General features: G+C 40.3%; 3 protein-coding genes across 11 annotated transcripts; all 3 read left to right on the top strand.

Annotated features, from left to right (window-relative positions):
• Nucleotides 1-2,806: 2,806 nt before the first annotated feature.
• kmt5b (lysine methyltransferase 5B) lies at nucleotides 2,807-12,350 on the top strand. 7 transcript variants are annotated; one of them, XM_044030448.1, is made up of 10 exons: nucleotides 2,818-2,998; nucleotides 5,240-5,497; nucleotides 5,584-5,731; nucleotides 5,877-6,042; nucleotides 6,134-6,243; nucleotides 6,420-6,586; nucleotides 6,692-6,711; nucleotides 6,819-6,955; nucleotides 7,253-7,452; nucleotides 8,228-12,350. In XM_044030448.1, the coding sequence occupies exons 2-10, from the start codon at nucleotides 5,329-5,331 to the stop codon at nucleotides 9,694-9,696; spliced, it is 2,586 nt and encodes an 861-aa protein (XP_043886383.1). In that variant the 5' UTR covers nucleotides 2,818-2,998; nucleotides 5,240-5,328; the 3' UTR covers nucleotides 9,697-12,350. The 7 variants fall into 7 exon arrangements, with proteins under 7 accessions (XP_043886389.1, XP_043886383.1, XP_043886387.1 ...); XM_044030449.1 differs by lacking the exon at nucleotides 2,818-2,998 and adding an exon at nucleotides 3,014-3,169; XM_044030451.1 differs by lacking the exon at nucleotides 2,818-2,998 and adding an exon at nucleotides 3,282-3,300.
• Nucleotides 12,351-13,360: 1,010 nt separating this feature from the next.
• ccnb2 (cyclin B2) lies at nucleotides 13,361-16,950 on the top strand. Of its 2 annotated transcripts, none has more exons than XM_044029541.1 (8): nucleotides 13,361-13,520; nucleotides 13,633-13,746; nucleotides 14,319-14,573; nucleotides 14,651-14,809; nucleotides 14,882-15,118; nucleotides 15,899-16,039; nucleotides 16,125-16,235; nucleotides 16,308-16,950. In XM_044029541.1, the coding sequence occupies exons 1-8, from the start codon at nucleotides 13,494-13,496 to the stop codon at nucleotides 16,416-16,418; spliced, it is 1,155 nt and encodes a 384-aa protein (XP_043885476.1). In that variant the 5' UTR covers nucleotides 13,361-13,493; the 3' UTR covers nucleotides 16,419-16,950. The 2 variants fall into 2 exon arrangements, with proteins under 2 accessions (XP_043885476.1, XP_043885475.1); XM_044029540.1 differs by having other exon boundaries at nucleotides 13,630-13,746.
• A 1,854-nt stretch (nucleotides 16,951-18,804) lies between these two features.
• On the top strand, nucleotides 18,805-38,918 carry LOC122772793 (CD82 antigen-like). Of its 2 annotated transcripts, none has more exons than XM_044031078.1 (9): nucleotides 18,805-18,897; nucleotides 27,043-27,115; nucleotides 27,777-27,849; nucleotides 32,689-32,810; nucleotides 33,947-34,021; nucleotides 35,774-35,872; nucleotides 36,877-37,050; nucleotides 37,141-37,224; nucleotides 37,797-38,918. In XM_044031078.1, the coding sequence occupies exons 2-9, from the start codon at nucleotides 27,053-27,055 to the stop codon at nucleotides 37,872-37,874; spliced, it is 768 nt and encodes a 255-aa protein (XP_043887013.1). In that variant the 5' UTR covers nucleotides 18,805-18,897; nucleotides 27,043-27,052; the 3' UTR covers nucleotides 37,875-38,918. The 2 variants fall into 2 exon arrangements, with proteins under 2 accessions (XP_043887013.1, XP_043887014.1); XM_044031079.1 differs by lacking the exon at nucleotides 18,805-18,897 and adding an exon at nucleotides 18,916-19,010.
• Nucleotides 38,919-58,233: the final 19,315 nt, after the last annotated feature.

Below are 58,233 nucleotides of genomic sequence, written 5' to 3'. Positions count from 1 at the left end.
AACTAATCAATGCTCTGTTTTTGCACTGTTTACTTATGTTTGTTGTTATTTCCACTGTCTCTGTTGTAAATGTAAAGCTTTAGGCTGTAATTGCACTTTATGTATATCTACTGTCCTGTTCCTACTGTTTTTGTTGTTTGAATGTAGCACAGATGGATCCTGATGAAACCTTGTTTTATTTCACAGTGTATATATGGTTTGAATGACAATAAAACCCACTTGACTTGACTCATTCTCCTCAACCTCCTTTGACACCATCAATCACATCATTCTCCCCTCCTGCCTACAAGTCTCCCTCAACACTGGTACTGTCCTCCACTAAAGGTCATATCTCTCATACAACAACTGCACCTCCTCTTCAGCTTCGCTGTCACAGGGCTTCCCCCAGGGTTTGGTCTTTGGTCCTCTTCTGGTCATGTATCAAATGCTGTTATGGCCTTTGTTTCTCCTGCTATGCCAACAACCTGTCCACTGATTCCATCACCACCATAACCTACTCCACCCTAACCAAGTGCATTACAGAAATTAAATTATTAATGCTCAGTGTTCAATTCCAATACGATGCAGAGCAGATTCACTTTCATACGTGACTTTTAATGTCTTGCATCTGACTTTCATGTAAATGATATGGCTTTACTCACTCATGTTGCATGGCAATGCATTATCAGGTCTAGTTTGCAGGTTGGCCTTCAGAACTTTGGATATTTTGGTTCACCAGTGACTGCAGATTGGTTGGCTGCATGTCCATGATGCAAATCTGTCTCACTACATACCCAAATATGCTCTATTGGATTTGAGTATGATTAGAGTCCATTTGAGTCCAGTAAACCCTTTGACATGTTCAAGAAACCAGTTGGAGACAGTTTGAACTTTGTGACATCACGCATTATCATGCTAGAATCAGAGGTTGAGTACATAATGTGGTCATAAAGAGATGGACATGGTCAGCAACAACACACAGGTAGGCTTTGGTGTTTAAACAAAGTTCAGCTGGTAGTTCATGTTGTTTACATCAAATTCTGACACTACCATCCAACAACTAAAAAACGGCAATGCACGACAGACACTATAGTGTGGTAATGTGAATGTTGTCTTCTACTGCCCACTTAGTAATGTGTGAATACAATTAGGTTATAATGTTTGAAAAAAAGGTAATTCACCTATCTTTCTGGAACAGTATGTCTTGCATCTGACTGTATGTACTGTGATGGAACCTGGTATTAATACCAGCTGGGGGTCTATTAGGAATGCCTTTGTTGATATCACATCAAGGTCATTGGACACAGGAAGAAAAAAACAACAAAGAAGGAATAACACCAGGTACCTGGCAGAAAACAAAGAGACACCACCTGGAAAATATGACGTCTTGGATTTCTGTGTTGAGGCCATGAAAAACGAGATATGAGTCACTCCATCCTGGTAATGTGAACATCAGTGGCGTGCCCTACTGGCTGCCATTTATTTGTAGCATCTAAAGTAAAAGCTTTTACTGCTCTGAGTTTGTGAGGTTAATATAATTATATTTGTGGATAATTAGAAATCAGTATCACCCAAATAAAAACTATAATTCTTTTGGTCCACCTTTAAATTTATTAAGCTATTTATCACCAACAAAGCAATACCTTGGTTTTGATTTAATGGAAGCACAGGACAGTTTTTATCTATAATGATAGGAACAAAAACCTACAACTGCTGTTTATTTGTACATATAAACTTTTTACTTTATTCTTTTTTGAGTGTGTGGCCTGGACAGAGATCCGGGTCGGGGGAGCATTGTTTGTCCTGGACACAAGCAAGGGGGGCTTCAAGGAAAAAAGGTTGGGAACCACTACTCTAAGGGATGGCACATAATAGGTCTATTTCACTTCTGTGAGCGCGACAGTGATTGGACAAATGTGGCAAAAAAGTCACTTCCAGGGAAGCCCAGCTTCTCCCGAAGGTGTGGGCAGGCGCGACATGAGGCTTCTGCATAATGATTGGTGAAAGTGTCTGAAAGGTGCCGCCAGTTCTTGATTGACAACGTTGCAGAAACATACACAACAGTGGAGCGCTTTCTGCCTCAGTCCTGCGTGGATTTTGCGAGGGACCCCTGTAGACAAATAACTGGTCGCTGTGTGTTATTTGCTCGGCGATATAGACCATTTTCATTGTTAGAGAAACACTGTAAATAAAAACACAATTATAGCATTTCAGTTTTACATAATTATTGTGTTTCCATGTTCTAGCTGTTAATTTTCAGCATGTACCTACCTGGGCCTGAAATTAGCTCCCCCTTTTTCAAAGGTGTGTGAGAATGTGGAAAATTATATACTAGTGGTGTCTGTCCCACTGGTGCTCAGTAGGTGTCCTTTTAATTTTTGCCCCTTCCCTTCCAAATGTATGTGCAGGCCACTGGTGAACATATTCTTCTGCTGACTCCTCAGGAATGAATAAACTGTAAAGAAGGTTACAATATTTTATTTTATCATTTTAAAAGGGGGGTTCTGATAGAGCAGTAAATACAACTCCTAATCATTTTCGTTCTCAGCTGATAATATGGCAGCATGTTTTGTCCTGACCACTAATTAGTAAATAAAATGCTACAATGTTTCGAAAAACATGTTCACTTGTTTATGCAGCACTACTTTTGTGTACATCCGACAATTACTGCCTCAAAGTAAGACTTTGCTTTCCGAAACGTGTTTCAATATCAGCTGTTAAAAAGTAGTCTTTAATGTCCACCGGACCATTTCCAGGCTGTTTCATGGAGTGGTGTCTCACATTTTCGGCCACACGGGTGAGAACGGCTGCGTATTTGATGGGTCTATTTTCTTCGGGATGGCTGTGCTACGCCTTTCTCCCTCTCTCCCCTGTGCATGGCCGCCATCTTGAATTTTAATGTTAATTTCTTTTTAAAAAATGTGTTTCCTGTGATATTTTCGTTTGGGCTGTCGTGCCAGATTGGGATTAGTTTGACGGGGTGGCGTTTCGTTTCATCGCTGTAATACAGAGTCACCCTGTGAGTACCGTGTGTTTGTTGTGTTTCTGTTGTCGACTCGGGACATTTAACGCCTCCAACGCGTGAAAATGCTCTGGGCACAGTGCTGTTAAACTGCCATCTATCACGATCAATAACATCACCCATACCGAGCCGACGACCACTTGCCTGCACTGGTAGCTACAATAAAAGGTATACACAGCGTCACGGTTATCCAAATTAACTTTTAATGGTTGCAGGCGAGATATTTAGCCTGCTAAGCTAACTAATGACTTCCACATCAAACAACCCGAGCTAACGCGGTTAGCTGTGGTGCTCTGCAAGTAGGTAGCTTATGGTGTGCTAGCATTACACTTCCAGCGAACTATCGACAACTGTCACAGATTATTTGAGCGACGTAATCAGAGTTATGTCGTCATTTGAAGAAAATACTAACATTAAGTATTAACCGGTCAGTGTGGTGTTTAACTGACTGTGCTAGCCGACCGTGAAGCTAATGTAGCAACCTGCTGAAGTTAAGTTCGATGCTAGCCAGCACAAGCGGAGGAGCGCGTTCATTTGCGATAATTCGCCGAAGGTTTGTCCTCTTGAAATCACGAGACATTTTAACAAGGACTGGTTAACGTGCTGTTATTTCTTGTTGACTGTTTGTACTTGGATTTAAAAATAATGGAGTCGCTTGAGATGTGTGATTGTATTGTGGTAAATCGCCAAATACCGCAGTCATCTTCATTTTTATGGTGTATTTCTGTATTTGACGCGTACATTTGGGTTATATCAGTTGTCAGCAGCCGCCATACATTGACGGCATATTGCTGGAGTGTACTGCAAGCTAATAACCACATATCCCTGCTACTGCCTTTGGTTGCTAACTCCATGCTAACGCAGCGAATGGGTGGAGAGACGGCAGTTGTTAGCAAACAATGCGCTCTGTATTGACAACTCGGTACAATCTCGGCCTCATCAGTTGGTGTGGCCTTCTGAGTTTCCACTGCCTTTCCTGATCCGTGTGGCGTGCTATGTCTCTACCGAGGCTAACGTTAGCTTCCGAGCTAAGATGATAAAGAGTTTATGCATAGATGGTCAATAAAACAATGCCTCTCACAACGCATTTTCGCTATGGAAATCAGATGTGTAACCGGTTTTATCAACGGTGCAGAGAATCTTTGCTGTTGGTGCTGTAGAACGCGAGCGTGATGTGACACGTTCGTGTGATTATTTTGGTCCATAAATTAGCACGATGACACTTTTACGTTTTGGATGAGACGTTGCTGTTGCACTTGACTGTAAGCCGGTTCAGTTTTAGGGGTTACCACTTAGCGGCGCTGCAGTATCAGAATTATTTTCTCAGGGATGCCTGTCTCCATGGCTGTGTTTACAACACTGTTCCATCTCGATTATGCTGTTCATGTTTGACTGGTTACCCCTCTTGATGGCAGAATATTATACGGACGATAGCTGTTATTTACCGGCACCATGTTGACACATTTTCCACAGTGTCTGGCAGAGTTTAATGTGATATAACTTGGTGATGTGTAGATTGGGAAGTGTTCACTTAAGTTTACTTTCACCTCGGAGCTCCAAAATAGTCAAAACTACTTCTAAAACAAAATAATCAGACTCTATGATATACTGAATCTCTGACCATATCTTAGTAACTGTAGCCAGAGTTCCAATTTAGTATAGATGGATAGAAAGACATAAGTAGATTGTTAGATATCTATACTCATGGTGTAATGTGTGTTCTCAGGACAATGAATTAATGGTGCTCCTTTTTAGCTCTGGACAATGTCTAGGGAATTGGGTCAGGTGGGAGATTTTAAGGGTCAGTTGCATTCACAATGGCATGAGAATTGCCAGAGTGTCCAGGTGAGGTGAAGCTATAGGAGGCAGAACACTAGTTATTTTTGCTTGCTGTGCATTATCCAGAGCTTTTCTGGACTCACTCTGACATCATCTGGAAATTTGACCAGGGAGGTGGAAGGAGAGTTCTAGAGGGTCATTTTGCAGACCTTTGCAGCCTCACATGCATCCCCTGCGCATATTTATAGGAACATGTTCGAACTTCAGTGCAAGTCTGTAATGAACTTCAGACAGAGAAAGTTAATTTCTTGTACTAAGTTTCCCCCTCTGGTCTGTGCTTGGTCATATTTATCTCCCCATTTAGACCAGTTTTGATTAGTATTTATAAAGCTTGTATCGCATAATAAGTTTATTATTTATGCATCAAGTAAAGTTAGCTGTTTTTTGCTGTACCTCCAGATTTCAAACTTGAGGCCACAGTCTTCCCCACCCAAGAGTTCTTCCTCAACTCATAGACTAAATGCAACTGAACCAGGGGGCTTGTTGGCATGAAGTGGCTGGGCGAATCCAAGAACATGGTATTAAATGGCAGACGACACAGAAACAAGGTGACCCGCGAGCAACCAGTGAGCCAGAGCCAGACCCGCTCCCAGCATTCACAACGAATGTCCTTGCGTCAAAATAAAGCACACCCCAGAAATCGAAGATGTAGCCACAGTGAGTTTAAAGGGTGTCTTGTTAATTGTCTTGATAAATTCACAAGTTTCATTCTTTAAACTTGTCCCTGTGTTTTTTATTTACAGGGTTTAATGCAACTAATCTAGAGGGAGAAAGGCGCTACGTGCCCTCATCAGGAATGACTGCCAAGGAGTTGTGTGAGAATGATGATCTGACAACAAGCCTCATCCTGGATCCTTACCTGGGCTTTCAGACACATAAAATGAACACCAGGTCAGCAAATTCATCATAGTGAAATTGATGGTGGTGCAGACCATTCAGTCCTGTCAAATAATTTTCACAGATGTGCTCAGATGTTTGTTTCTTGAGTTACGTTGCATTATATTTCTGGTTTACTGTTTTTGTAACATGACTGCAGATTTCGACCAGTGAAGGGGCGACAAGAGGAGCTGAAAGAAATCATTGAAAGCTTCAAGAAACATGACAACTTGGAAAAAGCTTTCAGAGCTTTGACAACAGGAGACTGGTCCCGGAATCTTTTTCTCCATAAGACAAAAGCCCAAGAAAAGCTCTTCAAGCAACATGTAAAAAAACAACAAACACATCAGCATTATTTTTTTTGTTGGCACCACATGTAACCAAGCAACCAGATAACAAATGTCATGCTTTCCACAGGTGTTTGTATATCTGCGAATGTTTGCCACCGACAGCGGCTTTGAGATTCTTCCCTGCAATCGCTATTCATCTGAGCAAAATGGAGCTAAAATTGTGGCAACAAAGGAATGGTGAGGCACTGCTGTGATCACAGATATTTATACCTGTTGCTGATTGTAGTCTATAACGTGATTATTCATCATTGTTAATTATCTCTTCTAATGAATCGGGGAGTACAGATACATTTTTTAGAGGTAAACAGTGAAAGTCAGGTTACTGATGTTTTTCTGTAATTATTGTTTTACAGGAAAAGAAATGATAAGATTGAGTACCTTGTGGGCTGCATTGCTGAGTTGTCGGAGATTGAGGAGAAACTGCTACTCCGACATGGCGAGAATGACTTCAGTGTCATGTATTCAACCCGGAAGAACTGTGCACAGCTCTGGTTGGGCCCAGCTGCCTTCATCAATCATGGTATTGGTCAATGAAATATTCAGTGATTTGCTGTTTTTGATACATTCTGTGACACTGGAATTGGCAAGATTGTGTAACTAATCTTTCTCCTCTCTTTGTTTTTAGATTGTCGTCCAAATTGTAAGGTAAGTTCCTTTTTTTATAAAGACCTCTGAAGGAAACAAAAAAATGATCAAATCAGTTGTGTCTGATGTGAAAAAACATTAACCATCAAGTGTTTGTTTTGTTTTAGTTTGTATCGACAGGGCGCGACACCGCCTGTGTGAAGGTGTTGAGGGACATTGAACCCGGAGAGGAAATCTCATGTTACTATGGAGATGGTTTTTTTGGGGAAAACAATGAGTTTTGTGAATGCTACACATGTGAACGGTAAATGCCACTTTAATGAGATGATCACTGTCATTCGCTTGTCATTGGATTTAACATAGTAAATTAGAAAACATTTTTTCATCTGACTAAAAAAATAAAACATTTGAGAATTGAGAAAACATTTTTAAATTTACTGCAAAGGAGTAAGGGGTAACTTTTGTGATTAACACATTTTAGTCCACTTTTCAGTGATTTAAGACTTGAATGTTAAAATGAGTAAGGATTTCTCCTGTCATTAATTTCTCTACCAATTATTATTGTTAGTTAAAAACGTTTTTTTTGTTTGTCACTGAGCAGAAGGGGAACTGGTGCTTTCAAATCCAAAGCTGGATTGCCGGTGGAAGTGCCAGTGATCAACAGCAAGTATGGGCTGCGGGAAACAGACAAGCGTCTGAACAGACTGAAGAAGCTCGGGGAAGGAAACAGAAGCTCAGACAGTCACTCTGTAGGCTCACACACTGACGTAGACTCTCAGGAAATGCCAAAAACGCATCAATGTAAGAGTCCGTTAAAACTGCCTTATGATTTCAATGTGCTTTCATGCAATGTCAAAAACATTTATTTTATACACCTGCCCTGTATACATATGGCTAGGTTTCATTTCATTTCTGCCAATAAATGCTCTTAGACACTGGATCTTTTTAGATAAATAATCCGCATGTGTAATTAAAACACCAGAACACTAAAGTAAGTTTACTAAGTTTATCATGTGCATGTCTGATTTATTGTTTAATGTGCCACAGCTAATAATGACGATAATTGCATGCATTTTAATACTGTTGTTGAAATATTGTTCAATTTATGCCAACTGAAAAACAAGTGACAAGTAACAGCTTTTTCCTTAAAATATATGCTTTACCCCACACGTACAGCTTTCTCCAACAAGAGGCAAATGTTTGTGTTACTTTGGACTCTGACATGGGAAGTGAGCAGTTTACACAGAGTTTACACACAGAAAAGCAACTGTTTTTATGTCAAGGCACACAGAAGTTGTTAAATATTTTGTGACTTTTGGTGTTTGAAATCCTTCGTTCAGATTTACCTCAGCGACACAATTTTACCAAATGAGGCAGCAGAAGTCCAGCATTTCCTGTGTCCCTTTTCCTGTGACTTTGGTGTGGCAGAGTTGGTGGTAAAACCTTCTTCTAAAACATGTCCACTTTTTCTTGGTTAAATATCTCCACAGATGTATATGAGGGCTGTTTGGTTTGTTGCCAGTTTCTGACACAGTTCAAAGTGCGTAATATTGATTTGTTATATTTTTCTTTCCAGCTGCCAGAAAAAGAACATCATCATCATCATCATCTGGCCTAAAGTACAAAAACAGGACTCAAACAAGACAGACTTTGTCCAGAGCCCTTACTACCTCATGTTCAAAACAAGGTCGTGTAAACAACAGGGTACCAAAGAGACTAAAATCCCAACCCAAGCCGTCACTCAGTAAAGTCCAGTTGCGATGTCGCAGGAGGGCTGTAGAGCCCAAGGTGTGGGTCAAAGGAGAAACTTGCCAGCTGGGTCTCAGGGACTCAAAGGTGTCACTGTGTAAAGGTGTCACTGTCAAAAAGGAGAAGGGTGGACAGGAGGTGGTGCAGCAGATGCCCAGCCAGCGGGGCTGCCTCACCCGTCATGCTGCCAAGGAAAACGGAAATCTACCAGCTGTTCAAAGCAGTGAGGGTAGCCAGTGTTCAACATACAGAACTCGCAGGACCACAAGGACCCTCACAAAAGCCCAAGAAATGGCAGCTGGTGTTAAGCTAGAGCCCAGCGCTATGGATGGCTTGAGTCCTGTCCCTGGTGGAGTGGTCATTAAAACAGAGCCTGCTGACATGGAGGAGTATCTTCACCATGGAGTGGGACTGGAGCAGCCGGTGTTGGACTCTGGCTGTGACAGGAGAGGCTCCTGCACCAGGCGGAAACGGCCGACACGGCTCAGGACCGAGCAGGCAATTAAATGCGAGAAATCTTATGGCGAGCCGTTCATACCTGTGGCTGCCGGCCACGCCACTAATTACTCAGACTGTGGGAACATGCTTTTGAGCTTTGCAGAACGACATAGAGACTATAACAGGGTTGCCAATGGCAGCAAGTCCCTCCGCAGGGACAAGGGTAAGAGTAGCTGTCGGTCACAAGAAAAAGGGAAGAAGAAACGCCAGATCACAAGGTATGATGCGCAGCTGATCCTGGAGAACAACACAGGCATCCCCAAGCTCACGCTACGCCGGCGGAGGGACAGCAGCAGCAGTAAGACCAACGATCCCATTGTCTCATCCAACCACTCTGCCTCTACGGTCAACCCCGCAACTTCCAGCAAAATTAGCATCAAGTTCAGCAAGGACCATGATAAGGACAAAGGCAGCTCATACATAGCCAAGCTGAACAATGGCTTTGCTCCTGTTCACAGTAACTCTACCAAACTGAAGATCCAGCTGAAGAGAGACGATGATGCTCGTCGAATATCCCACAGCAGGGCAGAGCAGATGTCCTATAACAGGGACATGGCTCAGAGCATGGAGGCCAGGAATGGTGGACATCGGACCCAAAAGGTCTTAGCAGACCCTTCATCCGACGAGGATGACGAGGAAGAGGAGGATGACGATGATTACTTTGACAATGAGTTTGAAGACGATTTCATTCCACTCCCTCCTGCAAAGCGGCTCCGACTCATCGTGGGCAAAGACTCGATAGACATTGATATCTCCTCCAGGAGGAGAGAAGATCAGTCTCTGAGGCTCAATGCATAAGCTGTGGAGCAGGTGGCTTCACCTCTCCCTGTAAATAAAGACAAAATGCTGATCAACTGTTGTGTTGATGTAAAAGAAGTACAGTAATTTAAAAACAAGAGAATTGCTGAAAAATCAAGAATCTGAATTTCTGGCTCTGTTAACCTAAAACAAAATCTCTGTTCTCCACTTCAGATGTCTTCATTATGTGTCATTTTAGTTCTTAGCTTGACAAATTACTTTGAGTAAGCAAAGTACTTCTCACTATGCTAAAAGTAAAATCCACCAAATTCCCATTTTTTTCCGTCTTTGGTTCGAAGTGAACAATGAGAATTTGTTTTAAGGTCAACTTTTCGTTTAAGTGAATGCACTTGTTTTCATAATGGACATGGATCATGTAGAAAGTGTACAGTACGGTGACTATCCCCTCTGTCTCATAGGCAGGTTTTTATTGAAGTTTTTATTTTTGTCTCTGTGATTTTTCGTATCAAACCGTGCAGAACACACACACACACACACACACACTGTCATTGATCTATCTGGAGGCATTAATAGGTCAGTTCATTTGGAGTCCAGGTGCCCTGTTCCCATTATCCCCCACATTAGTAATCATTCACTGTATTAGTTGAATTAATTAATTTAATGTGCACATAGAAAGCCTTGTAAAAACAGAATCTATTAAGTTTTATATTGTGGACCAGCATTATGTTTATGTTCCAGGTCACTGGCAAAACTCACATTAAAGAGGGAAATAATCCAGATGTAAATAGTTTACCTACATAATTCAAATAAACAAAGCACACAAGGTTTTCTAATCAATTATGATCAGATATGGACCGTATACAGACCTTAGTTTTGTTTTTTGGGGGGTATAATGGTAACTTGGCACATAATCCACATCCTACATGCTTTTTCAAATCTCAAAAATAATTTACAGAAAGACTGGACAATGTCCCTCATGTCAACTCAAGTTCCAAGATCAGTGGTTTCAGCTTTTCAGTTGAAATAAAAATGTGTCAAAAGTCTTTGTTTTCAGCTTCAAATGTGAATAAGATTTGTTTATCACTATATATTGATCCTTAGGCTGCACGTTTCTACAATTGTTTTTTTTTTATCATTTTATTTCTTGCAATTGAGATCACTTTTTTCCTCCAGTTAATGCATCATAGTAGACATTGTTTTCTTCCAATTTGGAATGTTCTCTTTTCTGTTAAGAGACACTTCACTCAGTCATTAACCATTAAATAACAAGATTAAAATGTTCCATTTAGAACTGACAAATTTCTGTGACACGTGAAAATTACAGGCCAGTTATTACATGAGTAGACGGCCGTATCAACGCCACACACCTGCAGCTGCTGTGACCTCCCTCTCTCTTTCACACACAGACTAGTGCGTAGATTTATACTTTAGTTGTGCGAGAGTTTGTCACCATTGCCATAGTTGCTCTGATGCAAATTAGATTAAACTAACATTAATAGGCAGGTCTTCCTCACTGAGACTGTGGTTCAGTTTGGTCACTGTAAGACCTGCAGAGTGCATGCATGTTTTTTTACGTTTACAACTGATCACAGTTATGAACATCCCAACCATTTACAAATATGTTAATCTTTTTATTTAACGCTAACAATAATTTAATAGCTTCTGTCTCACTTATCCACGCTCTTACTTGCTCTGTGCTATTTTCTGCTGCTCTTCATCACATAGGGTAATGCTGCATTGTTAATGGTTTCGCTTATTTAGATGCTTTTGATTTCTCGAGATGCAGCGGAATTGTCATTTCCAGTTTAGATCGCATATAAGTTTTATTTTTTAAATTGTGCAGTCCTAATTGATCAGTAATTATTATAAAATAATTGCTAGTCGCAGCCATGGTTATTTCAGGGCTGGAACTAGTGTTTTTTTTGTAAATTGTCTCTAGGTTAGCATTATGATTTATTTTCTCTTTGGTGCTACTTTTTATTTCTGTGTAACTGTGTTGGTAGATGATGGTGGCAGCATTAACCTTGACAGGTCAGTTCACGTCACTAACACTTTTACCTGTAGCCTGTTTCAGTTGTGAACTTTTTTGTTACAAACATTAGGTGCCTTAACAAAGAGCATTTGACACATTTAGACCAAATTTGTGAATTAGTCAATGAGTGAAAATGCAAAGCCATCTGCCCCTGAAACACTGACACAGTTAAACACTTATAAACTGTCAGTCCTTCTGTATATTATTTAATGTTGTGTGGATATGGATGAACTGCCCAACACATCAAGGGATCAACAGATTGAGTGTTAACCCAGGTTTCTTGTGTTAATATGTACTGTTCATATCACCAGCTAATCACCGTCTGACCCTGGCTCAGTGTGCCCCCTCCCCTTGTCGGACGTCTCCATCCTACACTGTTACTGTTCCAGGTGTAACGTCTGTGTGCTCTTTGTCCAATAGACGCTGTCCAGATTAATAATTTGATTCAAAAAAGAAAAAAAAGAAAAGGCAAAACAAATGTGAATAGATTGCGGACATTTTAGCGTCTTGCGTGGGTAGTGGGAAACATGTAAAAAGAATTAAAGTGGGTGGTGCATATATTGTCCAATATGTAAATCATGTGAACACATCTTGTACTTATTTAACAATTTTGAATACTTGAAAACTATATAAAGTTTCTTTGTGACTCTTTGTTTCCTGAGCCTGTTTCATAGATTGGTTCTTGTAAATATCTAAAGAACAAGCTGTGTTTAAAATTCATCATCTATTCCAACACTGATTCTATCTGAAGTTGCAACAATTGCCTGGTCTGTCTGTTCTGTTGCAACACATCTAGCTGCTAGTCGAGAGCTCAGCTCCGTGCTGGTACTGGCACCTTTCATTTCTCAGCAGTTGGTGCTGCTGTGGGATTGTCAGGAGGAGACCTTCCTCCTGTAGGTCTGATCCTTGATCCTTTTGAGCTGCAATTTTTTTTGTGTTTTTTGTTTGGAGAAGCCAATGGCACCACTTGGCACTGGGGATTACCATTTTGGCCATAACTGAGAAGCCCACTGTGCCCAAAACACAACATTAAAATGAGGATCACAAGATTATGTATAAATCAAATGTATTTCCCCAGAAATACTCATAGTCACTTAATGAAGTGCATCAGGAGTGGCACCTGGTGTTATTATGCTACTGTAGCCCAGCTGCCCAGAGGTCTCCAACTAGTGGCCCATGGGTCTTGTTATTGTAATATGATGGGAGTATAGTGATACAATTATAAACTCGCATTGCCCATGTCGGCAAAAGTCACTCTTTCCCAAATTTGTTGACGTTTTCTTTCACTTGACCGCCCCCTACTGACCAGACTAGCACATTTAAAGTTATTTTAATTTCTCCTTCTTTGCCATTCTGATGCTGTTTTAATTTCAGTTGCTTGTCTTAACCATGTATACATGACTGAATGCACTGAGCTGTTGCCATGTGGATTTCTGGTTAAATATTTCTGTTAACGAGAAGTGGAACTTGTACCTAATGGAACTTGTAATTAATTGACCGATGAGTTTATTTTCAAAGAAATGGTATAAATCCACAGCTCAATCTGCAATACCTCAAGAGACCACTAGTGGCGTTCATTTAAAAACAATGTAGTTGTGATGTAAAGTGTTGAGCCAATCAGGGACGTCTTACTATAAGCTACGTCCAATCGGATCAGACGGAGCACTATTTGAAAGCTGCTCGTCACTCTCGAGTTTACCTGCTCCAGTCGGTGTGCATATTGAACGTAAGGGGTAACTGTGGCGGTTGATGCTGTAAATTATTCACCGTACACCAGTTTTCAGTTATCGTCCTACCGTTAAACATGGCGTCCGTAGAAGTCCGCGCTGGGGTGAGTACACTTTGTGAAGCGACTGCTGTTCGTCTTTTCGCCTTCTGTTTTAGTAACCGTCGCCTGTTGGGTGTTTTAATGAAACCGTTTGTAATGGCCGTCTTTGCAGCAGCTGTCAGCGGCAGAGAATCCGGTGAAGATGCGAAAGCTCGCAGTGGTCGGTCCGAGGAGGAGACCTGCTCTCGGGGAGATCACCAACTGTCCCGGAGCTGCGGTAAACACTAAGGTATCTAGACCCGACGAAGACACGGTTTGCTTTAACAGCGGCCTCCACGCCAGCAGGACAGTTAGCACAACAAGCTAGTGTTTCAGATGCTAGCTACCGTTAAACCTACACTTTATGTATGAATTCATATGTACGTTTGAAAAGAACAAACAAATATCAACATTTTAGAAGTGTTCGTTCAGGTTCCATTTGCGCAGTGCAGAGTTTAAATTGGTTAATTAAACACCAATCTGCCTCTTAGTATTACGTACACCTTTCTCTTCTAGTAGCGAAACTTGTCATGTATTTTATTTAAAGGATCATTCTTAAAATCTAGAGTGTTTGAAAATCTAATTAGATAAACTTCAGACCAGCATGTCCTCTACAATGCCAGTACAAAATCAGCTTCCTCTCCCTTGTGTCGCTCTGGATATTCTAGCAGCATCTTTACAATTTCTAAATTCCTTGTGATTTAGATAACTGTTAATTGGCACTCGGCCAGGTGTAGTAAAGTGGGTGTTGTATGTGTTTTGACTTAACATAACTTGAACTGCTTGATTTGCTGCACAACTAACATGTGATTGTTTCGTCAGAGGGTAGGAGCATCCAAAACGTCATGTGCCCAAAAAGCCAAGCCCGTCGCAGCCCAGGTCCTAGTACCCGTAGATCCTGTCCCTTCAGTTCCAGAACAGCCCGCCGACGTGTCCATGATGGAGGAGGAGCAACTTTGCCAGGCTTTCTCGGAAGCACTCCTCACTGTAGAGGATGTGGATGAGCAGGATGCAGACCAGCCACAGCTCTGCTCAGAATATGTCAAAGACATCTATAGCTACCTGCACATGCTTGAGGTGATTTCAACTACCACTCAGTCTAGTTTGCTGCTTTAATCTGGTATTCCTCATTAAAATGTGCTTCATCTCCACAGGTGCAGCAAGCTGTACATGCCAACTACATGAAAGGTTATGAGATCACAGAACGCATGCGAGCCCTTCTGATTGACTGGCTGGTTCAGGTTCACTCCAGGTTCCAGCTGTTGCAAGAGACTCTATACCTCACAGTTGCTGTTCTGGATCGTTATCTGCAGGTAAAGAACTTCTCTGATTCTTCCTCCCCTGTTTTTGTGAGCAGACTTTTTTAAACCTCTTCTCTGCTGCAGGTCCAGCCCGTGTCTCGCAGAAAGCTGCAACTCGTTGGTGTCACCGCCATGCTGCTGGCCTGTAAATACGAAGAGATGTATGCCCCTGAGGTCGGAGACTTTGCCTACATTACAGACAATGCTTTTACCAAGTCTCAGATTCTGGAAATGGAGCAGCTCATTCTGAGAGGCCTCAAATTTCAGCTGGGACGTCCTCTACCCCTGCATTTCCTCCGACGAGCTTCGAAAGTGGCGAATGTGAGTTTGGCTCGTGAAATTATGAGAATTGTGTAAAGTCACTCATTTCCAGACAGAATTTAAAGTTATTTGGGAACAACCTCTTTCAATGAAATTAAACAAATGTTTAGTCCTTAACTATGCCGGCTGTTTAAAGTAGGGCTGCAGTTTAATGTGTTGATTCAACATGGGACCTTGTCATTTCTTTTATGCTCACTGCAAGCTTGCATGAGGTAGTTTGCCACAAGTAAACTATGAGAAGAAGCTTAAACTAAAAGTCATGACAGTAAGCCTTTTATGTTGGCACACAAACATTTTTGGTGGCTATAAATGAGATTGGTAGCACTGCAAATTCAGTGTGAAGCTTTGTCTGCAAGTAAATGCTGGTCAAAAGCCAGGTTAATGTGTTACTCTTAGGTTTTCCACCTCCCTTAGCCCTGTGCTCCTGGACTATAGTCTTTGAGCTGAAAGAATAAAAACATGTTTCCTTCTCCACATAGGTAACTTGCCAGATAATGGAATATTTTTCTAACATTAAATCTATCAGTACAATGATCAGACCTCTTTGCTGGCAGCTCTCTGCCATGTACATCATTTTCTACTGACATCTGAAAAGAAGGCAGCGCTGGTATAATCAATTGTTTTGACTGGTCGGAGTTGTCCTACTGTGCCACAGAGTGGGAGTAAAGTATTGTTTTGCTGGCTCTGTCTTGCACTTGCCAGCATGACCAACAGAGGTTTGTTGCATGAATGGGGTGAAGTCTGCCATCTAATTGCCTTGTTTTTAAATTCCTGTTCCAGTCTGATGTAGAGAGGCACACTCTGGCCAAGTATCTGATGGAGCTGACCCTCCTTGATTACAACATGGTTCATTATCGCCCGTCTGAGATAGCTGCTGCATCGTTGTGTCTCGCTCAGCAGCTGCTGGATAAGCTACCATGGGTAGGTCAGCGTCCACTGCATTCAAAGCTTCTGAAGCTTCCCTTTTACTCTGGAGACTAACGGTTCAACATTGCTATTTTCTAAGTCTCCTGCACAGCAACACTACTCCACATATGACACCACTCACCTCAAGCCCATCATGCAGCACATTGCCAAGAATGTAGTCGCTGTGAATGACGGGACAACAAAGTTCCAGGTGTGTTGGGTGCTCAAGAATGATTTGTGTAAAGCACATGATCATGTTTAACATTATGCTGTCTTTGTGCAGGCTGTGAGAAACAAGTACTCTAGCAGCAAGCTGATGAAGATCAGCCTCATTCCTCAGCTACGGTCATCCATCATCAAGAACTTTGCAGCTCCTTTGCTCACCAATCCCTGAGGAGAAATTTGGACTTTGTCAATTGACTTTTATTTGCACTTTATTTCATCTTAATCACAATGTTGATTTTTAATAAAATGTTTTTAATTTTTCATTTATCCTTTTTGCGGTTTGTTCGGAAGTGGAACAGAACTCCAGTTCTCTTCTCCCATGACACTTGAGTGCGTAGTGAAAGGATTAGTTGCTTTCAGCCGATACAACTTCAGGCTAGTAATGGTACCAAATGATCAGCTGTTCACCTTTTTTGGTATGTAGAGGTGTTGTATCCTGATGCCATTTCTGGGGATTTGTTTATTGTCCCCCCCACCACTCTGGTACTGACTTAAATAGTGTGGTCTGAGCTTCATAAGATTCCAGAACTGTTTTTCTGGCAGTATTTTTGTAATTGTCAACCCAAAGAGTGTAACTCTGGGCTGTTTTTTTTCACTGAGCAAATAATGGATTGATCTGTCCTGTTTGCCAGGAAATGTCTCAAATCTGTGCAATTTATTTTAAAAGAAAATAAAGAACTCCGTTGGAGGGTAATATAAAACTGGGTGTTTTTCCTGAATAACTTAAATAATATTTCAGGATTTGGTCGTGAATCTGAACAAGGTCGAAGTGTAGTTGAAGTATTTACACAGGTTATCACTTGTAGTTGTGCTTGTTTACTTGATGGAAGAATTACTTCAGTTTCAGCATTAACACTCCACAAAAGAGAATAGAATATACTTAATCCCTTGCGGGTAATTCTTTCGTCATAGCGCTCCAGTGTACAAAGGTAACGAATGTTGTCGCAGCAGTTTTTTTTAAATCTGTTGCAGTGCAAGAAAAACACTTCAGGCCACTGTCGTGATCCAAACAGAAGAAATCCAAGGTCGGCAGCTTACTCTCTATCGGCATCACTCCATTTGACCAGACCGTTGCATCATCACGTTCAGACGCGCAGCTCCATGTAGAGATGACATGTCTGGTTCACCGTGTTCATGACACCAGAGGTCGTACAATAAAACACTTCGCTGTAGGCGGAGTGTGTGTGTGTGAAGGAGCATTGTTCTCAAGACGGCCCTGACCTCACCGTCATCGTCACCCCATCTGAGGCTAATGACACCTTACAAAATGTCATCACTATATTAACACTTAACTGTACAGATTAGAAAATGTGATTATTTAGCAGTTTTAATGTTATTTACAAAGTGAACAAGAACTATTTTTAGTGTGGATGGTTTGCAATTTGTTTTTGAGTGTAATCTACATTGTGATTTATCAGTATACAGTAAATGATTGAACTGTAGTCACAGTGGCAGATTACACAGATTAACTAAATAAATGTTAATGTCAGCTTGTGAGCAGGAGTTTATATTGCTTTACTACCTAAAACACTTTAGGTCTTTAATTGAACAAGAAACAGCTAAAAGTAGTTTGAATACAAGTGTAATCAGCAGATCCTAACTGATTTGAGAGAGAGATCAGAGGTGAGCCTTTATTGTCTCCAGACACACCAACACATAGGCATGCATACAGACTCCCAAATACACATCATATACAATACTCCATAAAAATATTCAACTTAAGCACAGTCCACAAATCTGCATCACTTAGTCACAAGTCACAGAAAGCGTTCATCTCATATTGCACACTGCCTCATTGTATTTGGCCGAGATGGGTTTGTCATAGGGCAAAATATAACCGTGGCACAAGACCAATGACAAATGGAAGAAACTTAATGGTCCATAGTGGACAACATGTACCAGTAAGTAGTAATGAATACATTTAGAGTTAAAACAGAACAAAGCAGGATTATTATTAGTGGAAATGCTAATATTAAATCATAGTTAAAGTTTTTTTGAATTATGGTTGTATGAGGTACTGACACTAAGTCAGTGCTGACAACACTGTATGTACCCTCATGGTGCCACCAGGGACAGGAACCTCACTGAGAACTTGGCTCCTAGTGGGGATACAAGGGGGAAAACTGATCACCTAATTAAATACATGCCAACTGAAGTCCAAAAATACTTCTGGAGTATGTTTGCTTTCAACATTTCAAACACCAAAGTCATAAAAAAAATGTAAACCAATTTTTTTTGCAGCACTTCAAAGTAAAAGATTCTCTGTTGATATGGACTGATATCTAGTTTACAATATAAAGGGTTTTATGATGCAAAATTAATATAATACAAAAAAAAACAACGGAAATAAGTCATAACTTGATGTTATTAACTGGACTTCTGCTTTCTTTCTTTCTTTTCAATCAATCATCTCTGTGGGTATTTAAGGGTTAAAATGAGGCAGAAGACTCTTTAATTCTCATATCTGCCACATGGAGGAGGATGATCCTCTCTCTCTCTCTCTCTCTCTCTCTCTCTCTCTCTCTCTCTCTCAGCGCACCTCACCTCTCTCTCTCGCTCTCTCACTCGCTGTCTCTCTCACTCAGGAGCCGCAGCTGTTGCCTGCCACACTCGCTTTCCTCCGCACTTCAGCGCGAAAAAAAACCCACGTAAGTAAAACGCAACAATTGTGAGACGGAACAGGAGGCGCGCGCGGCTGCAGGGTGATCGCGTGCATATCGATTATCAGTTGACTGTTCGGTTTGTTGGAAGGTGTTTTTTGGTGAGTTTGAGGACGTTGCTGCTGATGTGGCGCCGTGTGTGTGTGTCTTTTTGCTTAAATGTATTGTCACGCGCACTTTTCCCTCTTTAAAGTTTGTCAGAACTTTCCCCCTCACATGGTTTCACTGAAACTCGGTTGCTCTGTTAAATTAGCAGTTTTCTGACAGGAGTGCAAACAGAAACTGCAGCTCAGGAGGAGAAGAGAAAGAGTGAAGGAGTGAGCTCTGGTATCAGTGAATTCACTCACTCTCCTCCATTTTAACCATTTTATGGTTTTTCCAGCCAGCGCTTTTTTTCGTCTTGTTTTAAAGCAGCAGTGTGGTCTTCGGTGTCTGCTGCTGATTCTATCAGACTGAATCAAACGTATCTCATTTGTGCTTTTATGTATTTGTAAGTTGGAAATATACGGTGTTTCTTAAAGCTGAAATGGACCCATTTTGTCATAAACTTGTGACTTTGTTAAATTTATGGAACTTTTTCTTCCACTTGTGAAGAAAGGACGAACATTTGGCCTTACATGATGAGAATAAGTTTGGCTGGATATGTCTTAATGACTCACTTTCTCCCCCTCCATTTCTGTATTTGGTCTTTGGCTTTTTATTTCAAGCTTTAATCTGATATTTTAAACTTTTTATCTTATCAGTTGACATGAATATTTTATTGTCAAGGCCAACTTTCCTTTTGTGTGTGTTGTTGTTGTTGTTGTTTTGTTTTACTGGTGGAAATTGGCATCCCTGTAAACATTTGTCCTTTCAGTGTTATCCTCTTGATCACAGTAAAATGGCAACTGCATTTACAGCAAGCATTATCTGTTTTGGTTTTCACACTGCAACACAACATCTGCTCTGTGAAACAGTACCTGTGTTCTTAGCAGCATCCTGTTACTGCTGTGTCTTTACATCAGTGATCAAACAGGAACTGCTAAGGAAATCAAAGTTGTCAGTTGTCTTTTTGAGCAAAAAACAGACAAAGATGAGTGGAAAGTATGAAAATAATGCTCCATTCACACTAATGCAGATATTTTGCAAAGCAAACTTTTGGGCATCTCATGTTGTCCACACGTAAACAATGTTTTAAAGTTTAGTGCAGATTGTATCTGCACTAAACTTAGTAGACTATATCTACTTCTGTTCTACTTACAGTAACAACAATGGTGGTGGTGGGCCAGTGTATTTCTGTATGATTGGAATGACCTAAGCTTGAAGCTAATTCGAGCTGCACCACATTTCCGGCACTCGCATGAGTCCACATTTCCAGATATTAATAAAACCACAGCATTAGGGATTCCAAAAGTCCACCGGAAAACAATAGTTTTAGATCAGGCCTGATACCAGTAGATGGTGGGACAATTTCTGTCTATCACCTCCTAGTGGCCAGGCATGCTGGTATGAGCAATTATGTTGCTATTTTGTTCGATATCACAAACTTGAGTATCTACCGATACCGATATTAGTCAGTCAGTTTAGACCATTTATGAACTATGAAGCTGTTAACAACACATTTCAAAGACATAATTCTCCAACTATGTTACAAATATTGATATAGGATTTTTTTTATCTGTCTGATATCTGATCCAGTGAGTTTGACCAGTATACGACTGATCTGACCCATTTAATAACTTATGTTGACAAACAGGTCACTTGTTGCCAGTCTTAAAGAGTCATAGTCATTTAATAGTCATAAATGTTATTTACAGAGTAACTGTAAGCTTTATCATGGACACTTGTGTAAAGCATAAACCTGGGGAACATCTCATATACATAAAATGACACACTTATGAGTCATTTTCTGAATTTGTTAATGCTGTTTTCTATTTTAAATATATTTACATGTGCAGTTTAAGGCTCCCCCAGCCTCTGTACATGTTAATGAGGAACAGTCTGTGTTACAGATGGAGATGTGGGTCAGAGTGTGTGTGTGTGTGTGTGCGCACGTGGTCACATCGACACACAGTAGATATTTCAGTGTTCTCCCCCTCGCAGTTCCTCCCTCTCTATGTGAGGCAGTGAGTTGTTTGTCTCCAGTTTGACCTCAATTACTTTTCCATACTCTGGAAGTGAAACGTGTTTTATCTCCTCCTGTCGCAGACCGTGAGCGACGCTGTCGCCGCCACGAGCCTCGTACCAGTTTGTCCACATTCTAAGTGCCTTTGCTGTCAGTACCATGTAGAACAACAGTCGGTGTGTTACTAGAGACTCACCCACCACGTTGATGCATGCGTCCATAACCTGTTCACCCTGTTGAGTGGAATTGCCCTACAGGTAATTGTGGGTTTAATACGTTTTGAGCTGCTCACATTTCTCCCTGCTCTGGAGAACTCCCAGATGTTTCCTCTCAGAGTAAAAGCATTTCACAGGGGAAGACAAAGCTAAGTTAAGTTTAGAACTTTGGTGTAATGAGACTGTAACAGTCTGAGAGAAACATGGTAAAAGATAGTACATCGCCTACTTGTAACCTCCTATATTCTGAATAAGATGAACCATCAGACCTCGCCTCTATGCAACAAGTGTCTTGGGGAGGCTTTGGGGCACAAAAACTGGGAGGCATTTTCAGGGTTAGGGTTAAGAAGGGCTATCAAAGTAGATAAATCTTCCCCAATTCAAACTATGTGAAAAATGATTACTGTTAGCCAGTAAATGTATTTTGATAAACTGGGTTAAAGATAAACCACTGATTGCCACATTGTGGTACAGGGAGATATTTAGGGCCCTGCCCCATGCAAGACATAGCGCTGTTATTAAGGCCAATGAGAGGGTTCTTAAGTGTGGTCTCCCATACTTGACTATTTGCCTCAGGAACAAATAGTCAGTCAGTGCCACACTCAACCAGAGTGAACCCATGGACTCTTGTGTCAATTGTATGTGGCCATATTTGTCGATGATGTGGATGGAACCTCTCTGTGTAATATCAGATTAAATTGTGAGGGCAATGGATGGATTATTTCATTTGTTTATTTGTATTATACATTACATTTTTTCTAGGTGAAAATTGATAAAAAATTAGTTTGAAACACGCCGTGGAAGCTGCCTCTCTGGAGCTGTGGAAAATGTATTGAAGTTACAGAGTTGCCATTACAATAACTTTTAACACAATTCTGTGTTAAATAGTCGATTGACCAATCACTGTATCTCAATAAACAATGGCCAATATTGAAAATGATCAATAGCTGCAGGATTAACTAAAACTCAATCGTCTGAAGCCAGTGACCCATAGGCTGTATATAAAAATGTATTTGCTCTGGTTGCAAAACAAACAGCCTCAGGATTCACAGTGCTAACCACTGTTTGACACCATTTCTCCACACATGTCACCTGTAACCAGGCACCTGTTGGATGATGCCAGTTGTCAATCACACTAGTGTCACTAGTGTCACTATTCTATTCTAAATGGGAACATGATTATATGCTGACCTGAAACTAGCAATTAACGCCACGATCTCCTCTGGAATTTTTTTACTGATGTTATAAATCATGTGAGGAAAAAGGTAAATTTTCCCATAGACTTCCATTCTAATGGGATTCTTTTTGTAATTGCAGTCACACCCCGGTCACTTAATGTTATGTCCTTTTTCCTAGGCTTCGCTTTTCAGACTAGAAGATTACATTCATTTTACATACAGTCTATGGGTTTGATTCAGTGTCACAAGAAATACAAACGGAGAGTTGTTTTATTGCTCCATGTTATGGTAATGAATGTGTGTAAACAAGTAGAGCTGGAAAGATGAGCTGAAATGGTTCAGTGGAAAGACTCCCAGCTCCAGGACCCGTTGGTTCTCATAGCTGCGCACCAGCCTTTAGGATGCACCTGTGTTTGTAGAAGTTACACTTCTGGTTTCAGTTGCAGAATATTGGACCTGATCAGTATATCATCAGTATCTAGACTTACATTTTAGCTGATCAATCATCATCAGTTTTGTAATTGATAATAACTGATTGTGTATGTCTCTAAAATACAAAATTTCTTATTAATTGATCATCATCTTCAGTTTGAGCTGTGATGATTGTAAATAATAAGTTTCACTGTTTGCTGATAAACTAGCGAGTGATCAGTCTATCAGTATGGCTTACCATTTAGCTTCATACACACATATAATGAAATAGTCGGTAGTTGCAGCTTTTATTTGATTGGTTCATATCTTGTGTGTTTTGCGTGACTTTGACGTTGAAACACTGGTCGGTTCTCGTGTACAAGCTCGAGTCTATTTCTCCGGCTGGTGTGTAACAATCTAACGAAGGTGTGTCAGGTAAAGGTGTGTCAAGTGACTCGGATAGACGGGTCCCACGGTGGAGAAAATGCCGCTTTTCAAACCCCCATCGGCGTTTGTATTGTGCAGAGGAAAAGTGTATCAAGTTTCGTCTTTTGTTGCTGCAGACAAAATGTGTGTGAAAGCTGCTCGGAGTATCAGGGGCAGTTGGTGGAGGGAGTCTGTGTGTGTGTGTGTGTGTGCATGCGTTTGTGTATTCTCACAGATAAGTTAACTGAATATTGATTAAATGATTGCAAGTCTATGCATTGACTTTACCTCGAGTCAACTTGATCTACTATTGATAAGCTAAAATTGCAGCAGATAAATGAAAGCAAATGTATCTGACCTATCATTTTAAGATCTTAAGATGTAGTTTGGCTGACTTCTAGGTTAGCATCACGTCAAATGTGATGGCACTGTTGCTTTTCAGCAACACTTGGTGGTGGTGGTGGTGGTTTAGTGTCTCTGCCAGTGTGGTTCTTTTTTTAAAGACTGATCATAATCGTCAACAGCTTTAGACGGGATCACTTGCAAAGTAGTTGATAGTTGAGTTCCATTTATGGGTTCTCGAAATGCTCAAATTTGCAAATTGCATCTCTCTTCAAATTTTCAAATTAAAACAGAGACATGTAGACATGCAGAGGTGTGGTTCACTCACTTGATTTACATTATGCTGAAAGGTTACTATGATCAGTAATACTGAGAAACTTTGAGTAATTTCCACAATAAAACCTCATAAATGTGGTAATATATTGTATTAAGGTATATCAGCTAAATCTTCAACACAACATAGTGTATTATTCAGTCCTTTTAGTGCTACTTTAACAGTGTTTCTTTCTATGGAATTAACAAATGGCATGAGGACATTAACCCTCTTATGCCCATTATGATAATCAGGCCACATGGATTTATTTGGATTTTATGGCTGTAGAATTGTCAAAAATATTCAATAAGTGAGTGCTTTTGCTTTAATTTTTGATATCTGGCAGTTATTCAACTGACGCACTGGTGAATGAATGTCTGTGAATGCGCGGTCATTCCGTGGAATCTCCGAGGGCTACCATAAAGTATATGGGCGCCCACAGCTCTATTTCACTGCTTTCTGGTATCCATCCAGCCATCTTCTACCACTTTATCCTCCGCGTGAGGGTCGCACGGGGTGCTGTGCCAATCTCCGTTTGACAATATGGGGCAAAAGGCATAGTTTTAGAATTTTCTAGATATCACAAATGGTGTAGGAGTTACGGCAATGAGAAGTACGTGTGCCAAATCCTGTCGGCGGCGACAAATGAACAAATGGCATTCCATGAATGATACAATTAAAATACTACAATTGAAAATTTGGAAGAAAACTACTACGTTTTGTCCTCTGTTCAGATGTTCCACGTGATGTCATTTCTAGTTGAACATGTGACGTGTTGAATGTTTTTCAGACGGGGGGTTAGAGAACTGAGTAAAAACCTGGTGACGCGACTTAGTCACTAAAGCGATACTGACGTGGTGTTTTGCTGTTATACGACGCTCCCTGGCAAAGTAGATTTGGCAGTTTCTGTGATGTTTGTGAATAAGCAGCGTTTCAGTTGAAGCCACTGCTGTGTGTGAGTGTGGATTTAAGTGCTGTGTAAAATCTAGTGTGGTTTATTGCACTCATTACAATCAGAAGTGTTTGTGCAGTGAGTCTGGATGAGCCACAAACTCTTCTCTGCTGCTGCTGCAGTGAAGAAGAGGAGCTCAGTGTCTCGGTGCAGAGAGCCTTTGTGAAATCTGTGTGTGTGACGAGTGTGTGAGGCCACAACACGTCTACACACCAGTCAATGGTGACCTCTTTGTCCTGCTGTATCAGGGTCTTGTTCCGTTGAAGCGGGTCACAGTCCACAGATGACCCAGTTTCTATCTTGAGAGAGGTTCAGACCGGGCCTGAACAATGAATCGTAATGTTATCAACAGTTATGTTATCGCAGTACGGCCTACTGCATTACACAAGGCAAATTATTTCTTATTTCTTAAATGTGTGGTAAATGACCCTTTTAGGTTAAATATTGTCCTGACCTATACACATCATATTCTACAGACTGAAGAAAACATATTTTCAATCTCTGTCCAAAATAATCACAGTTCAATATTCAGCTCTAGTTCAGACGGGACAGAGTGGACCCGCAGACGTCCTGCTCCTGTCCCGAGTGAGACACTTTAGCAGCACAATGGGACGTCAAGTGTCTCTGCTCGCTGCTTACACAATGAGAATAATCAACATGCTTATGTTGTCTTTGTGACCTCACAGAGTAGCGCTGATATTTTTAAGGAGCCTCCAATGCACCATATATACACAACACTGGTGAGATCATCACTGGCAGACAAATTGTCAGTGATAAGAACCAATGAGTAAGAGATAGAGAAGTGTTCTGTGTCTTTTACAAATATCTCCCCAGCTCAGTGGTCTCAAAGTTGTGGCCTGGGGGCCACATGTGGCCCTCCAATTAATTTCATGTGGCCCTCCAAACAATATCAGGTTGTAATGAGTCATTTCTGTATGTTTTTTTTTAAATTAATAGATTAAATTTGCATCATAAATGTTTTTTTTTTTTATTGTGAATATTGTTGCATATTAAAACAAGCACTTTTATTTTGAAATGATCCAATCCAACTTTATTTGTTAAGCACTTCAAAACAAACACAGTGGACCAAAGTGCTGTACACAGGTCATTTGAGTTTGAGACCCCTGCTCTAGCTGGTTCTCCACACTATAACTCAACCTTGCAGCTTTCAAAACAAAAGCCTTGGCTTCTTGTTTGTCCACACTTACATACAACCCTGCAATTTCCATATCAACATGTGTTTTTAAAACTAAAACACATGGCTTTGGGGGGGGGGCATCAGAGACCGACCTGCTCTCTGTCAAGGCCTTTCGAGGTGGAAAGTGACATTTTGCCCAAAATGGCATTATCCTCTAAAGTGGCACAGGCAATGTCGTAACAGTAACCCATTTACAGTAATGACGATATGCCATGCCCACGCTTAAGAGCCGGGAGGAAGTATTGAGCCCAGCTGCCATGTTTCACCCAGATTCTCATAGATTTATTGGACAGTTGCGGGCCGTCACGGTATGAAGGTGAGGTGTAGCTGCAGGGAGGTGAAGAAGACATGGAAAACAAATAGACAGAGATATACTGCATTCAGGTTGGCTTGGATTTTCTATTAATATGAACTAGCACAGTAAAAAGGCCATGCAAGGTCATGAAAAGGTGCATTTCTGTCAACAAATTATGTTTACATTCTAAAATGATAATCCAGAATGAGGCTGGTCTTAGAATCTGTAAAAAGGTAAGCTGTTTAACTTATTCTCTACATCACTTCCTGTGATTGTGAGGAGTAAAGTGGATACATTTGTTGGAGGTGTTGACATAAATGAGGAGGAATATGTCATGTGCCAAAATATGATTGGGTCCACAACACAAGAAAATTCTACAGGTGCGCCGTGTACATCTCTTTGTAAAGAGTTTTTTTCCATAATTGATTCCCTGTGAGGATGTTGGGGTTGTACATCTCGGGAGCAGGTTACAGAGGGTGGGGGAGTTGGCCCCTCCCCCAGTGACTGAACTGGTTTTGTGGGTGTAATCCGGCAGATTTGAGTCCGGCTCTTGATCACAATCATCCTGAACAGCTTAGCAGCACAAGTCTGTGATTCTTGTAGCATCTGTCGCCACTTGCTGACATTACAGCAGATCTGTGTTGGCGCGGTGTTTGTGTCACAGTAACTGTCACTCACTGTCTCATTTCATGTTCACAGATAAGGCACAATGGGGAAAGGCTGCATTAAGGCGACCAAGTACTTCCTGTTCCTCTTCAACCTCATCTTCTTCGTAAGTATTTTGCTTTGATGTTGTGTAATTTAAAGGATGAATTCTCCTTTTTGTCTCTATATTTATTGTGCGTCCTGGCAACATTCAGTAGTAGTAGTAGTAGTAGTAGTAATAATATTTATCGAGCACCTTTTTAAAAACACATTTACAGGCATTGCCAATGTAAATTATAAGCGACAACATAGAATAATCACGTTTCAACATTTAAAAGTAATTAAACACAGTTGGACATAAATCCCACTTGTATCACCACAGTTAATATTAACAAGTGAATTTATATGTATAATATGTAATATTAGAAGTGTGATTATGTTGAGCAGGTTGGTGGTCAGAATTTATCCTGTGAAATAAAAAAAATAAAGCAGCTTGAACATAAGAAGTGAATTAATTTGAGGCTCTTCTGTCCAGTGTTCAGTTTGACATTAGCTGTCATAGACTTAATTAAAATACAGATGAAGGTTTGTTTTTTTGCCCCTTTTTAAAAATAGCATTCAGTTTCTCATCTTTGTTTATTCTAAGCAAATAAAAAACTAAGCAAATAAAAGCCCTTCTTCAGATGCTCCTCACCTCCTGTAATGGATTCGTTATTTTTCACATTTTGTTCATATCTTGTTGATCCCAAAATGTTTAACATGTCAATCATTTCTGTTTCTGTGCTCAGCTGTTTGGAGCTGTTATCATGGGCTTTGGACTTTGGCTGCTCCTGGACAATCAAAGCTTCATCGTTGTGCTCAGTAAGTTCTTCTATCATCATCACCATCCTAAATCAGGTTACATTTCAGTGCACACACTCGGTATTTTATTATTTTCGGTTTTCATCCAACTTAAGTCAAACTATGGTTCTAGCTTGATGATGCCATTTCATTTGGAACATTGCCCTTGTCCTAATAGAGAAGTACTTGTGGGCAATCAGTTTATTGAATGTAGAGTGTCCACCTTAGGAGTGGCAATCCCAGGTTACCTCATGATACAACGATTCTATGATAATATATTGCAAGACAATCACATAGCGATACATCATGATAACTGTCTAACTGAAGAAAACAAAACATCTGTGAAAAGTTAAGTGAGGACAAAGTGCATAAAGTCTATGTATTGAGCGTGGATGGGGAATCTCTTAACGTAGCTTTCTCCACCAATATCCCACTGTAAAGGACAACGATATATCATCCATCCCAGTCAGCCTCCGTTGCACAGATCTTAGGCGTTTTCTGCCTATTACATCACAGAGCTTCAGCTGGCGGCTAGTTGTTAGCATGTTGAGTGCCATTCCTTGTCTTTCTAACGCCCATCAACTTCAAAATATTTAATTCTTTGAGCTGACAGCATAAATTTGGTCTCCTCCGTAAGTCCATAAATGCACTGATCTGGATTTTGCCATTTTTCTTTTACTGTTCTCGGCTTTGAGAAGTTCAATTTAGCACAGTTTCACTTAGACTGAAATGTGTGCACATATTTAAAAAGTCCATTCATAGTTTGACTGCCTCGATAACTCGATTCAATAAATCTGCTAACCAGAAGGTTGGTGGTTCGATCCATGGCTCTCATTCTGTGTTGTTTTTTTTTTTCCCATTGGAACTTTTACATGAATCCACTTGTAGATCTGATGTAGGTCAAAACAAATGGAGCAAGAGTTTAACTGGCAGAAAAACAGGCCAAGGCCTCCGGGCTATTTATGTGTGTGTGTGTGTGTGTGTGTGTGAGTGAGCTGTAAGCTTTCATGAACTGAAACAACAGCACAAAAACGACCAGTGCATTGTTTCCTGTGTGAAACTCAGCCACTCATTTTCTTCTCATTGTGACTTGTAGGATTTTCAGCCTCTTCCTCAGATCTCTGTAGCTTCTGAGTTATTTTCAGATCCTGGATTGTTTTTTTAAAGTTCTGTTTCGTATCATGGTCTGTTTTTAAAAAAGAAAACCCTGGACTCTCGAGTTCCACTTTCCTGACCGACAGAACATCTGCGTCCACAGTGAGCAGTGTTTTCAGCCTCACATGTCAACGTTGCTACTACTACTACTGCTGCTGCTGCTGCCTTCAGTTAATGTCGTTCTCAGAGCATAGTTTGACCTCGGGTTTGACCTCACACAACCAAGGTAACACCTCTAACATGCCACCTGGCTGGAAACAACGTGGTTCATCATAGACGTGTACAGTAGACGGCACATAAATCAGGCAATATGTCAGAAAACTTGTAAAAGTCAAGATGGTGGATAGATGGTGTGTGTGTGTGTGTGTGTGTGTGTGTGTGTGTGTGTGTGTGTGTGTGTGTGTGTGTGTGTGTGTGTGTGTGTGTGTGTGTGTGTGTGTGTGTGTGTGTGTGTGTGTGTGTGTGTGTGTGTGTGTGTGTGTGTGTGTGTGTGTGTGTGTGTGTGTGTGTGTGTGTGTGTGTGTGTGTGTGTGTGTTTTTGTGTGTGTGTGTGTGTGTGTGTGTGTGTGTGTGTGTGTGTGTGTGTGTGTGTGTGTGTGTGTGTGTGTGTGTGTGTGTGTGTGTGTGTGTGTGTGTGTGTGTGTGTGTGTGTGTGTGTGTGTGTGTGTGTGTGTGTGTGTGTGTGTGTGTGTGTGTGTGTGTGTGTGTGTGTGTGGACGGACACAAGTTGTCTGACATATTGCCTGATTTATGTGCTGTTTGCTTTATATGTCTATGGGATGAACCGCCAGGGGGCATGTCAGTTGCGTGGCGCCTGGAGCTCCATTGTCATGTTTTCACTCCAGATTCATGTTTATTGTGTTTACTTTTTTATTTGGTTCCCATTTGCTGCCACTTAGAGCACATCTACATGTACAATACTATACAGTATATGGCTAAAGAAATAAGGTAGAAAATCCTCCATAATCTCATGTCTCTCACGTCCCATTGTAGTTGTCTTGTGTCTTTTGTTGTCTTGTCTCGGTCTTCTTTCGAGGTCATCTCATGGGTCTTTATGGTCATCTCATGTCTCTTTGTGGTCTTCCTGTGCCTCTGTGGTCGTCCCATTGTAGTTGCCTTGTGTCCCTTTGTGGTTGCCTTGTCGCTATGTCTTTTTTGAAGTCATCTCGTCTTGTTATGGTCATCTTGTGTCTCTTTGTGGTCTTCCTGTGTATCTGTGGTTTTCTCTTTGTGTGTGCACTCTAGATCCATGTTTTTTCACTAGATCCATGTTGTCACTTCCCCTCCATGTTTACACACTAGACAAGTGAAAAATCAGTGGCTGTGTCCTACGGCAACCGAGCTACTCCTCTTGCAATATTGAAACAAGGATGTATTTTTAAATATTTGAAAACAGTCTGAATTAGAAACAGTGTATCAGAACGACAAAGGAGCGAGCGAGATAGAGAGAGAGACTGTACTGTGTGTGTATGAGCAGCAAGTGTCACTGAGGACATTTGTCCATCATCCGCTGCAGGTGTCCTCCCCTCAGACACTGGCCTCTTTCTTCTCTGTCCGTCCAACATCAGCATGCATCACATCAGCCCAGTACGCTCACTGCCTTACTCACCACACACACACACACACACACAGCTCTGTGTGCTGGGGGACCGCAAACATGAGTCCATGATGTGATGATGCAGGCAAGACGCAGCAGCAGCAGCAGCAGCAGCAGCGGCAGAGTGTCAAAGCTTTTCGTGACACTTTATCTTTGTGTCTGCACATAAATGAGATGTTCATGCTCAGTGGGACGTTTGATTCCTGCAGCCTGTGGTCTGTTATGTGCTCACGGATGATCCCAGTGGCTCTGACGCTGAATCCATTAGCTGCCTGGCACAGCCTGTGAGGGATGAAATCAGCCTGTTGCTGCTGTGACTTGATGAATGATGAGCTGAGTCACAGTCAGAGCCAAAACAAGACAAAGGTGCGACGGCATCGGTTCGTTTTTCATGACTCCTCTGTCTCTTGTCATCAGTCTGTAACTGTAAAAAACAACAACACAGCACAGTAACCTTAAATTATTATTTAAGTTTTATCGGGACAGAAAACAATAGACAATGAAGCAGAACCCCATATTATGTCCAACCATTTACACCTGGTGTTAATTTGCGATCTGTTTATATAAATTAAGGATTTCAAGTGTGGGCAACGTCTTTTTTTGTGGTCATCTAGTGCTTATTTTGGTCGTCCTGTGTCTCTTTATAGTCATAGTCTTGTTTGACACTCTTATTTGTCTTTTGTCTTTGTGAATGTCTTGTGTTTTCAGGGTCTTCTGGTCTCTCTTTATGGCTATCTCATATCTCTTTGGGGTTGTCTTGTCTCTGTCTTTTTCACAGTAATCTCATCTTTCTGTGTCTGTGGTTTTCTCTATGTGGTTGTCTCATGTCTCATTGTAGTTGTCTTGTGTCTCTTTGAGGTTTTCTTGTGTCTATGTATTTTTCAAGGTCATCTAATATCTCTTTATGGTCATCTTCTGTCTCTTTGTGGTCTTCCTGTGTCTCTGTGGTTGTCTTTTCTCTATGTCTTTTTCGAGGTCGCCTCATGTCTCTTTGTGGTCTTCCTGTGTCTTTGTAATTTTCTCTTTGTGGTGGTCTTGTGTCTCATTGTAGTCGTCCCGTGTCTCTTTTGTGGTTTTCTTGTGTCTCTGTGGTCATCTTGTGTCTCTCTTTTGTTGTCCTGTGTCTCAAGAAACACTGTTCCCGAGCTTCATGTATTGTCTCTGTAACATGAAGCTGCTCTCACACATTTGCTTTACTTGTCCTGCACACGTGGACATGTGTCACACACACACCTCCCCCTCCCTAGCCTAATTTTCCATCATAAACTAGCCTCTTTTCTCTTTGTCTGGCTTTGGAGCTGTGCGCCCCCCCTCACTGTTACCCCGAGGTATCCCAGGGTTCCTCGAGGCCACAAAGACTCTGCAGGAGACGGCGCACCGTCCCGTCCTGGAGCTCGTTTACAAACCTGATCTGACTCTTAAGTGCTCCTCATGTCCATCTTTGCTTGAGGCATGACATTTTGATCCAGATGCCGGAGAGAACAAAAGAAGAGCCCAAGTCTTGGATCCTTTAACTGCACTTGTGAAGGCTGAGGGATTCATTTTCCTTTCATTTAAAGCTGCTGACAGTGAAATACTAAACTTAAAATCTAGGTTCATTTCTGACGGCTCACTGACCTGGATCTCTCAGTCTCTCTGGGCTTTGGCAGATATATTGATCCAGATTAATGTATCTTTACACACCTACTTCTCAGGATTGTGATGACTGTGATGAATGTACTTGTGTATTTCTGTCTGAAGGAAAAAGTTTGTTTTAGACTTTTTCTATTATTGCCACATGTTGTATATTATGATCACAGTGCTGCATAAAACTGCACTGAAATTACATGTCATTTGGCCCAAGTTTGTTGTGTTTAATTTTGACTTGTCGAGAGGATTACATACAGTTTTCTCTCTGTGGTGACAAAACTTAAATGATGATGATGATGTCACATGTTCAGGGAGATTATGCTGTGTTTTTATATTTGCGATGCGATGATGTTTTTGGCTTTGTCTTATGTTTATATGCTGTGACCCAGATATGGTTTTATATATACATACACATATGTATGTGTATATATAGTTTTCCTCTCAGCCTGCAGCGTCTCATCAGTGCTCCTTCTCTCCAGATAACTCCACGCCTGTCAAAGTGGCCTGCTACATCCTGATTGGAGTCGGAGCCTTCTCGATGCTCATGGGCTTCCTCGGCTGCTTGGGTGCTATTTACGAGGTCCGCTGCCTGCTCGGCCTGGTGAGTGACAATAACTCTGTTTGTAGGTGTGGATACAACATGACTAAGGATCATAGACAAGAGGCTAAAGGATAAAATAATATATATATATCTATATCTATAGATATAGATATATATAGATATAGATATATATACATAGATATAGAACCCCCCGCGACCCTGTGGTTGAGGATAAAGCGGTAGATGATGATGATGATGATGATGATGAGATATAGATATAGATACATAAACTCAAAATCTGAGTTCATTTCTGACGGCTCACTGACCTGGATCTCTCAGTCTCTTTATGTGAAACATGGAGTGATTTAGACCAGGGGTGTCAAACTCATTTTAAAGTTCAGGGGCCACAATAGAGCACAATTTGATCTCAAGTGGGTCGGACCAGTCAAATAGTAGCCTAATAACCTATTAACAACAAACACTCCAAATGTTTCCCTTTGTTTTACATCAAATTAAGTATCTCTGTACAAGGGAGAAAAATATGTGCAATTTGGACAATATTATGCCTAAGTGAACCATTTACAAAGGCACAAAACATTTAGCCACAGGTATTTGGAACTGAAAATATAATATTTCACAAATCCAACCCACTGGTTCTGGCCCGCGGGCCATACGTTTGATACCCCTGATTTAAACTAATGAACGAGTAAAGGGTGGCGGGCACACACACACAGAGGCACACATACAGAACAGTTGAAAACAGATGAGAACAAATCTACCTCTGGAAACATGAGCTGCAACTTTAAAGGTTTCACCAAAATAAATCCTGGTTTATTCCACACAGGTGTTTTTGCTCATACACTCAGTTTAAACCATGACGGGATGATTTCTTGCTTTCTTTTCCTGTTCACCCATCTCTCTGCACTAAACTCGATCAGACTGTGCGTCTTCATTTATCTGTGACGGGAGTGATTGACTGACACATGATTAGGTCGCTCAAAACCACCTTTAGTTCACTTACTAAAATGATAGTTCAGGTTTTTTTTTTTATTAGAGTGAGGTTGTATAAGGTACTGAAAAGTGTTAAACAAAGATCTGAAACATGACAATGAGCCAAGGGGGAGGGGCATAACTGTAATTATGTAAACAAGATGTTGGCATGCAAATTACCCTTTTTTTTTCCTCCTCTTCCTCAGTACTTCACCTGCCTCCTCCTCATCCTCCTCGCTCAGATTGCCGCCGGCGCCCTCATCTACTTCCAGAAGGAGGTGGTAAGTGACGTCACTTCCTCTTCAGTTCCTCATCAGCAGCAGGCGTTCTCAGGTGATGTTCAGCACCTGGAATGTGGAGGTTTTTGCAGCACAGCTGTTCCAACGGTACAACCTGTGATACTGTTTGGTCCACGTTCTTGCCTGTGATGTGTCTCAACCGGCCATCGGTCTGTCACAGGACTCTGTGCTGAAACATGAAAACACACGCTCCGGCTCTGAACAGAAACCTGATTCTGTTCCGTGAGGTTTTCACAGCAGCAGCTTGACACCGAGTGTGGTGGACACATGGTCCTTGTAAAATCTGCAAACCGACTCTCTATCACACCGGTGTAACTTCGCCCCCTGGTGTTCAGCTGCAGTCTGGTGGTTTTTTTGTAGAGTCCTGATGCAGATACATAGTGTTAGTCGTATTGGTATTGTAAATTAGTTGTAATTTTTGAATATATATTTAATTGCCATTATTTTGACAGGAATTGCGACTATGATTTGCATCACTATTCTCATTTATCATGCAGATCTGTGAGAATAAAAGATGTTCTCTTCAGTCTATAGAATAAGATGTGTCTTTAACAGATGTTGCGCCTTGAAAATTGCAGGAGGCCATATTACGATTTTGATAAAATTTCGATTCATCGTTCAGCCCAATTGTAAATGAAAATGTTCAAACTGAGTTCAAATGTTGTCACAGGAAGGCTATAAAAAGAAAGGAGTGGTTTTTCGCTCTGCATTTGCATGAACATTTCTTGGTAAGATTCACAGTCGCTGCATTCACTGCTGCCAAACAGCCTTTCAGAGAAACACCCCACTACTCCTCCTCCTCTGGCTCTGGAAAATAAAATGAAAAATCCAGGTTGGGGAGCTGCATTCACCGAGACCTCAAGTGTCTCAACGTTCAGGTTTCTAAAGCTTAAGGACATAGTTCAGGTCAAGCGTGTTTGCATGAGGTCACCACTCGCTGTCAAGCACCACATTTATAGAAAGAAATGTGTGTTTTTTAGCAAGCAGGGACACAGGAGCTCACCATCTACTGCTTCTTAGTGTGATAAGTTTGTGTCGCCAAGTTAAACCTGGACAAAGGAGTTTTACTCGGAGGTTACAAGAATCAAGAACTCCTTTGTGGTGTGATATAAAATCGCTGATGTTCTCTATGGGTTGTGGGTGAATAGTTTAGGATATTGTAGACTTCCGCAGGCCTAGATGAGTCTTTTTGTTAGTAAACTAATTGACCCATTTGTTATTGCTATTGAATTTACAACCAACAATGATTCTATTGCTACAAATGAAATGAAACCCTCGACATCAGTGATTTATTTAATATAATACAATGTCTCTTTTTAGAAATACCCAAAGCATCTGGTCTTGTTTGGGTGGAGGAGGGTCTCGTGTACACACATGTAGCTGAGCGCAGACGCAAAGTGGCTGAACACGCAGTTTGGTTAAGTTCACAGTCAGAACATGAGGAAATTTTCAGGGAAAAAACTAAGACGATATTGATGAATAAGACTCAGTGACTGTGTTGTGTCTCCAATGATTTGGATCAAAGTTCTGTGATGCCACATTTACGGCTGCTGGATCCTTCAGCTTGTACCTACTGACACGCCAGTGATGTAATTACACAGGAATTTTTTTGTGAAAACACAGCCGTGAATCATCCTGCACATGTTTGTGTTTCAGAAACATCTTCAGTTCTGCTTGGAGCTGATAAAAAGCTAATTTAATTTATCCCATTTCTTCAATCTTTTTTCCTTCCAGTTAAATGTGGAGATGTCCAAAATTGTCTCAAAGGTGCTAGACAATTACCCCGGCAACAATTCCACCACGGAGCAAGCCTGGGACTTCATCCAGAAGAATGTGAGTCAGAGTCGCTGATCACGGAGCACATTCATGCTCTTTACTTTTGTGCTTTATGTCTATAATGAGGTGTGGAAACTCATTCCACTGACTCACGTGACCTTTAAAGTTAAACTGTAGATTGAAACAAATGAAGGTCTCTTTCATTCATCCTTTTGTTATTTTTTATTCACTCTCTGACTTTAATTTACTGTTTCAAATTGTTGGTTCTGTGATGAAGATCATCAACTTCAATCCAATGTGTCAACATTTCAACATTGAAAGCTGTGGGTGCATAATAGGGAGAAAAGAAAAACAGTCACTTTCATTCAACACAAATTATTCTGTAGCAATTTTCTAATTTAATAAATTAAGAAACAATTCCAAAAATGACATTAAAGGTATATATATTATAAAGTGGTTGGTAGGGTTTATTTCAACCATATCTTCAGTTCCCGAGCATTTCTTTCCCACTAGCCCCACCTCATCTGCCCCAAAGAGACCAAATATACTCTTGTTATCATTTTAACCCTTTAACACCTAAGCTTTTTGGCTTATTTTAACCAAGAAAGGGCCAGATAATGTCCTGTGAGTAACTGCTTTTACCCATTTTTCCAGAATAACTTTCAATATGTGGTAGTTATTTACAATTAATAATAATAAAATTTGAATTTAAAGTAAAAGTTTTATTTAGAAAAAAAAAAACCACTCTAGTAAAACATATGTAGGACGATATTAGTTTGTTTTGTCTCGATGTCCAAAAACAGGCCAAAAAATGGAAACTATGTACAGGCGTTTTTCCAACTCGCTCCTTTCCATACTCTACTGCCTCACATGTAATTGAGCTCATTGTGTGAGGTTGAAGATCGATGGCTTTTAAAACTAACACAGTAACAGTGAAACATAACATCAACCAAGTCTGGATTTCTGCTCCAATTACATCCTGGAAATGCCGGGGTTCCGCAGCTTTGAGCTCCGTCTCCTCTGTCCGCTGCTGCTGATCTCTGCTCACCCTCTCCCTGCAGATGGAGTGCTGTGGCTGGGACGGCCGTCAGGACTGGAGCGGTAATATGGTCATCATCAACAGCTCCCGGCTGCTGTTCCCCTGCACCTGTCAGAACGCCTCCCTCACCTCTGGAAACATCTCTGACAGCGGCTTCTGTGAGGCTCTGACGCCTGACTGGCCCGTATACGACGTGGTAAATGAGTGTTTTTTACTGTTGTTGTCATTTGTTTTGCTCTCCGCTGGCTCCATTTTCCTCTTTGACTCTTTGCCTGTGTGTGATCAGGGTTGTGCCGCCACCGTGGAGAGCTGGCTCCTCACGAACATCGGGGTCGTGCTGGGAATCTGCCTCGCAGTGGCGCTTATTGAGGTACGACGCCATGTTGATGTGTGATGACTTACACTTACAGTCAGACAGCAGTTGCAGTATGTTAGACCCTGTTTAGACCTCAGGTCTAATCACAGAAGCCACGTTTGTAGGATCTTTGAGGGTTCAAGCATGGACTCTTCAGAGAGTCTCCTCACTCGTTGTTTGCTATTATCAAAAAAGGCTCACCTGATGATAGAAAAATACATTTTTGCCACATTTCCTTACGTAGGACAGTCATTTCCTCAACTGATTACTTGAACTCAAAGTTTGAATTGTTAAGATCTTGATGGGCAGTGTCACTGTGATTTGGCAAAAATCATATTTGAGTGGTAAATACAATATCCCAGGAACACATTAGAGGAAACATTTGTCACAAACATTCACACACTGGTGGTCAAAATATATTGTAAATTCAATATCGCAGTAAAAGGTTTCATATGATGTTGACGTAATAGTACAAATTTGACAATTTATGTGGTCAAAGGTCACTGTGTCAGAAACATGTTCTAGCCTGGTGGTAGTATTTCTAGTTAAGATAAATAATATTAACTCTCTTGTTTGTGTGTGTGCAGCTGCTGGGGATGATTCTGTCCATCTGCCTGTGCAGAAACATCCGCAATGAGGATTACACCAAAGTGCCAAAGTACTGATGAGTACTGATGGACAAAACTGCAAAAACAAGGGAGTGAAATAAGCGAGTTTTCACCTTTTGAAACGTTCTGTTTAAATGTAAATAATGTTTTTGTTTTTTTTGCTTTTTATTTGAGGCACTTCCATCAGTTTGAGTCAGTCCAGTTTCTTTGAGCACTTTAGAGACGTTTTGTAGTTGAACTTTGAATGGGAGCACGAAACCAACGTGTTATATGAAATGTAAAAGGATGATGAGGAAGATGGATGAAATAATGTGTGTCAGCAGCTCCTTCTTAGGCTCAAATGACTGTGTTGTCAATTCTATGTAAGTTAAATCACTACAATGTTTTGGTTTCCTAAAAAAAAAAAAAATCATGTTTGTCCGTAAAGAAAGGACCATTTTTTAAAAGATTTTTGGACACTTGGAAAATCCAGTGTTTTTTATTTTTTCTTCCTTTTAAATATGCCGGCAACTTGATTTTTTTTTGTAAAATGTTTTTAGTATTTTGTATATAATTTTACTTTTTATTTGTGTGACTTTGAATAAGAAAAAAACCTGCCAGTGTTTTCATCAGATGCTGGTCTCTCCCTGAATTTTTACTGTTATTTTTTTAGCTTCTTAATTTTAAAATTGTGAGAGTTTTGTTCTGGAAAACATAGAAATAATGACACTTGTTGTTTTTCTTGTCTAAAAGTATCACTATCAGTTGAAAATCAAAAATAAGGCACCCCTCTCAAAGATAATATAGCTTTAATTTCATGTACAAACAGCAAATTAAATGTTTCCTTTTAACCAGTTTTGAAACCATTATAATGAGACCAGTTGTTTTTGGCGATAATATTTCCTGGGTGATACCAGAAAAGAGATTTGAGATAGATTTTTCAGCTGAGACGTTGTGTTGTTTCTTTGTGTACAGTCTGTATGAAAAACATTCCATTAACGTTATAATATTTTCTTAGGTAGGAAGTTACGTCTGCGTGTAACTCGTGTAGCTGGATATAGTTTGTGTGAGCTCACAACATTCATTCTGTTTCATTTTGACAATAAACTGATTACAAAGGCGGATTTGTGTGTTGGTTTTTATACAGTGTTGGTATTTATACAGCTCAACTGATTATTTCATCTGGAGGAAGTAAAGCATGTCATCATTTCAAGACGTAAAACTCACATTCTCATTTTTAGATACATAAAGCCTGCCTGGACACATCCTGTAGTTCCTTCTTAAACCACTGGAGGGTGATGTCACTGCAAATGAAAGGGAGTTTGCCATTTCTCTGATCATAGTGAAAATTAATGAGACAAAAAAAAGATACTAACAGAACAGAGGAAGGGAATCTAGAAAGAGACAGCGGTTATAGTGACCTTGACCTTTGACCTCTGACAGTCCAAATCTTAACCGTTGATCTTTCACATTTTTTGTTCAATATGAAATTATTCTGTCAAAGAATTTTCACCGTAATTGTAGACTCAGTAATTGAGAAGTCAGAAATGAATCAAGCATAACATTCAACCACTAAAACAAAATGTTCTGTTCACGATGAATGCAAGTAAATGAAACTGTAATAACCCTTAATCAAGAAGATTTTTTTGTAAAACTGTACATTTGAAAACACAATACAAACTATAACTATATTTTAACATTAAAAATCTATAATTTCGGCTAGAGAGCTTCCACACACACAGAAACATAAAGAATGATTGATGATAATTACTAATGCTGTTAATTTGGGGCAACTGTGGCTTTGGCTGGTGGTCTAATGTGTGTTGGTGTGTGTGTGTGTGTTTGTGTTCGTGTGTGAGTGAGTCAGTGAGTCCGTGAGAGAGAGAGAGAGAGAGAGAGAGAGAGAGAGAGAGAGAGAGAGAGGGAGGGAGAGAGAGACTGTCTGACTGCTCGTGACTTTCAGATGGTCCGTGAACGTAGCAGTGTGGGACATTTGTGGATACACACTTCACCAGGAGACAAGATAACTCACTGTTGTCTTCACTTCCACTTCAGTCTGAAGACGTTTTGAGGACAAAGAGGCTCGTTTTGTTTCTCAGTGGTGAGTATCTACAGCTGTTTGTCATTATCTTTGCAAAATTGGTTAAAATTAGGATTTTTGAACACCGAGGTTCTCCTTCCACCTCCGTTTTTAAAGTCTACAGTAAAGACCTTCAGTTTTTTTGTTGTGAATTTGTCCTTTGTCAAATGTCTTTAATTTTTTTGTGTCAATAAATCAGAGAAAGTACTGTATATAAAAAATTGATTATTTAAATGCCCAAATCGCTGCTTTTACTGTCAGATTAACAGAGAAAGCAGTGCATATTTCAGATGAGAGTCTGTCACACAATTATCAATTTTCTTGCTTTTTAAAGTGAAGGAAATTCTTTCAAGTACTTACTTACTAATGTGTGTAATGATACACTTGTCTGTGTTATGTTAAAGGGATATTGCAGTGTTATAAAGTGTGGTTGTATGAGGGACTAACCCCTGCTCACTGTGACCACCACAAAACCATGGGCCATAGACATGGACACTTGTCGAGTGGACTATGTCTGTCTGTCCATCTTTATATAAAAATGACTTTTTCTCTAGTATGTATCTATGTAGTAGTATACTCTAGTTTGCCGTGTTAAAAGGGCCACTTCACCCAAGCAAATATACAGGGTTTTTACTAATTTCCTGAGATGAATGTGTTAGTTGATCAGACAGTGGATCTGAGATACATGTCTCATTCCCACAACAACAGAGGAAGATGGGATTGAAAAATATAAATAAAATTGACAAAAAGTCAACATCAAAGTCACTTCCTTAAGAGAAAAAAAAATGCTCTTCACTGTTTCTGCCAATTGGTAAAAGTTAATTAATCCAACTCTGTAATAGTGTGAATTACACAAACAAAACAGCCCTTTAAATGTTCCCTAAAGTCTAAAAATGTAATGTATTCATTTCAAGAGAGATTTCTGTCACTCACTGTCGAAAAGGAAGGAGGGGAGGAGGATCTTCTCCTCCATTTGCTAATTAAATCAGCAACTCTTTAACGCAGCCACATCATGCTCACACTGTGGGGCTCTTTGAAAGGTTTGTAGTTTTAACAAGATTAAATCCAGACTGAATGGAGCAGCAGATGGTCAGAACACACTGCCTGCCAAACACTGACCACTTCACTGTCACAGCACGGGACCTTCATCAGTCTCATCCTGTCTCCTGTTAGTTCACCGCATAAAAAAAATGTTTACTGAGATTAAGTTAATATACCGAATCAGAGATTAACGATGCCTGTGTGTAGAACCAATACAATAAATGACTGTATGATTGAAATGTTAGATCACTCCAGTATTAAATAAATGACTTTAAAACTAAAGAATATATATTTATTTTTAAAATTATTTTTAAATAATAAATATTAGGTAAATGAGTCACTTTAAATTGACCATAGGTCTGGATATTAGAGTGAATGGTTGTTTATCTCTATGTGTGAGGCCCTGCAATGGACTGGCAAACTGTCTAGAGTGTACCCCACCTTTCGCCCTATGTCAGCTGAGATTGGTACAGCACCCCCCATGACCCTCCGGTGGAGGATAAAACTGTAGATAATGGATGGATGATGAACCGAAGCTGCAGGCCGTACAAAATCTCATTAGGGTCGTGACTGACTTTGACCATGCCTGATTTAGACAAAGTGGTATTTTTGTGGAATCACCCTTTAAAACTTGTAGATCATAGTATTGTATGTCGTCCAAAACCCGTCAAAAAAATCATAGTATAGTATGTCGTTCAAAATTTGACAAAAAAGTCATAGTATAGTATGTCGTTCAAAATCAGACAAAAAAGTCATAGTATAGTATGTTGTCAAAAATCACTCAAAAAAGTCATAGTATAGTATGTTGTCCAAAATCACTCTAAAAAGTCATAGTAAAGTATGTCGTCCAAAATTGATCAAAAAAGTCATAGTATAGTATGTCGTCAAAAAAGTCATAGTATAGTAAGTGGTCCAAAATTGGTCAAAAAAGTCATATTATAGTATGTCGTCCAAAGTCTGTCAAAAATGTCACAGTATAGTATGTTGTCGAAAATCGGTCAAAAAAGTCGTAGTAAAATATGTCGTCCAAAATCACTCAAAAAAGTCATACTTTAGTATGTCGTCCAAAAATCACTCAAAAAGTCATAGTATAGTATGTTGTCCAAAATCACTCAAAAAAGTCATACTTTAGTATGTTGTCCAAAATCACTCAAAAAAGTCATAGTATAGTATGTCTCCAAAAATCTGTCAAAAAGTCATATTATAGTATGTAGTCCAAATTCCTGGTCAAAAGTCATAGTATATGTCGTCCAAAATCACTCAAAAAGTCATAGTATAGTATGTTGTCCAAAATCGGTCAAAAAAGTCATACTATAGTATGTAGTCCAAAATTGGTCAAAAAAGTCATAGTATAGTGTGTAGTCCAAAATCAATCAAAAAAGTCATAGTATAGTATGTCGTCCAAAATCACTCAAAAACATGGAAACTATGTATTATGTAATATTTCCAACTCTTTCCTCTCGTGACAACACTGATTCGCTGGCTTCCTTCAACGGATGCCAGTGAAATTACCGTAATAACCACATGTTGATTTTGTCTTGCAACTTCTCAGCTTTCAGAAACCGTTAGAATTTTCCCACTAGTACAAATCGTCACGTAATTATGTTAATGAAGTGCGCTTGTGCAGACGTGTCGTCTTCGATATACTCGGCCAACATATCATCTAAAGAATAATGCACATGGAGTGCACAACACGTTTCACTTTTTAATGTTTATAAACAGTAGTTAATTGAGCACATAAGTATGCTGTTGCACATGCACGTACTATATAGTCACATTGTCATAGTTTTTCTACAAAAGCAGCAGCATACATGTAAGACGATACAATATAGACACAGATTCACCCCTATATGATACTGAGATATAGTATAGAACGAAGTCTTCTCTGATTTTATCACCATGGTTCTCCGGTAGAAACACATAGACTAAATGGCTGCTGTTTTATTGTAAACAAGCAAAGTGCATGCAGACACAGTGTGCTCTGTGCTTCTCACCCACAGCTGTGATAGGATTGTTGAGCAACATGTCTGACATTTCCATGGAGACTATCAGCTTTGTGTTGTTTTCCCCATAGAACAACCATATGTCTATTCATTAAACCAGACACCATAAACCAAGAGCCATTTTCCTGCAGCTGATGACAAACGTGTTAACAAAAAACTGAATTAATATTCTCTGGTACTCCTAAGTTACACTGTGGAAGTTGCAAAACCTGTTGCCATGGCAACTCTTAGGAAAATTGCCTTTCTGATGAGGATAAATATAAACAATAATGTATAAGCTTGTACCATGAGGATGAATCAGTGTAGAGAAATGCTTCTTATGAGAAAAAAACATGGTAACAGCATTTGTTCTCCAACAGCATATGCACTAAAAGCTCTGTCATCCTACACTGGTAAAAGAGAAGACTTTAAATCACTTGAAAGCACAAGATTTTCAAGATGTTTAGGTTTCTCCAAAGACATGACACATTTTTACAATTTAAACTGTCCATCAAAGCTGCAGAAAACACAGACTCAGCTGTGAAAAGGCTTGTCTGTAACAAACTGGAGCCATGGATATTTATGAGGCTGGGGGTGTCAGGTAAAATGATGTTACTGGTTTCAGAATGGCAAATGCAAAAGCCAACGTTTCTGGAACTTGATCCCTAGCAGGGACTATAAGACACTCTGCTGTTTTGACTGTGACCATTCACTTTTATCTGAGTCCCCAAAATGTACAGTAAACAAGTTCAGTACTGGATGACTGGAAAAGCAGCAAAACGCTACTTTTGGATTCAAGTAGACTCAATTAAAGAGTTTCGAAGGGTGCTGGATTGATCAAAAATGTCATGACAGTAAAAAGAAGGACGGGATCCACACACTTTAGAGCTCCCATTCAAAGGAAATATATTGCCAGTGATGTTTTAAGCACAACAGGCTCTTGGATTGAAAATGTTCTAGCGTTTCAAACAACACTGGGGTATGTTTATATTTCATTACATTTTGAGACTTCATAATTAATTTAAAGCTGACTGGTGATTTTTTTTTAGGAATATTTGCATCTCCAAAAGTGCAACGATATTGAACTTTTTTGTATGTTAATAATTTGGTGAACATTTTGCAAAAATCCACCCAGCCTCTTCCTTTTCAGCTTACTGGGTGAAGTACATAAACTGCCTGTAACCACCACTCTCCATATTTTGAAATTCTGACTTTATCAAAAATTCGGAGTATTGATTGGTACAGACTGACACCTCAGAGCACATTTTCCCAAACTTTGCCTGATCTGAGCCAATTTTTTTGCAATCCAGATCAGGCAAGTGATTCTATTTATTTAATTTAAATCTAGTAGTTTCTGTGGGAAAACAAACAACAGCAAATCTAATAATGCAATAAACCCTTACAACATTTAAGTGTGGAAGCAGGTTGAGCAGTTTGGTTGTGGTATGACTTAAGGGGGAAATTAATAAATAAAAAAAACAACAACAACAACATTAGAGCTCCTTGAAATGCATTCTCACATTTATCAATATCAGTATTAAGTAAGTCTTTGTTTGCAGCAACACCGTAAGGCAACCCATTAGTAAATGCAGAAATAAAACTGGTTTTTTTTTGTTTATATATTTCATTACTGGTGCATTCATTGAGACATATGGGACCGGCGAGCCTGCTGCTGCAGGCACAGTGTCTGGCCACTCAGTGGTCCTGTGAGAGGTGCTGGAAATGGCATGGGTGATTTTACACTCGCATCAAGCTTTCATATCAGATAATGATACATTTGCACAAGGGCCTTTCTGCATGGAGTTTGCATGTTCTCCCCGTGTGTGCGTGGGTTCTCTCCGGGTTCTCCGGTTTCCTCCCACAGTCCAATAACATGCAATAGGGGCATTAGGTAAATTGGACACTCTGAATTGACCATAGGTGTGAGAGTGGATGGCTGTTTGTCTCTATGTGGCCCTGTGATGGACTGGCAAACTGTCCACGGTGTGACCCCGCCTATCTCCCTATGTCAGCTCAGATTGGCACAATGCCCCCCGCGACCTTCATGTGGAGGATAAAGCAGTAGAAAATGGATGGATGGATACATTTGCTGCCTGTTGCTCAGTTTTTCAACTTGGACAAAGACACTGTGTCTGACACAGCATTCCTGCCACTTTTAACATTTCTGTGTCTGTGCTCCTCTTTTTTTCTAATTCAGTCTTGGAACAGTGTTGAATTTACTCAGTGTAAAATTTACTCAGCTGTACTTGCTGACTGGCTTGCGCACACACGCTGTGAATGACAAACTAAACACCCCCTGGCAAACACAAACCCATTTCATGTTAAAAAATACTCATAGTTTGATATAGACTGTGTTTCTCTGTGGGGTCACGGGGGAACACAAAGAACAAATTGTTTTGGGGATGTCTAAAGAGAGGTTTTCCGCTGAATATTAGACTTCAGTTCAGGACATTTGGTAGAAAATCACTCATGTAGACCACATACTATATAGTCTTGAACTGTAAGGTCACATCAACCGTCTACACTCTTTATTTTGGTGCTCTGATATATGAACCTGTGCCAGTCCTGAGAGTCTGGAGTCGAATCACACTGGTCCTAAATGTCCCCGCAGATTTACTGCCGTGCAGCAGACTAGGCCTTCAACCTATGAAGGCATTTTGATGTGGGATTATGAATGTTTGATGGATGGATTAAGACCCTATTACATTGAGGGCTGCAGATGATGATGATGTTTGGAGACTTTTATTCTTTCTATAGCCTCTTTGGAGTTGAGCACCAGACCTCATATGCCATAGAGCAAATATTATGGTCTATAAACAGTAGGATTTTCAACAAATCATTTCTCAGACAGCGCCCTGGCATTTGCTAGTTACTCTGTGCTGTCGTTTGAGTGTGTCGAGTGTGATTGTGCATATGCATGTTGATACAATTGCCCACTCTGTGTGGATGTGAAGGCGTTGGTTCATATTTTTTTGCGATATACAGATTAGACATGCTCTATATTCAAACAGCCTCACAGCTCAGTAATTCCAGCATCTTACCCACTTATATTTGGTGTGTGTTGAATGACACCGTGAGAAAGACGGTCGACTCTCTAAGCCTGATGTAGTGCTGCTCTATATTGCTACTAAGGGATTTACAATAATGTCACAGGAGAGTCATGGGAGAGGGGGGAAATTAGGGTTAGAGCAAAATTGTAATATTATACTGATGTTAACATGGATCTCACAGATACGCCTGCACACACGGATTATTTTATCCTTAACTGCCCTTTTCTTTCAGGGACTGAAATTTACAATCCAAACTTTACTTTGTTAGAAAAACAGAGAGAACTGCTTTCTGCCAAACTTAGCCGAATAACAACAACCTGACAGCACCTTCTGCAGCAGGAAAAAAAAAAGCCTCTTTCCCCCCTTTTGGACTGAATTATGCATTGCAGCTTATAAAACACTCCATGGCCATTGTGGTGTTACTTTCTACATATTACTTATTCAGCATGTCTAAGCTTAGGCTCCATTAGCATTGGGGAGAGAGAAATACATCCTCGGCTCTTAGTGTTCAAACACAAGACAAACATTTAGGCAGAAGGTGAAAAGGCTCCATGAGTCATAGCCTCCCACTCCTTATGTTCTGTCTTCTGCTCTGCCCTCTTTTGGTGAATTAAGGCAGGATTTCATAGCCTTACGTTCCACATAGCATGCACTGCCACCGGCAGTAGAGTCCCAGGGTTTGGCATATTTGTCTATTAGAAGTGACATTGTTGCTCTGCACATCTTTGAACTGCATTGTTCTTTTAGGTTGGACTTGTCTCCGTGAATCAGCCATGGAGAACACAGCATGTTTATTCTTCTGATATGTGTACAGCTCCAGCCGCCACCTGAATGAGGTGATTTGTATGTACTGTCGCCACACATATCAAGCGTAATGCCTCGAGTGTTCATTTCATATCACAATCCCAAGTGTTGTACAGCAATTGAATTTGGGCATTTTTTCATGCCTTTGTGTCTGCCTTGGACATGTTGTCAGCGTGGAAAATTCACAGCACCCTGCCACTCTTCCTCCGGCAACCTCTTGATGTGCCACAGTGAGAGTCATGTCATGAATAAACATGCTGATGTACAAAGAGATGAGTGTTGCTAAGAGATGAGATAGACAGTTTACATGTGTTTGAAAGGCAGAGTCTACAAAAGGGGACGTGACAGGGTCATGATAAGGTCCCAATAAGAAATCCTGCAGCATCCATCACAAGCTGCATTTTTGTTTGCGTGTCCAGCAATTACTGAAACACGCATGCTGTTGCTCTGTGCATATTGAAATCTTGTTTGAAGTAATCGTTTTGTGAAAGTTAAAACATTTCTACTAACGTTTGGCTCCCCAACTGATAGAGGCACGCTGAGATCTTAGCACTGAGAGGAACAAGCAACATTAACTTGTCAAGTTTGGAAATAATCTATGGAAGAAATAGTGAAATGGTGCAGCATTCAGGGGGCTTTTGTCACAAAAATAGATGAATAATTATGTCTGCCATGTCAGACTGCAAGGCCAAAGATCTGGTGTCTCCTTGGGGCCTGAACACACAAGCAGTGGGTGTGTTGATGTGACCAAGAACCATTTTTATAAATGCATTTGCTGTGGTGACAGCCATGACCCTGCATATGTGCATGCACCCTATTCTTATTCATGCATTCATCTTCTACTGCTTTCTCCTCCACATGAGGGTCGTGGGGGGGCGATGGTGCCAATCTCAGCTGACAAAGGGCAAAAGGCGAGATACACCCCGGACAGGTCACCAGTCCATCACAGGGCCAGATAGAGATAAAAAAACATCCACTCTCACACCTACGGTCAATTGAAAGTGTCAAATTTGCCTTATCCCCATATCTGCACGTTTTTGAACTGTGGGAGGAAACCGGAAAAAACCCACGCACACACGGGGAGAACATGCAGTAATTCAATATTTCAATTTGGTTGTTAAAGGTGAAGATTAATGTAACAATCACAAGCACAACTTTGGCTTTGCATACACAATATCCCAGGAATGTCTTGAGGGGAAACCTCACAAATTTGGCACTGATGTTCACTTGGAATTAAATGATGAATTGACTACATTATAGTGGTCAAAGGTCAAGGTCACTGTGACCATAAAAACATGCTTGTAGCCATTATGTGGAGATGACTCACATAACCTGGCTGAGCAAGATAAAAAAAATGTGAGGTGGTAATTCTAGTTAATCACTGATTTCTTTCCTACTGGGAAATTTGCCTGAACATGAGTGCACTTTAGTAAGAGACCATTTTCTAAACCACTCAAGCATTCTAAGAACAGTCAGCCTGCCCAGACATTGGTTTACTTCACAGGATAATGTTAATTTGGAGGATGATTTGCTTTTATGCTTTTCAAAAGCCAGAAACACAACACAGAAAGTGTCATAGATAAGTGACAAATATTAGCATGTCCAGCATTACTTTGGAGGCAAAGAGGTATTTCAATACCTATGTATTCTTAAGGATTAATAAGAGCACATCTCCAGTGTAGGAATTCCAGAGTTTGAATGCTGATTGTCGCTGCTGTGGGAAGTTCATGCTCCAACAAATAACACAGCAAACTTTCTTAAATAGTGTTTGATTTTTCCTCAAACACATTGGTTTGTCCTAATAATTTATCTTTCAGTCTGACACTACAAACAGTGAAGCATAAATCTACTCTCATGGTCACTTTATTAGGTACAACTGTCTCTGTAGATTCTCATTGATCCGGGTTATAATGTCTCCAAAAGTCATTGAATAATCAACAAATTTGGCTTGATTCAATAGTTTTTACACCTGTTCAACTGCTTGTTAAGACAACCTGCTGCTCAGGTTAAACCAAATGAGAACGGTAAGAACGGTGATTCGAGTGACTTTGAATGCAGCATGGTTGTTGGTAGGTTTACAGTCTTCCAAGAGCACATAATACCCACACTAAAAATACCCTGTTTACTAATGATCTTAAAATGTCATACCAGAGCTGCTTGAAAGGTTAATGGGCTGTTCCTTGAGTCATGCTTCATTTAAATTCAGTGTTTTTTGAGTTATTCTGCAGAGAGAGAGAAATACAGACTAAGACTAAGACAATAACTTGGGCTTCTTAATGTCGTGTAGACGTGTTAGTCTGATTAAAGTGAAGCTGGTCGTAGTCGGACTAACATACCTGGTGATGCAATTCATAGGTCTTTAAGAAGATGAAGATGACATATAAATGTCCATCTAAATTGTATCACAACGAACATGTACAGGAGGTACAAAACATACAGGATCATGTTTTGTTATGTAAAGGTCAACAGGAAACGGATTCAATACGCTCTAGCTCATAGAGAGATACAGTGCCACCTATGGAGTCAGACGTACACAGCCAATAAATCGATTTTCTCCACCGTATGTGTACTCAGACTCAGCAAGTTGACCGATTGCCTGTCTTGGTCAGACTACGGCCTTAGCTCGATTAAAGTGTACATGTATACATGTAGACTGATTCAGTACAATACAAAAATAATGATGTCTTATATCAGTGACCTCTTCATGAATCAGTTGGTAATGTTAGTTAGTTTTTGCCTTGGATAAATAAGGATACACATGCTAGAATAATATACAAATGCAAAAAACAATAGCATGTGGTAAGAAATTAGATGAAATAGCATTGTCTAACCTCAGTTTGAAATTAGTGTGGTACTGTATGTGGACAGCCGACTCTGTATCAGTATTATTGTTTGCTGCTTCATGCCAGCTTGGTTGTGTGCCCATATAGTTATACACGGTAGTATTAGGTAGTGCATCCTATTGTCGTCATTTTGAGCAGATCATCAGATGCGTCTCACATTCAGCTGCTCTCACATGGCACTCGCCATCTGTCTCCTTTCCTCTGCGTGTTGAGAATGAATCGGATTAAAGTCTCGAATAGCAGCTGCTGAATGGTATGGCAGCTAGCAAAGAAACATGAAGACATTATCAGGGGTAAAAAAATAGTCTCTCCTCGTTGATTTACTGGTCATGTACTTGTCCGACTGCTGTACGTATGGTGTCACAGGGACATCAGAAGAGGGCAGAGGGATTGTACGCTAACAGGTCAATCAGGAAAACACTGACATGCTGTCTGCATGGCCGTGGTTGAATACTAACTAGGTTTCCACTGTGTCATTGTCACTGTGTATGTAATAAGAACTATTGTTTTTTGAAATCAGCTTCTCAAAGGATAATGGCATTCAATAGTTAAAAGAGTAAAATGTAAACAGTAAACAATAAACAGCAGTGAGTGTGTAACTTCTTGGACAGAGCTGTACTTACCAATCTAACAGTTGGAATCTTCTATTCTCATTCCTTTTATTTCTTGTCGAGTTAGGATTTTTATTGTTCCTCATTTCCAATCCTAGCACGTATTGGGTGAGAGGTAGAGGTGCAGGAAAGGAATCCTGAATGAATGAAAAGGGGAAAACACATAATTTCTGTGGTGGGCTACAATGCAGCTGTTTGACACTTCTCTCTCATGCTATAAGAAGAAATCAAATTGTCTGGGGGAAAACAGACGAAATCATTCTGAAATCAGTTTTAATGATTATGATTTCAACCTACAGGATGAGATAGTCTCATGTGTTTTCCAACCTTACCGAAATATATCAATGAATATGAGGGTGCTTTTCTTGTTACAGGATTTCTGACACACAGTACAAGACGAGGAGAAAAAAACTAACCCTCAAACAAAAGGAGGACTATTGATTTCACAACATCACAATCACAGTATTCTCTATCTTCATATATTGCAGTGTCCTACTTTTTTGACATAACTGGACTTATGGACAGTGCTGTGTTTTCTTTCTCATCAAGTTAACTTTCTGTTCATAATAAATCATGCTGCATCTCTACTCTGTAGTTTTGTTGAATTTTTAACTTCTTTTTTTTTCTCCTTTTCAAAATGAGGTACATTTAGTCAAATTGAATCTACTCTCTCTCCTGAATCCTATTATTTTTTGCAGATGCCAATTCTCAAACAACATTAAGTGAACCTTTTTGTATAGAGGACAAAACTACATTTACATGAGCATTAACATTTGCTGTGGCCAGTACAAGTCACTCAAAACGACCTCAGTTAGGGGCCTAAATTATCGCTCTTTCATTTTTGAAGCTGTAGCTTTTTTGCTGCTGATTTGCTTTAAGTTATAGTGACTAGGTCTGTCAGTGGTCCAATACCAGCATTTAATGATGTCATAAAGTTGTCTGCCCTGACAGCTTTTCATGGAAGACAATCAAGTAAACAGATAAAAGTCAGCGCTGGCCTGAAGCATCCTGGGTACAAAGCCCTCATTAATGTAAGGCTTCCTCTCTTGTAAAAGAAAGCAATAAGACTCTATGTAGGATGAAAGTTCAGCACCTTATTCTATTGTCCTCCATAGGATTATAGGCATTTATTTCTTTAAGATATTAAACAAGCCATATGTGATGAGAATAAAATATATTTGGATGGAAGGATGTTTTTATTAAACCACACTCACTTTACTGTTGGTGGGGGAAAAAGGGGAAACAGAGAGGGGAGAGATGAGAGGGGAGAAGAGATGCAGATAAAGAGATCAGGAGCAGATAAAAAGACTAGTTATCTGTGTTAGTTACTTTATTATACCGTAAAATAGTGTATTCATAATAGCAGTGATAATAACTATGCTGATATCAATATAATGTCAAAACAATGATTACTACATTTTTGTAGCCAAATTTGACCAAGTACTAACCCCTAACCTGGTGGTTGAGAACTGCATTTGTTCAAAATGGCAAACCAGCATAATGAGCAGAAAGCTGTGTTCACTCAGTGCCGTTGGACAAACTATTGGCAAAGACAATACAACAACTTGGAATGGCTGGAAAAAAGAAAGTAACTACAGAGAAAAAGACATCAAATAGGTTTGCAATGGAAAACATCAACAGCTAATGACGGACAGAGAGCTGTGATGAAACCCCCCAAACTACAATCACTGACATCACCCACCTCTGCACGGCAGGGGTGACGGTGTCACAGTTCACCGTTTGAAGATGAGTGCAAGAGCAGAAACATACAGGCCCCAAGATGCAAACCACTCATCAGCAGCAAGTAGAGCAAGTTTACCAAAGTAGAGAGATAAACAAGATTTTATGTAGTGATGAGACCAAGGGTTAGGGTCACTGTGACAATGTAAAGGCCAAAGAGAAAAGAAACCTGATCTAATGCAGCAAAAATGTCCCCAAAATATAAAGTCAACACAACAAAGGACTTCATTATTGTTAGCTTCTGTCAAGTGTTTGTGTTTGCAGTCATCTTATTTTAGCACAATGTTGCTGTAAATGTGTAAATAAAGTAAGCTTTTAAACACAACTTTGAGCTACAGTCTTCAGTATTTGGACAGAAATTTAGCAACGTGCACCCACTTCAGTGTGTCACAACGTATTTAACTATACTTCATATGTCCTTCAGCTTTTTAGGACTTAGGATTAATAGACATCTAATATTAAAGGACAAAAAAATCTTACACCCCTGCTATCACAAAATATATTCAGGTATTGAGCAGGATCACCGGAGAAGATGTTTGATGTGGCAATCAGTCATCTTAAATGTCTTTACTATAATGACAACAAGTGGGGAGAAAAGGGGATTTTTTTTTTTTTTTTTTTTACTCTACTCACATTTTTCCAGCTGGTCACTGAAGTCTAATTGGCAACATTCTCACCAGCCCAGCTCTTTAATTTAAAAGCAACAGAGCAGAAGACCAAATATACCACAGTCTGGTCAAATTAAACTGGGCTCTACCAGCCTGATGAGGTGTCCGGCACAGTGTGAAAACAGCACCTGCATTTAGGCCCAAATGGAGACGATATTTCACTAAGTGCAGACACCCAGAGAATAGGAATCACTGTATTAAAGACTCACCACAGTAAATAAGTGTTAGCCTCTAATCTCAAGATATGCACTTGTAAACCAAGTCTTAATAGGGTAACATTTAATTTGTTTTTTGGCAATCATTTTAAAGTTAAAAAAAAATAGATAAGCACAAGCCAATCACCGGGGAAGTCACATGCTGACAGAAGCAGCTCCTGTAAATGAGTTGCATTCCCTCCTTTCCGTAATCATCAACCCAAAACAAGAGTGTGTTGCTCTCACACAAAACTCCTCGCCTTAAGTGTGAGGACACAGGGTTTGTGATAACAACCAGTATCTTTGCAAGGGAGACATCAAAGTGAAAAAATGTGCAAGTTGCAAATAAAATGTAGCCTGGTGCACACTGACAGTACAAGCACACATCAGTGTATTAGAATTCCAAAACAAACGGTACATCACCTGGGGGTAAATGGTAAATGATTTAGTTTAGTTTTGCCATTCACACAGTGCATCTACTGTATATGTGCAGCACATTTTTTATCACTCATCTTTCATACCCATTCACACGCTGCTGGCACAGCAACGTGGGGTTAAGTGTGTTACAAAAGGACACATCGGCATGTAGACAATAGCGGAGCCGGGAATCGAACTGAAAAGCTTCAAGCACATGAATATTCTGATTCTGAAGCTAGTTTCACTTTATAAATCACAATCAAATCTCAATTTTAGCGCAGCTTTCGTGAGCTTCAGGGAACACCCAAACTTGCCCACAAATAGTGCGAAATAATTCCCCAGGTCAATAGTCAATGATCGGAGATTGACTGGAAAATCATGGCAAACGCAGTAGAGGAAGTTCACACTATCAAGAAACCGAGGCATGAAAAAAGGCTTTACACGGTGTTGTCATCCCTAAAAAAGGAGTCAGAGTGACAGAATGTGGCAGATACCTTAAATGAAGAAGGTCAATGATGCTGCTCCACAACAGCTCACACTAAAGTTCCACTCCTCCTGTGAGTTGGGGCAAAAGAGTAGCCACTGCTTATGTGGGTATCCAGTCACCTGAAATGTTTATGAATGGTTTGAGGGGTTAGACATTGTAAGAGGGCTTGTTTGTACTAACAGTATCACCTAACCAAGAAGCCCAATTTCTGAATCCAGTGTGACACAGAGATCCAGCAGGACCAGCTCGTGGAAGTCAGAACCAGCTCACAATCCATTTATCATCACTGGCCAGCAGCACTGGTCTCTGAAAATGATCTCCCTCTGAAGACTTACATTTGCCACATCCTCTAGCACAGCCAAATAAGTCATTGCATTGCCCCCATCTGGTTGAATCCAAGCGGCTTCAGTTTCAATAATTATTTACTACATTTAATATTTAACAAGTATAAAATAGATACACATTTGAAGTAAATACAGTTTTACCATGAGTGATAAACGTGGCTTAGTCAAAAACTCCAACAACCATTTCCATTTCAATATCCTCCTTGATAAACATCAGCAGAAGATTCATTTTCCAGACAGCATCTTATTCAATCAAGTGCCAAGACCAGCAGCTGGGCAGTAATTTACCAGGTTTTTACTGTTTATTTTGTTTTAATATGCATCAAGGAACATCTGCAGGCAAAAGTTCACTCACTTATCATGAATCATCTCTCCATCTCTGAAGAAAATCACCAACTCTTTCAAATTCTGTGAATATCACCAAACTAAATTTATAATATACTACATACTGTTGTTGGATTTATGACTTTATTATATGTTTAACGTCTTTGTGAAAAAAAAACAAAAAAAAGTCATGGTTGTTCTTCATACGCGTGTCACTGTGCATCACTGTCTCTACGGTATGGTGTGTTTTTATGAGTTAATCATGTTACATCTACCTGCACAGGGAATATATATATGAAAATTAGCCATTTTTTACAGGCACATTTGCATGTGTATGTTCATTTCTATGTACATTTCATTCCTATTTTCAAAAATAAATAAGATATTCTATTCCATTCCCCTTGTCTACGGTGTCATTATCGCCAATGTGTTTTGCATAACAACAACAATAACAGCCGCTATATTACAAATAATAGAGATGCCGTTTACAGGAATCCGTGCAGCTCCCATCTGTCAACAGGCAAAGCCCAGGTGATACATGTGATTGCTTGCATGCCTGCCTTCATTAACCATGCACGCCACATCCATGTCTCTTTTGATGGATACCTTCATGGCACCTTAGTACATTTCAGTGAAGCACTTGACCTTTATCGATATGGCCCACTTCAATATACTGAGCAATGAAGGGCTCCTTCAATTTAATACACGATTGGTTTTGTCAAAAGCCTGCAGTGGGTGACGATCTGTTAAGATTTATGTGGCTAGCTCATTGCTAAATGAATAAAATTAAATGAACTCTCGAGATGAATGGAATGCTAAACACCAAAAGATGAATACAAGATCAGTGTGTACGCCTACATTAAACGCAGGTCAGTGGTTTTGACCCATGCTTTTATTTAAACTAATGCTTGTTTCCATGATCATACAATCTATCTGTAACATCCTAATGGGATTTAGATATCTTCATTTGCCAAGAAAGCACACATAATTTGCAGATGCTGCGTAAGAGGCGAGGCTGTGTGATAAAACTGCATTGGATGGGACACAGCAGTCAGTGGCAGAATTACAGAGTTAAGTTCTGTATTAATTGGTTGGCTTTTATCTCTGCACTCTGCGGGAGGCCGCTTTATGATCGATCCCTGGAGATGCCTCCACTGTGGAAGTCGGAGGGATCGTTTCCCAGAGTAGAAGACAATGCAACCACTAGTTAATTCTGATGTAAGTTTTTCACTGACATTTGAAGGTCACTGTAGTCTTTCTCTGCACTGTGTACTCAAGGGCACAACTATCAGGATGCAACTAAACAACTTTTATTGTTCTTCTGTCCTCATATCAACCCAGTATATATTTGGTCTCCTCCTTTTAGATGAAAGTTAAACTGCTTTGACAGAACCTCGAGATAATGAAATGCAATCAACAGTTTTCAACTCCTTATCAGAACTGTAGTGTAGGCTGAGAAACAAACAGAAGACATTTTTACTTCATTGTAACCATTTTGTAGACCTTTTAAAACGACTCACCACATTCCTTAATCAGAATATGGCTTTTGTACAAGGAGAATTTTATAGTAACATCTAGTATCCTATTTTTTCTCTTGTCCTGTGGAGTGCATGTGCATGTTCAGTACATGATCAAAGGTCCAGTCTCTCAGGGGCCTTAAACAACCTTTCTGACCCAGTCATTTAATGTCAACTGGCGCCAGAGGCACTGGTACTTCCCTGAGGTGTGAGCAGTTGCGTCATAGCAGTCGTCTGTCCTGGTTCTCCACCTCGTCTGAATGTGGTGTAGGTGCAGGACCTACAACTGTCCCTCTGGTGCATGTGGGTGTGATCCACACCTGCTATCTAGGCTGAAGAGGTGGCAGGTTTTGAGGAGGATGTCTCCAGTTTAACACTTGTTGTTGTTGCTGTTTTGATGCCGTGTCCTTTATCTCTGGATCTTTCCAGGTCAGGGAACTGTGCTTGTAACTGCTCTGGTAACTCTGGGACTGGTGTCCTGATTCTCCTCCCCATTACTAGTTGTGCTTGGGAGCTCACATGCACCAGTGGAGTGGCCTTGTAGGCCAACAGTGGGCGGAAATCTCCCTGCTTTACTAAGAGGAGCTTCACAGTTCTGACAGCCCGTTCGGCCTTCCCATTACTGTAGGATAACAGGGGCTCCTTGTCATGTGCATGAAATCATAGTCTTGTACAAAATGAGCAAATTCATGACAGGAGAACTGACGACAATTGTCCCTGACAAGCACTTCTGGGCATCCATACCTAACAAACACAGCTTTATATATTTTTGAAATAGTCTGTTTGGTTGATTTGCTTCCAGGGAGGGTGCACATTTCAATATAGTAAAAGAAATAGTCTCAACTAAATAGTTCCTGTTCTGCCATTGGAAAAGATTTGCCGAGACCCTCTGCCATCTGTTTGGTAGGTGGGTTGTGAGCAGAAGCTAGAGTGGTGTTTGAGCACTAATCTGGCATCTCTCAATTATTTGCTTTAAACTGATTAGATTTTTTTTTGCATTGACACCACTAGATATTTACACTGCATCTGTGCTACTCTGAATTTGGTCCTGCAGGGATTTTTTTTTTTTTTTGCTTTTCTCTGTCCTCATGAGAGGTCTGTTTATTTTTTGACCTTTGCATTTGTTGAATCCATCTGTCCTCTGGTTGGCTTTGTTGGGAGAGTTTTGTCCTTGGAGGAGAGGCAAGATGAAAGATGCATGTGGGTACATGCAGCGTGAGAAGTAGCAGGAGATCTACACCACAGAGAGTTAATTAGGATCTCCCTTTCCCAGGCAATCACTCTGCTCTCGACTGCAATGTTTCCTGAACAAATCTCCCTATGACTTGAGAAGACAGGCGGAAAGAATGGCAGAGAGATGCAAGGAAGGGGCTTGACCTTGGATAGGTGTTGTGATGCATCTGCTGGTTTTATGCTCACATCAGTCTGCCTGGTAATAAGTATGTTTAAGATGCATTCATTCATTTATCTTCTACCGCTTTATCCTCCACATGAGGGTTGTGGGGGGGCACTGGTGCCAATCCTAGCTGACATGGGGCAAAAGGCGCGGTACACCTTGGACAGGTTATAATGTTTAACATGAAACAGTGAAATAATCCCACAGCTGTCTCTAACAGCCCAACTTCTTCCACCTATACAAAGAGGACTCTCTTCTTCTCACCCCTCCATAAATCCATTATTATGATGAAGAAGCAAACTCTTCCAAGAACCTATTTCTGAGGGCCATGGTTTTCATGCTGAAAAGTTAAAATGGAGAAACAGGAAAACAAATCCTATGCAAATTAGTCCCAAAGGTGAGGCTAGAAAGGGTGCAGGAATACATGAACAAAACCACCCATGATTTTTTTTCTTTACATGACAATAGAAGAGGAAACCTTCATCACAGGGTGGGCTGATTGAAAACCTTTAGTATTCAGTCTGAAAGAGACCGATCCAGTGATCAAACTGGCACAAAGAAAGAGAGAGAGTGTGAGGAAGAAAATCACGTTTATTGTTCCCATCTCCCTGTCTATCATCTGAAACTGGAAAGATAACACTTATTGGACATCAGTGTCAATGACAGCCAACGGCCTGGCTCTGTGAAAGATATGTTTATGGCACACTTTATGGCTGGCAATCCCTCAATGGGGATTTTTCAGCAAGCTTAAAGAGTGGTTATTGGTAACCTGCTCACAGCGAAAAGGGGAAATTACCATTCTGAAATGACTTGGAGCCACGGCTCAAAACATGTCTGTCCAAGTACCTTTTCAGCAGAGCTAGAAAAATCTGACAGTATTTCCCCACCTATCAAAGATTTTATCACAAATAATAGCAACAAAAGAGGGAGAGAGAGAGA

This window comes from Solea senegalensis, linkage group LG7 (assembly GCF_019176455.1).
Source record: "Solea senegalensis isolate Sse05_10M linkage group LG7, IFAPA_SoseM_1, whole genome shotgun sequence".
In the NCBI taxonomy this organism is placed as follows: Eukaryota; Metazoa; Chordata; class Actinopteri; order Pleuronectiformes; family Soleidae; genus Solea; species Solea senegalensis.
This window is presented reverse-complemented; position numbering and strand designations above follow the sequence as displayed.

Excerpts from the sequence above, each read along its gene's own strand:
- kmt5b (XM_044030448.1), top strand. The coding sequence starts at position 5,329 with ATGAAGTGGCTGGGCGAATCCAAGAACATGGTATTAAATGGCAGACGA. Across the intron at positions 6,587-6,691 it reads AGCTGCCTTCATCAATCATG|ATTGTCGTCCAAATTGTAAG; the intron begins GTATTGGTCAAT and ends CTTTGTTTTTAG. Across the intron at positions 6,956-7,252 it reads GAATGCTACACATGTGAACG|AAGGGGAACTGGTGCTTTCA; the intron begins GTAAATGCCACT and ends GTCACTGAGCAG.
- LOC122772793 (XM_044031078.1), top strand. The coding sequence starts at position 27,053 with ATGGGGAAAGGCTGCATTAAGGCGACCAAGTACTTCCTGTTCCTCTTC. Across the intron at positions 27,850-32,688 it reads AAGCTTCATCGTTGTGCTCA|ATAACTCCACGCCTGTCAAA; the intron begins GTAAGTTCTTCT and ends CCTTCTCTCCAG. Across the intron at positions 37,051-37,140 it reads ACTGGCCCGTATACGACGTG|GGTTGTGCCGCCACCGTGGA; the intron begins GTAAATGAGTGT and ends GTGTGTGATCAG.
- ccnb2 (XM_044029540.1), top strand. The coding sequence starts at position 13,494 with ATGGCGTCCGTAGAAGTCCGCGCTGGG. Across the intron at positions 14,574-14,650 it reads GCTACCTGCACATGCTTGAG|GTGCAGCAAGCTGTACATGC; the intron begins GTGATTTCAACT and ends TCATCTCCACAG. Across the intron at positions 16,236-16,307 it reads ACGGGACAACAAAGTTCCAG|GCTGTGAGAAACAAGTACTC; the intron begins GTGTGTTGGGTG and ends GTCTTTGTGCAG.